The sequence below is a fragment of the Loxodonta africana genome, chromosome 11, assembly GCF_030014295.1.
Source record: "Loxodonta africana isolate mLoxAfr1 chromosome 11, mLoxAfr1.hap2, whole genome shotgun sequence".
Classification (NCBI taxonomy): Eukaryota; Metazoa; Chordata; class Mammalia; order Proboscidea; family Elephantidae; genus Loxodonta; species Loxodonta africana.
In genome coordinates, this window is record NC_087352.1 from 11,396,959 (window position 1) to 11,468,016 (window position 71,058).

Consider the following 71,058-nt stretch of genomic DNA (forward strand, 5'->3'; position numbering starts at 1 on the left):
GCTTCTCTCTCTCTACCCACTTGCCAGTTTCTAACACCAGGTCCCTCCCTGTGCCCCCAGGATGACCCATACAGAGAAGCCAGAGCTGAGCCCAGGTTTTAACACTGGTAAGTGGGGACTCCAAATCTCACTACCCAGCCCCCCCTATGTTGCTCCTTCCTTTTCTTCCCATAACCACAGACCCCTTGTTCTCGCCCAGTCAGGGGCCAGTTGCAGGCCCTGCCTAGACCTCTCTGGGGCTCCCCAGTCTCAGCCCACAACCTGAGTGCATTAGTGCCCACCGTAAACCTACTTTGCCTCCTCTTCTCAGTGACTGGCACCCTGCCATCTCTTCACCCACAGTCACCTGGGCCACACCTGAGGCTCCCTGTCCCACAGCCCCTACCACCCAAGCCCATCAGGTTCCAGGTCCTGTCTCCAGCACAGACCTTGGTCCTCCCCCACTGGCCATGGCCCAATCCAGGCTCCATCCCTCAGGTCCCTCACCCAGCTCCTTGATGGTCTCCTGGCCTCCAGGCTTGCCTCCAAACCCTGGGCAAGGATCCTTCTAAAACTCTGGCCCTCGCCCTCCTCTACACAAACATCCTCCATGGCTCCCCAGTGCCCTTGAAACAAAGTTCAGGCTTCTTAACATAGCTCTCAAGAACTGGTCCCCACTGTCTTCCCTGGCTTTGTCACCCACGTGTAACATCCACTGCAAAAAAAAATTACCATTTTTATCCAGACAGACCAAACAAAGCATAGTTCCTCAAACACAGCAGTTTCTCTCTCTCTCTCTCTCTCTCTCTTCACCCCGGCCCCCCACCCCCCGCCAGGCCTCCACACGCCAGACCTCTGCACGAGTTATTTCCTCACCTGCCTTTGAATAGCTCTCACTTCTCTTTCCAGAATCCCCATCTCCAGGAAGCCCTCCCTGACTTCCTCAGGCTGGGTCAGGCGCCCCCTCTGAGCTCCCCTGTCCCAGCCCACCTCACTCTGGGTGGTCACTGTCTGAGGGCGGGTCTGTCTTTCCCCAATGGACTGTGAGGCCTAGGAGGGCAGCGCCAGGGCTATCTCATCACCCATGTGTCCCCAGCACAGGGCTGGGCAAGAAGAGGGGTTTGTAAGAATGTTCATTGAATGAATGCTGTGAGACAACCAGAATGGGCCTGTGGGCCATCTGTCAGCTAGTACCTCCCCTTATCCCCCACTTCAGGTGACAACATCTACGAGGTGATGCCATCTCCAGGCCTCCTGGTGTCCCCCCTCAGTGACACAGGGCTAATGCACTCCACCCTGGTGAGTCCCACCTTCTGCTCTAAACCCCTCTTCCGACAGGTTCCCCTCAGAGTTTGCTGCCGTACCCTGACCCACAGTTCGGAACTTACCACTCTCACAGGATGCCCCGTATTTTAAAAATCATCAGGAAAAAAGACTGGAAGGAAGCAGCAAAATATAAACAGCATTTGCCTCTGGAGTGTGAAGGATGGCAGGCGGTTTTATTTTCTCTTGTAAAAGTGTCTGCTTTTCTACACCGAGCAGATGTTCCTCTTATAATTAGGGGGAAAAGTTGATAAAAAGAAGTTACTTAAATGAAATAAAACCAGACACTTACAAAACTAAGGCTAAAAGCTTAGAGACAAAGGTGTTGAGGGGGTCAAAGATCAAGAAAGGGCGAGGCTGAGAAATTAACAGGCTACTGGACAAAGCCGGATAAAGCCAGTGCCCTCGCGCCCATCAGTCTGAGGGGAACACTGAGGCCCAAAGAAGTTAATTCTCTTCCCCAGGGGCCACATAGTCAGAGAGTGGACGATGGGGAATTCGAGTCCAGGTCTGTCTCATGCCAAAGGTCAAAGGCTGGAAGGCATAGGGAGCCTGGCTCACTTGTGTTCTTTCTCCACAGCCCCCACCCCTGCCCCCACCCATGCAGCCAGAGCTGGAGCCTGAGAACCATCACTACCAGGTGTGGAGCTGTGTGTGTTGGCAGGGGGGTGTCGGGGCCTTCATGGATTTGGGAGCTTGGGTGGGAAGGGGCTCAGGGAGGTGGGGGACACTGTTCTCGCCTCTCCCCCCTCTCAAGTTCTCTGGCTCCCTGGTCACAGCCTTACTAAAAGCCAGTGGGCAAGTCTTCTCCCCTCAGGGGACTGCAGTTTCCTCCCTTGTAAGAGGGACCCATGACCTTGAACTTGCACAGGAGGAACCGAGGCCTGGAGAGAGGGAGGGGCTTGCCCTGGTTACACAGCGGTTCCAGTCCAGGGTCGGACCCATGGCAGGGGCCCACTTCTGGGCCTGGGTCTCACCTCTCCAACCCCTCCTGTCTGCCCTGTCTCTTCCTATGTCTCTGTCTCCATCTGTCCTTCTGTCCGTGTGTGCTTCTCTGCCCCTTGAGTGGGGTCTCTCTATGGCTTTTTCTCTGTCTCTCTTTTTCTATGTCTTTCATCTTTCTCTCCCTAGCTCTTTCTCTGAGTCTCTTTACAGATCTTTGTTTTTCCCCTTCTCTGTCTGTCTCCCTCCATTTCTGTGTCTTTGTCTCTCCCCTCTCATCGTCTCTGTCACTCTGTGTCCACTCCTTTTTCTGGCTCTTCCAGAATCTTCCTTGTCACGGTACCTCCCTCTCTTTCAGTCTTGGTCTTCCACTCCATCTCTGTGTCTTCCCTCTGTTTCTTTCAGTCTCTGATTTGGCCTCTCTCTGTCTCCCTCCCATTCTCACCCCCAAATAATCATTCCTCTCTCTCTTCCCCTCCCCCACCTCCTAGGACCTGCTAAATCCCGACCCTGCCCCTTACTGCCAGCTGGTGCCAGCCCCCTGAAGGGGTCCCTGGCCAGGCCAGACCAGGAGACGACTACCTTCAGCCCTCCCCTGGGGGCCTCAGGCCTACAGAAAACAGACTGCAGACACCCAGTAGGCCAAGTGTGGGGACGGACAGCATCGCGGCAGGTGTCCCTGGTGGGGGACATGAGACTGTCGGCCCAGCTCTTTACTCACCCCCCGAGTGTATGACCGCCCGCTTAAGTCTGTTCCTTCAGCCAACCTAGCCCAGATCACGTACCTGGGAAAAGTAGGTTCTTGCATCCTCCCGCCTCAAAGTGACCCCCCATCTAGATATTTGGGGGTGAGGGAGATGGTCTCGGGCCTGCCTCTAACCAGACCTCACAGGCACCCACTTGGCTGGGCTCTCAGCTGTCTGACCACAGTGCCCCACCCCCACCCTACCAGTCACCTCCGGGACTCCAAAAGCCCCTTCTCCCCAGGGACAAGTCAGCCAGGTCATGCAGGCCCCAGGGGATAAGGCACATGGAAGGGAGGCCTGGCATCACAGACCTGTGGCCCCAGATGACAGCTCTGGCAAGTTTCCACAGCTGCCGGAACCTTCTTTGCTCCACCACCTCCAAACCAGTTGCCATGGACTCAATTCCAACTCAGGGTGACCCCACGTGTGTCAGAGTAGAACTGTGCTCCATAGGTTTTTCAATTACTGATTTTTCAGGAGTAGGTTGCCAGGACTTTTTTCCAAGGTGCCTCTGGGTGGACTTGAACTTCCAACTTTTTGGCTAGCAGCTGAGTGCATTAACCGTTTGCACCAGCCAGGGACTCTGCAGCCACTCTAGGCCCTCTGTAAAATCAGCTTGGGGGAGATGTCTGACCTCCCATAACTTCACAAGGGGAAAGGAGACTCAAGATCAACAGCCCAAGGCTGGTTTCTATGAGGCAGAGGTCAGACATGCCTTCTCTCTCCACCATCTTTACCGATTCTGACACCAACCATCCCTCCCACGGCACTCTCTGCTTCTCTGCTGGGTTCGATAATTCATTGCAATGGCCACACAGAACTCGGATAATACTCACGATTATGGGGTTTATTAGGGAAGGAACAGGTTACAATTCAGGTTGAGGAACACTCAGGATACAGTTCTTCCATCAGGACAGCCTCTTCCCAGCCATGCTCGCAGATACGCCTCTCCCTGGCCCTAGGCCTCTGCCCAGAGGCACTCAGCTTTCTCTCTCTGTGGGCTGGGAAACCCACCACACCATCTCCAGCTGTCAGGTCTTGCTGCCTTCAGTATTATAGCTCACTCTCTGTCTTCCTTAGTGCAGGGGTCCCGGGTCCAAAGGATGTACTGGCTCCCGGCTGTTCATCCTTGGTGGTGGTGGTATCTTCTTTTCCACCTCTGGGGTGGCACATTTCAAGCCCAATGGGATGGCAAAACTAACCAATCCCCATGGTTGGCTACAATTACCCTATCTGCACAGTCCTGCCCAATCACCTGGGTGGGAGTTACAAGACCACCAGTGAGAAAGGCCACACGAAAGCAATCCATCACACTGCACCTTCTCAAAGCTCAGAGTCTCTCAGAAACCTGCTACCAACTTCCAGCCCTCACCCCACCCTAAATCTCATCAAGTCCTTACTTTATTTGTTAATTCAGCAAACTGAGCCGCTGCTGTGTGCCAGGTACAGTTCTAGACCCTGGCAGTGAACAAAACAGACAAAGACGTCTGCCCTCCTACAGGGACACTCCGGCAGAGGAGAGTCGGGAAACAAAATAAAGAACTAAAATACATTAGCATGTCAGATGGTGATAAGGGCAGTGGAGAAAACAAAGAGGGGAGGGGGGTTGGGAGTGTTGGAGATTGAGATTTTAAACGGGGTGGGGGCAGAAAACCCTCACTGAGAAGGCGATATATAAGCAAAGACCTGAAGGAGGTGAAGGAGGGAGCCATGTGGGGATCTGGGAAGAGAGCATTCCAGGCAGAGGAAACAGCAAGTACAAAGGCCCTCAGGTGCGACGCCGTGGTGTGTTCAAGGAGCAGCAAGGAGGCCGGTGAGCCCTGAGCAGAGTGGGGAAGTGGGAAAGAGTGGGAGGTGATGTCACAGAGATGGGGCGGGGCAGATCTTGTGGGGCAGTGGAAGGCCCTGCAAAGACTGTTTTGGCTCTGTGGGACGAAGGGGAGACCATGGTAGGCTAAATAACGGCCCCCCAAAGATGTCTGCATCCTAATCCTCAAGGCCTGTGAACATGTTATGCTACAAGGCAAAGGGAATTAAGGCTACTAATCAACTGGCCTTTAGCTGGGGATATTATTCTGAATTATCCAGTGGGCCCAATGCAATCACAAGGGTTCCTACAAGTAAAAGAGGGAGGCAGGACCTGCCATTACTGGCTTTGAAGATGGAAGAGGGAGGGCCACAAGCTAAGGAATGCGAGCAGCCTCTAGAAGCTAGAAAAGGCAAGAAAACAAATTCTCCTGAAAAGTCTCCAGAACTATGGCAGTCCTGCAAGACCCATTTTAGGCTTCTGACCTCCAGAACCATAAGAGAATAAATTTCTGTTGTGTTAACTCACTAAGTCTGTGGAATATCATTATAGCGGCCATAAAAAAAAAAAAAAAAAAAAAAAAACAAAGACAACCAAACCCATCGCAGTCAAGTTGATTCCGATTCATGGCAACTCCATGTGTTACAGAGTAGAACTGTGCTCCACAGGGTTTTCTTGGCTGTAATCTTTACGGGAGCAGGTTGCCAGACCTTTCTTCCATGGAGCTACTCGTTAGGTTCAACCACCAAACTTTGGGTTAGCAAACCTCTTGCACCACCCAAGCTCCTTATAAACAAAACAAAACATTGCCATCAAGTCAATTCCAACTCATAGTGACCCCACAGGAGAGAGTAGAACTGCCGCATGGGGTTTCAAAGGAGCAGCTGGTGGATTCAAACTGCCGACCTTTTGGTTAGCAGTCATAGCTCTTAACCACTGCACCACCAGGGCTCCAGGCCCTTTATACTAACCCACTGCCATCGAGTCGATTCCAAGTCATAGCGACCCTATAGGACAGAGTAGAACTGCCCCATAGAGTTCCCAAGCCCCTTATAGGGCCCAGTTAAAGAAAAAAAAATTGTCATCAAGTGGATTTCAACTCATAGCAACCCTATGGAACTGCGTAGAACTGCCCTGTAGGGTTTCCAAGAAGTGGATAGTGGATTCTAACTGCTGACCTTTTGGTTAGTAGCCATAGTTCTTAACCACTACACCACCAGGGCCCCATAGTGGTCATAGGAAACCAATTAAGAGGATGGAGAAGAATTCACAGAAGGGGAAGTTGCCACTCACACTGACTCCGTATGCAAATACCTCCTGAGAGGAACTGCTCCATTCCCAGGCCATGATACCCAATGCCTGAGCCTTTGACCTCGTCCTTGCTAAGACAGTCAACCAGCTCAGCCCCAGCACTGGCAGCTGGAGTGCTGAAGGTTCTTCTACAGACAAGAAGAGCCCACATGTCTCCCTTCTCTTCCTCTAGACCAGCAACTGCTGGCCAAACCCCAATATCCGTCCTCTCCTTTTCCTCGCTAATAGAGCAGATGGCCACCCAGCATAAGAACTACCTTTCCCAGCTTCTCTTGCAGCTAGGTGGGGCCATGTGACTAAGTCCAGGCCAACTGGATGTGAGCACAGTGATATAAGCAACTCCCAGGTCTTGCCGGTAAAAGAAAGGAGCACTGGTGGCACGATCGTTAAGAGCTGGGCTGCTAACTGAAAGGTTGGCAGTTGGAACCCACCAGCCTTTCTGCGAAAGATGTGGCAGTCTGCTTTGGTAAAGATTATAGCCTTGGAAACCTAATGGGGCAGTCCTACTCTGTCCTATAGGGTCACTGTGAGTGGGAATCAAGTCGATGGCAGTGGTTTTGGTTTTGGTTGGTTGGCACGAAAAGGAGCCCTGCTCCAACAGTCAAGTTAGCTCACTCTAGTAGCCCATCTGGGTGTATTGAAACAAAAAAAGAAACAAGAAGATAAGACTCAGTAAGCAAATATAAAATAAACCATTATAATAACTTATAGATGGCTAGGAGACATCAGTTGATATCAAATCACATAAAGAAGCAGACCATGATTGCTTCTACAAACTCCCAAATCAGAAAATCAAAATCTTTCCCAGATGAAGATACATTCCTGGAATTGCCAGATGTAGAATATAAAAAACTAATATGCAGAATGCTTCAAGACATCAGGGATGACCTCAGAAATGAAATAAGACAATCTACTGAAAAAGCCAAGGAACACACAGATAAAGCAGTTGAAGAAAATCAAAAAGATTATTCAAGAACATAGTGAAAAATTTAATAAGCTGCGAGAATCCACAGAGAGACAGCATTCAGAAATTCAAAAGATTAACAATAAAATTACAGAATTAGACAACTCAATAGGAAGTTAGAGGAGCAGAATCAAGGAATTGGAATGCAGAATTGGGGAGATGGAGGATAAAGCAATTGGCACCAATACATTTGAAGAAAAATCAGATAAAAGAATTTTTAAAAATGAAGAAACACTAAGAATCATGTGGGACTCTATCAAGAAGAATAACTTGCATGTGATTGGAGTTCCAGAGCAGGAAGGGATAACAGAAAATACAGAGAGAATAGTTGAAGATCTGTTGGCAGAAAACTTCCCTGGCATCGTGAAAGATGAAAGGATATATACCCAAGATGCTTATCCAATCCCATACAAGATAGATCCCAAAAGAAAATCACCAAGACATATTATCATCAAACTTGCCAAAACCAAAGATAAAGAGAAAATTTTAAAAGTAGCCAGGGATAAACAAAAAGTCACCTACAAAGGAGAATCAATAAGAGTAAGTTCGGACTACACGGTAGAAACCATGCAGGCAAGAAGGCAAAGGGATGACATCTATAGAGCACTGAAGGAGAAAAACTGCCAGCCAAGAATCATATATCCAGCAAAACTCTCTCTCAAACATGAAGGTGAAATTAAGACATTTACAGATAAACACAAGCTTAGAGAATCTGGAAAAACCAAAGCTACAAAAATTACTAAAGGAAATTCTTTGGTCAGAAAACCAATAATATCAGACACCAACACAACACAAGGTCATCACAGAACAGAACATCCTGATATCAACTCAGATAGGGAAATCACAAAAACAAAATAATACTAATTAAAAAAAAAATGATCAAAACGGAATCATTGATGTCATTATGTAAAAGATTACAAGAATCAAAAAAGAGGGACTCAATACAGGAGGCATAGATCATCCATATGGAGAGAAACTAAGGCGATATAGGGTGATACAAGTTAGGTTTTTACTTAGAAAAATAAGGGTAAATATTAACGTAACCACAAAGAGGTCTAACAATTCCATACTTCAAAATAAAAACCAAGATAATCATGACTCAGCAAAAATAAATTCAACTACTATGAAAATGAGGAACACACAATTTACAAAGGAAAACTTCTCAGCACAAAAAAGTAGAAAAACGAAATTGTCAACGACATGCAAAATCAGGTATCAAAATGACAGCACTAAACTCATACTTATCTATAATTACGCTGAAAGTAAATGGACTAAATGCACCAATAAAGAGACAGAGAGTTGCAGATCGGATAAAAAAAACACGATCCATCTATATGCTGCCTGCAAGAGACACACCTTAGACTTAGAAACACAAACAAACTAAAACTCAAAGGATGGAAAAAAATATATCAAGCAAACAACAATCAAAAAAGAGCAGGAGTGGCAATATTAATTTCTGACAACACAGACTTTAAAGTTAAATCCACCACAAAGGATAAAGAAGTACACTACATAATCATTAAAGGGACAATTTACCAGGAAAATATAACCATATTAAATATTTATGCACCCAATGACAGGGCTCCAAGATACATAAACTCTAACAGAACTGAAAATGAGATAGACGCCTCCACAATTATAGTAGGAGACTTCAACACACCACTTTTGGTGAAGGACAGGACATCCAGAAAGAAGCTCAATAAAGACATAGAAGATGTAATTGCTACAATCAACCAACTAGACCTCATAAACTTACACAGAACACTCCACCCAACAGCTGCAAAGTATACTTTCTTTTCTAGCGCACATGGAACATTCTCTAGAATAGACCACATATTAGGTCATAAAGCAAGCCTTAGCAGAATCCAAAACATCGAAATATTACAAAGCATCTTCTCAGACCAAAGGTCATAAAAGTGGAAATCAATAACAGAAAAACCAGGGAAAAGAAATCAAATACTTGGAAACTGAAAAATACCCTGCTTAGAAAAGACTGGATTATAGAAGACATTAAGGAGGAAATAAAGAAATTCATAGAATGCAATGAGAATGAAAACACTTCCTATCAGAACCTTTGGGAGACAGAGAAAGCAGTGCTCAGAGGTCAATTTATATCAATAAATGCACACATCCAAAAAGAAGAAAGAGTCAAAATCAAGGAACTGTCCCTACAACTTGAACAAAGAAAAAGAGAGCAACAAAAGAAGCCGTCAGGCACCAGAAGAAAACAAATAATAAAAATTAGAGCAGAATTAAATGAATTAGAGAACAGAAAAACAATTGGAAGAGTTAACAAGGCCAAAAGCTGGATTCTTTGAAAAAATTAGCCGAATTGATAAGCCATTGGCCAGACTGACTAAAGAAATACAGGAAAGGAAACAAATAACCTGAATAAGAAATGAGAGGGGCCACATCACAACAGACCCAACTGAAATGAAAAGAATCGTATCAGATTACTAGGAAAAATCATACTCTAACAAATGGATGAATTCCTAGAACACACTACCTACCTAAACTGACACAAACAGAAGTAGAACAACTAAATGCACCCATAACAAAAAAAAAGAGATTGCAAGGGTAATTCAAAAACTCCCAACAAAAAAAAAAAGCCTGGCCCTGACGGCTTCACTGCAGAGTTCTACCAAACTTTCAGAGAAGAGTTAACACCACTACTACTAATGGTATTTCAGAGCACAGAAGAGGACGGAGTACTCCCTAACTCATTCTATGAAGCCAGCATATCCCTGATACCAAAACCAGCTAAAGACAGCACCAAAAAAGAAAATTACAGACCTATATTCCTCATGAACATAGATGCAAAAATCCTCAATAAAATTCTAGCCAATAGAATTCAACAACAATCAAAAAAAAAAATCCACCACGACCAAGTGGGATTTATACCAGGTAGCAAGGATGGTTCAATATTAGAAAAACAATTAATGTAATCCACCATATGAATAAAACAAAAGACAAGAACCACATGATTTTATTAATTGATGCAGAAAAGGCATTTGACAAAGTCCAACACCCATTCATGATAAAAACTCTCAGCAAAATAGGAATAGAAGTAAAATTCCTCAACATAGTAAAGGGCATTTATACAAAGCCAACAGCCAACATCATCCTTAATGGAGAGATTCTGAAAGCATTCCCCTTGAGATCGGGAACCAGACAAGGGTGCCCCTTATCACCACTCTTATTCAACATCGTGCTGGAAGCCGTAGCCAGAGCAATTGGGCTAAAGAAATAAAGTGCATCCAGATCGGTAAGGAAGAAGTAAAAGTATCTCTGTTTGCAGATGACATGATCTTATACACAGCAAACCCTAAAGAATCCTCAAGAAAACTACTAAAACTAATAGAAGACTTCAGCAGAGTATCAGGATATAAGATAAACATGCAAAAATCAGTTGGATTCCTCTACACCAACAAAAAGAACATCAAAGAGGAAATCACCAAATCAATACCATTCACAGTAGCCCCCAAGAAGTTAAATACTTAGGAATAAATCTTACCAGAGACATAAAAGACCTATAGAAAGGAAACTACAACGTACTACTGCAAGAAACCAAGTGGAAAAACACACCTTGCTCATGGATAGGAAGACTTAACATTGTAAAAATGTCTATTCTACCAAAAGCCATCTATAGATACAATGCAATTCCTATCCAAATTCCAATGACATTTTTTAATGAGATGGAGAAACATATCACCACCTTCATATGGAAGGGAAAGAGGCCCTGGGTAAGTAAAACCATTACTGAAACAGAAGAACAAGGTGGGAGGTCTCACCCTACCTGATTTCAGAACCTATTATACCACCACAGTAGTCAAAACAGCCTGGTACTGGTACAACAACAGACACATAGACCAAAGGAACAGAATTGAGAATCCAGACATAAATCCATCCACATATGAGCAGCTGATATTTGACAAAGGCCCAAAGTCAGTTAAATGGGGGAAAGATAGTCTCTTTAACGAATGGGGCTGGCATAACTGGATATCCATCTGCAAAAAAATGAAACAAGACCCATACCTCACATTGTGCACAAAAACTAACTCAAAATGGACCAAAGACCTAGACATAAAGTCTAAAACAATATAGATCATGGAAGAAAAAATAGGGACAATGTTAGGAGCCCTAATACATGGCATAAACAGAATAAAAAACTTACTAAAAATGCCAAAGAGAAACCAGATAACTGGGAGCTCCTAAAAATCAAACACCTATGCTCATCTAAAGACTTCACCAAAAGAGTAAAAAGACCACCTACAGACTGGGAAAAAGTTTTCAGCTATGACATCTCTGACCAGAGCCTGATCTCTAAAATCTACATGATTCTGCTAAAACTCAACCACAAAAAGACAAATAACCCAATTAAAAAATGGGCAAAGGATATGAACAGGCACTTCATAAAGAAGACATTCAGGTGGCTAACAGATACATGAGGAAATGCTCTCGATCATTAGCCATTAGAGAAATGCAAATCAAAACTACAATGAGATTGCATCTCACTCCAACAAAAAAAAAGCAAACAAGGCTGGCATTAATCCAAAAAACACAAAATAATAAATGTTGGGGTGTTGTGGAGAGATCGGAACACTTAAACACTGCTGTTGGGAATGTAAAATGGTACAACCACTTTGGAAATCAATTTGGCACTTTCTTAAAAACCTAGAAATAGAATTACCATACAATCCAGCAATCCTACTCCTTGGGATATATCCTAGAGAAATAAGAACCTTTACACGAACACCCATGTTCATGGCAGCACTGTTCACAATAGCAAAAAGATGGAAGCAACCCAGGTGCCCATCAACAGATGAATGGATAAATAAATTATCGTATATTCACACAATGGAATACTAGGCATCGATAAAGAACAATGATGAATCTATGAAACATTTCATAACATGGAGAAATCTGGAAGACATTATGCTGAGTGAAATCAGTCAGTTGCAAAAGGACAAATATTGTACAAGACTACTATTATAAGAACTGGAAAAACAGTTTAAGCAGAGAAGAAAATACTCTTTGATGGTTACTAGAGCAGAGAGGGTGGGAGGGAGGGAGAGGGGTATTCACTAATTAGATAGTAGATAAGCTTCATTTTAGGTGAAGGGAAAGACGATACACAATACAGGAGAGGTCAACACAAACGGCCTAAACCAAAAACAAAGAAGTTTCCTTAAAAAACTGAACACTTCACAGCCCAGCATAGCAGGGGTGGAGGTTTGAGGACCATGGTTTCAGGGGACATCGAAGTCAATTGGCATAAGAAAATCTATTAAGAAAACATTCTGCATCCCACTTTGGAGAGTGGCATCTGGGGTCTTATATGCTAGCAAGCAGCCATCTAAGATGCATCAGTGGTTGTCAACCCACCTGGAACAAGGAAGAATGAAGAACACCAAAGGCACAAAATAATTATGAGCGTAAGAGACAAAAAGGGCCACATAAACCTGAGACTACATCAGCCTGAGAGCAGAAGAGCTAGATGGTACCTGGCCACAACCGATGACTGCCCTGACAGGGAACTCAACAGACAACCCCCGAGGGAGCAGGAGAGCAGTGGGATGCAGACCCCAAATTCTTGTAAAAAGACCAGACTTAATGGTCAGACTGGGACTGGAGGAACCTTGGAGGCCATGGACCCCAGACCTTCTGTTACCCCACGGCAGGAACCATTCCCAAAGCCAACTCCTCAGACAGGGATTGGACTGGAATAGGGGATGGAAATGAGACTGGTGAAGAACAAGCTTCTTGGAGCAAGTCGACACATGAGACTATGTTGGCATCTCCTGTCAGGAGGGGAGATCAGAGGGCAGAGGTGTCCAGAAGCTACCCAAATGTACACGAGGAGCGAGAAGGGAGGGAAGTACTGTGCTATCTCATCAGAGGGAGAGCAATTACGAGTGTATAGCAAGGTGTATGTAAATTTTTGTATGAGAGACCGACCTGATTTGTAAACTTTCATTTAAAGCACAACAAAAAAAGAAAAAAATTAAAAAGAAAAGGTTACTATTAAAAAAAAAAAAAAAGGCATGCAGGAAGAGAGGGAACAGCAGGGTATTCTTGGAAAGGTAAAGGAGGCAACGATCAGAGTAAAGTAACTACACTCTGTGAATATAAACCTCAATGGGGAGTGCCATGGTTCAGGTCTTCATGTCTGTGACTTCAGGCTTAATCTCAGGAAGAGAGAGGGTGGCCTTGGATTCCCTCATCCCATCTGAGGAAGAATGATTTTGCCCCCACTTTCTTCCCTGGGGAAACCCTGGTGGCGCAGTGGTTAAGCGCTCGGTTGCTAACCAAAAAGTCGGCGGTTCGAACCCACCAGCTGCTCCACGGGAGAAAGATCCTGCAGTCTGCTTCCGTAAAGACTGTCAAAATAACTCACTGCCGTCCAGTCATTTCTACCCATAACGACCCTATGGAACAGAGTAGAACTGCCCCAGAGAGTTTCCAAAGCTGTAAATCTTTACCGCACCACCAGGACTCCTTCTGTAAAGATCGTTGTTGGTTGTTGTTGGGTGCTGTCAGGTCAGCTCTGACTCATAGCGACCCCACGCACAACAGAATGAAACACAGCCTGGCCCTGCGCCATCCTCACAATTGTTGCTATGCTTGAGCCCATTGTTGTGGCCACTGTGTCAGCCCATCTCCTTGAGGGTCTTCCTCTCTTTTGCTGACCCTCTACTTTACCAAGCATGATGTCGTTCTCCGGAGACTGATCCCTCCTGATAACATGTTCAAGTATTACAGCCTTGGAAATCCTATGGGGCAGTTCTGCTCTATACTATAGGGTCGCAATGAGTCTGAATGACTCTCAGCAATGGGTTTTAACGGGCCCTTAAAAGGAGAGGACTTCCCCTTCTCCTTTCTCCTTTTCCACAGGCTGGAGTAAGGAAGTGGTGGTAGCAGCCATCTTGGACCATGCGGACAAGGGCAGTGGGGGACCAGAGCCAAGATACAGTATGGGCTAGGACAATGCTATTGGCAGAGCCGCCATATCAGGGTAGATAGTTACCTGAGAAAGTTTCTTCTCTTTTGTTTAAACCAAAACCAGTTGGCATTAAGTCGATTCTGACTGGCAGTGACCCCACATGTGTCAGAGTAGGAATTATGTTCCGTAGGGTTTTCAACGACTGTTTTTTTTTCCAAAATAGGTTGCCAGGCCTTTCTTCTGAGGTGCCCCTAGGCAAACTCAAACCTGCAACCTTTCAGTTAGTGGCCGAGCTTGTTAACCATTCGCCCCACCCAGGGAGGTACTGGAGAGTGTCTGGCTTATGCGTTGGTAGTGTTTTGCAAGAGAAATGAAAACATATGTCCACACCCAGGCTTGTACACAAAAGTTCACAGCAGCGTTACTCTTAATAGTCAAAAGGTGGAACCAAGCCAAATGTCCATGAACAGATGAATAGAGAAACAAAATGTGACACATCCCCACAATGGTTTATTCAGCCATTAAGAGATGCAGTGCTGATACATGCCACCACAGGTAGTTCCCGACTTAGGACGTATTCGAGTTACGACAAACTGCATTTACAGCCATCTGTATTTTGGGTATTTTGGACATTTTATCTTTAGTGATACGCACCATGGAAACCCCAGTGGTGTAGTGGTTAAGTGCTATGGGTGCTAACTAAAAGGTTGGCAGTTGGAATCCACCAGGCGCTCCTTGGAAACTCTATAGGACAGTTCTACTTTGTCCTATAGGGTCGCTATGAGTCAGAATGGACTCGACGGCAACGGGTTTGTTTTTTTGATTTGTTTAATGCATACTACACGCAATGTTGCAGCACGTAATTTGCAGAGGTTATCATTCCCAGATGTTCATCCAAGAACGTTCAATTTTATGATTTACTGTTCAAAACACTACCGTATAGATTTATCCCAAACTAAATCAGGGGCTTCAGTTGCTTGAAAATATGGACTCAAATGCTGATCGATTTGCTAAAGTCGATAGGCAGATTCAAGAAGCAGTGAGATGTTACCGCAAAATATGTGAAGAAAAAAAGAAAAGGACCATGCAGACAACTCTCATTCATTTTCTGACTAGAAACGCCATCCCCATTCCCAGGAATAATCCAGGTGACCCAGAATGTTCCGCAAGTGGTGTTATTACCACAACTGACAAAGTGCCAAGGTCGTCCAACTCTTTTTCACCGATGGGGTAAATTTTATGATTTGTGTGTTGTTGTTTTTTTTATGTATAGTGTCCTAGTTAGCTAGTGCTGCTATAACAGAAATACCACAAGTGGGTGGCTTTAACAAAAAAATTTATTCTCTCATAGTTTAGGAGGCTAGAAGTCCAAATTCAGGTGCCAGCTCCAGAAGAAGGCTTTCTCTCTCTGTGACTTCTAGGGGAAGGTCCTTGTCATCAGTCTTTCCCTGTTGAGGAGCTTCTCAGCGCAAGTATCCCACATCCAAAGGACGCGCTATTCTCCTGGCTCTTGTTTCTTGGTGGTATGAGGTCTGCATGTCGCTCTGCTCACTTCTCTCTTTTATATCTCAAAGTAGACTGGTTTAAGACAGAAGATTTCAAAGGGCCTCTCGAGAAGACAAAGTGAAGTATTATAATGACATGTGCAAAGAGCTGGAGATGGAAAACCAAAAGGGAAGAACACACTCGGCATTTCTCAAGAGGAAAGAATTGAAGAAAAAATTCAAGCCTCGAGTTGCAGTAGTGAAGGATTCCATGGGGAAAATATTAAATGATGCAGGAAGCATCAAAAGAAGATGGAAGGAATACACAGAGTCATTATACCAAAAAGAATTAGTCGGTATTCAACCATTTCAAGAGGTGTCATATGATCAGGAACTGAGGGTACTGAAGGAAGAAGTCCAAGCTGCTCTGAAGGCATTGGCGAAAAACAGGGCTCCAGGAATTGATGGACTATCAATTGAGATGTTTCAACAAACAGATGCAGCGCTGGAGGTGCTCACTCGTCTATGCCAAGAAATATGGAAGACAGCTTCCTGGCCACCTGACTGGAGAAATTTATGCCTATTCCCAAGAAAGGTGATCCAACCGAATGTGGAAATTATAGAACAATATCATTAATATGACACAGAAGCAAAATTTTGCTGAAGATCATTCAAAAACAGCTGCAGCAGTATATCGACAGGGAACGGCCAGAAATTCAGGCCGGTTTCAGAAGAGGACGTGGAACCAGGGATATCATTGCTGATGTCAGATGGATCCTGGCTGAAAGCAGAGAATACCAGAAGGATGTTTACCTGTGTTTTATTGACTATGCAAAGGCATTCGACTGTGTGGATCATAACAAACTATGGATAACACTGCGAAGAATGGGAATTCCAGAACACTTAATTGTGCCCATGAGGAACCTTTACATAGATCAAGAGGCAGTTGTTCGAACAGAACAAGGGGATACGGATTGGTTTAAAGGCAGGAAAGGTGTGTGTCAGGGTTGTATTCTTTCACCATACCTATTTAATCTGTATGCTGAACAAATAATCCGAGAAGCTGGACTATATGAAGAAAAACGGGGCATCAGGATTGGAGGAAGACTCATTAACAACCTGTGTTATGCAGATGACACAACCTTGCTTGCTGAAAATGAAGAGGACTTGAAGCACTTACTAATGAAGATCGAAGACCACAGTCTTCAGTATGGGTTGCACCTCAACATAAAGAAAACAAAAATCCTCACAACTGGACCAATGAGCAACATCATGATAAATAGAGAAAAGATTGAAGTTGTCAAGGATTTCATTTTACTTGGATCCACAATCAACAGCCATGGAAGCAGCAGTCAAGAAATCAAAAGACGCATTGCATTGGGCAAATCTGCCACAAAGGACCTCTTCAAAGTGTTGAAGAGCAAAGATGTCACCCTGAAGACTAAGGTGCCCCTGACCCAAGCCATGGTATTTTCAATCGCATCATATGCATGTGAAAGCTGGACAGTGAACAAGGAAGACCGAAGAAGAATTGACGCCTTTGAATTGTGGTGTTGCCGAAGAATATTGTATATACCATGGACTGCCAAAAGAACGAACAAATCTGTCTTGGAAGAAGTGTGGCCAGAATGCTTCTTAGAGGCAAGGATGGCGAGACTGCATCTTACATACTTTGGACATGTTGTCAGGAGGGATCAGTCCCTGGAGAAGGACATCATGCTTGGCAGAATACAGGGTCAGGGGAAAAGAGGAAGACCCTCAACAAGGTGGGTGGACACAGTGGCTGCAACAATGAGCTCAAGCATATCAATGATTGTGAGGATGGCGCAGGACCAGGCAGTGTTTCGTTCTGTTGGGCATAGGGTCACTATGAGTCGGAACCGACTCGATGGCACCTAACAACAACAACAACAAGACATAACCTAATCTTGTAGATTGAGTCCTGCCTCATTAACGTAACTGCTGCTAATCCCATATCATTAACATCATAGAGATAGAATTTACAACACATGGGAAATTCACATCAGAAGACAAAATGGCGAACACTCACACAATACTGGGAATCATGGCCTAGCCAATTTGGCACACGTTTTGGGGGACACAGTTCAATCCATGGCATGTATTATGTATTAAAATATATCTGTAAGTTTATAGGTAATGTTTTCAACTCCCAAAGACAAACAAAATCGGATTTATAAATATAGTGATAATAAAAGACAACAATAATGAAACCAAAAAACAAAAAAATGAGGTATTCAACTTCAGAACTGATTTATGACAGAATCTCCAACATAGAACCCCGTCTTAAGTTGGGGACTACTTGTACATGGATGAACCTTGAAGATGTGTTGGATCTGCCTTCTTTTGAAGGCAGACTCACAAGGTCACATATTGTATGAGTCCTTTTATATAATATAATCCAGAATTGGCAAATCCATAGAGAGGGAAAGTAGATTAATGATTGCCAGAGGCTGGAGGGACGGGAGGGAAATGGGATTGACTATTAACTGGTCGGGGGTGATGAAAATGTCCTAAAAGATATGACTGTGGTGTGGTGATGGTTGTATAACTCTATGAATACACTAAAAACCATGAAATTGTAAATTTAAATGGGCGAATTATATGGTATGTGCGTTGTATCTCAATGAAGCTGTGAGGAAGACAAAAAGGAGGGAAGACTGGAGGGAGAGAGGGAAGGAAAGAAGGGTTTGGGGCCCCAGTCTCGTGTTAGGCTTCAGCACATTGGCAGGAAAGGGCAGCTGGTGGGATTGGGGACAGTGAACATGCGTGCCCCTTGCAGCGGACCACACAATGATGGGCCCAGGAAATGTCCTCTCTTATTACCAGTTATGGAGCCCTGGCGGCACACTGGGTAATAGTTCGGCTGCTAACCAAAAGGTCGACAGTTCAAAATCCACCAGCCACTCCTGTGAAACCCTATTGGGATGGTTCCACTCTGTCCTATAGGGTCGCTATGAGTCAGAATCAACTCGAGCGTAATGTTTTTGTTTTTTTGTTTGTTCATCATCAGTTAGGTTTTGACTGATGCCATCTTTACTACCAGACTTCCTGACAGGACTTGATCAGCACTGAGCCAGCAGGGGGCAGCAGAAAACCGCACAGACCCGTGGACAAACCCCCTAGCTACGTGCTGCTTGTCCCCCTACCCCGCATCTGCCCTTCTCTACCCTTCCAGCCAGGGCACCCAGAGAGTCCGCTCAGCTGACCAGGCCCAAAAATCCAGTGCCTTCTTCCACCACCTCCACTGCAGCAGATATGAGGGCTGCCCAGTTGGCCTCCTGAGCTGGCCTCCCCCATTCCCACAGCCCAGCCCTGGGTCAGGCACTCAGCATTTTTCTAATGTCCAAACTCAACCCTACCCCTCTGGGCTCAGAACCCTCCATGGCTCCCCAGGGCCATTAAAACCCAGGCTCCTCACCTGGTCTCGCTCCTGAGGGCCTATCACCCTCACCTCTCCACACCCTCTGTCCCCCTCCCCCACCCCCGCACCCAGTGGACTATGGTCTACCAGACTGAACTTTCCATTTTCCCAACACACTAAGTGCTGTCTCACCTTGAGGCCTTTGCACATGCTGTTCCCTCTGCCTGGAACACACAACTCCACTTTACCTGCCTCACCCCTATTCGTCCTCCAGGTCTTAGTGCAGACATCGCCTCCTCCAGGAAGCCCTCCCTGATTCCCAAGCTGGGTCAGGTCATCCCTCTGGGCTGTCCCACTCCAGCCCCATCCAGTTTGGGTTGTCACTGTCCGGGGACAGGCCTATCTTTCTCACTGGACTGTGAGCCCCAGGAAGGCTGGGCTCTCTCCACCATCAGTGGGTCCCAGTACCCCTCGGCCCAGGGCAGGGGCAGAGCAGGGGCTCAGGGAATGTATGCGGGATAAGTGAATGTGTGGATTCTCTTTGTACAGATTCTTCCCTTCCTACACCTGGGTGGAACAAACAGTTAAGAGCTCAACTACTAGCCAAAAGATTGGTAGTTCAAACCCACCCAGAGGTGCCTCAGAAAACAGGCCTGGCAATCTGATTCCAAAAGGTCACAGCCTTTAAAACCCTATGGGGCAGTTCTACTCTGCACACATGGGGTCACTATGAGTTGGAACCAACTCAACGGCAACTAACAACTTTCTATACCTAGCAGTCTCTATCCCTTCATTGACAAATGTTTATAGAGCGACTGCTATACACCAAGCTCTGTTGAATGAACTCCACTGGGTGCTGCAGACATGAAGATAAACCAGAGAAGGCCCTATTCTCAGCGAGCTTGCATTCTAGTGGGGGTGACAGCATAGCACCCGGTGTAATAATAATCAATACTAAGCATTTATTGAACACTTCCCCTAAGCCATGCACTATGCTAAATGCTTTAAGTTTATTAACCTCTGTTACCCTCACAACATTTCTGTGAGGAAGGCATGCGACGGCTGTCACCTTTTTGCAGATGAGAAAACCAAGGCTAGGCAAGGCTAGGTCACACCAGGTATAAATGGACAAGCTGGGAATGGAAGACCAAAGCATTATCCTCTGCTCATTTCTCTCTGGAAGGAAGGACCAAGATGCAAACCTTGCCCACTAAAATGTTGAGGTCTGTGTGTCCACCCAGAGGGGTCTGCCTTCTACAAGAAGGAAGCAAGGACAGGGCAATGCTTAACCCAAAGGCAGGATCACTAGTGGTGGAATTTCAGGCACTGTGTAAGCATTTTGCCTATTAGGAAGAGATCAATGTCCTGGGCTAGAACTAGGAGCCCTCCAGAGGTCATTGTCCCCCACTGCCAGCTCTGTGTCCCTACATGCCACCAGATTCTCAGGGCTGTGGCTCCTCATTTTACAAATGAGGAAGTGGTGGCCTGGGGAAGGAAGTGGGCTGGGCCATGACCACCAGTCTTTATGACTCATGGGGAAAACCCTTCCCTCCTGAACTCAACTCCTTTGTGTGCAAAAGGGCTGTGAGCTTCGGCTGGGTCAGCTGGCATAGACTGGCCAGCAGAGGTGTAGACACCCCCTCAACTACCCCGTCCTGAGCCCCAATCCCCCGGGGGTCTGTTTGCAGCCATTGATGAGGGAAGGGGGGTGTCCCTGTAACTGGGGGAGATGGGGATGAGTTTGGATTGAGGTATTCATGTCTGCTGTACAAAGGCTCAAGTAAGAAAGATTTAGCTTGAGGAAAGCATTCCATTGCTGAAGTAAGACTTTCAAAATATTTGCCAATTTTTGGATCCTGAGTCAAACTGTAAAAAAACAATTAAGATCGGCAGCAAACATGGCCTTGTGACTTGCTTTGGCCAGTAGAATATAGCAGAAGTAAAGGCTGTGCCAGTTCTGGTCCTAACCCTGAAGAGGCCTGGCACCTTCTGATTTGGGTCCCTTGGAGCCCTGAGCCACTATATAAGAAGTCCAACCACTCTGCCCTCAAACCAAGCCAGTCAGCCCTTGGCCACTCCAGCCATCCCAGCCATCCTATCGAGGGACCAGACACATGAGCAATGCTACCTTGGATGTTCCAGCCCCAACCAAGCTCCAAGCTGAGTGCAGCCATTTAAGTGATTATAAAAATGGCGTGGGGGCAGTGTCTGACCTCCTTCACAAGGGGGAGAGAGAATCAAGATTAACAGCCCCAGGCGGATTCCTTTCTCTGCCATCTTTACTACTTCTGACACCAACCGTCCCTCCCACGGCATTCTCCACTTCTCTCCTGGGTTCGACAATTCATTGCAATGGCCACGCACAACTCACAGACCGTACTCACAATTACGGGATTTATTAGGGGAGTAATGGTTACAATTCAGGCTCAGAAAAGCTCAGGATACAGTTCTTCCATCAGGACAGCCTCTTCCCAGCTGTGCTCGTAGGCACGCCTCTCCCTGGCCCTAGGCTTCTGCCTAGAGGCATTCGTTTTCCTCTTTGGTAGGCTTCTGCACCATCTCCTGCTACCAGGTCTCTGCTGCTGGATCTCTCCTGCCACTGCTTCCCACCGTGTTCAAGGTTATGGTTCACTCTCTCTCTTATTCTCCTGCTTCCAGGAGCTTCTCAGTGCTGGGATACCGGGTCCAAAGGATGTGCTGGCTCCTGACTGTTCTTCCTTGGTAGTAGTGGGATCTTCTTTCCTGCCTCTGAGATGGCTCATTTCAGGCCCAATGGGATGGCAAAACTGACCAATCTCCTTGCAATTCCTATCTGCACAATCCCGGGGTGGGACTTACAAGACCATGGCTAGAAAGGCCACACAAAAGTGATCCATTGCACCACAGTGATCCTAGCCAACATCATGTGAAGCAGAAGAACCACCCAGCTGAGCCCAGTCACCCACAGGGTTGTTAGGAATCATCCATTGCTGTTGACTTTAAGCCACTAAGTTATAGAGTGGTTTTATGATACACAATAGGTAACTGAAACATGAAGGAAACAGACAATAAGCATAATAAATATTATCTAGTATAAAAAAAAAAAGATTGACAGCAAACAGGTATAAGGAATGCTCCACAACTCTCTCCTATATTATTTGAAAGCAAATCCCAGCCATTATAACATTTTATTTGTAGATACTTCAGACTATATCTCTGAAAGATAAACCTCCCCCCCAAAATTAAAAAACACAAGCCAGTTGCCATCAAGTCAATACTGACTCATGGCGACCCCAAGTGTTGCAGAGTAGAACTGCACTCCATAGGGTTTTCAAGGCTGTGAACTTTAGCAAGCAGATCACCAGGCTTTTCTCCTGAGGTGCCTCTGGGTGGATTCATACCTCCAAACCTTTGGTTAGTAGCAGAGCACTTAACTGTTTGTGCCACCCAGGGACTCCCTCTGAGAGATAAGGACTCTTTAAAAAACATACAATGCCATTATTTCACCTAAAAAGTGAAAATAAAAAAATTAAAAAACCAAACCAGCTGCTGTCGAGTCAATTCCAACTCACGGCAATCCCGTGTGTTACAGAATAGAACAGCTCCATAGGGTTTTCTTGGCTTAGTCTTTATAGAAACAGATTGCCAGGCCTTTCTTCCATAGAGCCTCTGGGTGGGTATGAACAGCCAACCTATAGGTTAGCAGTCAGTGCAACATTTTGGACACTCAGAGACCTGGAACATAATTTACATGCTATAAAATTCTATAAAAAAGCCATCACCAAATCCTGTTTTAGAACACTTTTATCACCCTCATCAACTCTCATACCCCAAGTGTCAAGGATTCAGCTGCAAGATCTATAATGGGTCATTTTGCATCCAGAGTCCTACACCCTGGGTCCCCTGCTCCCTCTCCCACTTCCTCTCACTTCCTTGCTCACATACTCAGCTCCAGCCACTCTGGCCCCCTTGCTGTCCTCACACTCATCAAAGACGTTCCTGCCCTGGGACCCTTGCACTGACTTGCTGTGCTTTCTGGTAAAAACACTCTCCCACCCCCTATCAAGGGTTGAATTGTGTCCCCCAAAAATATGTCTGTCAATTTGGCTAGGCCATGATTCCCACTACTGTGTGACTGTCCACCATTTTGTCATCTCATGTGATTTTCCTATGTGTTGTAAATCCTATCTCTATGATGTTAATGATATGGGATTAGTGGCAGTTATGTTAACGAGGCAGGACTCAATCTACAAGATTAGGCTGTGTTTTAACCCAACCTCTTTTGAGACATGAAAGAGAGAAGGAGCAGAGAGACATGGAGACTTCATACCACCAAGAAAGAACAGCAGGAGCATGCGTCCTTTGGACCTGGTGTCCCTGCACTGAAAAGCTCCTGGACCAGGGGAAGACTGATGACAAAGAACTTCCCCCAGAGCCAACGGAGAAAGGCTTCCCCTGGAGCTGGCACCCTGAATTCGGACTTCTAGCCTCCTAGACTGTGAGAGAATAAATTTCTTTGTTAAAGCTATCCACTTGTGGTATTTCTGTTAGATGACCAAGACACCTCTCCCATATCCACAGCCACCCTCCAGCCCCTCCGTTAGGTCTCAGATCAAATGTCACCTCTTTGGAGAGGCCCTCCCTGACCTCCCTAGCTAAAAGAGAAACCACCCCCTCTCTCTTCGCCCTATCTGATTTCTATATAGCACTTATCTCTCCCTGATATCATATGCTGTCTCTTTTTTTCTTTTTTTAATATTTTATTGTTTTGTCAGTGAAAGTTTACACAGCAAACTAGGTTCCCGTTTGACAATTTTTGCACAAATTTTTCAGCAACATGAGTTCCATTTTTCACAACGTGTCAGCACTCTCTTTATCTGCGCTCTGGTGGTTCTGTTTCCAGTGCTCTAGTTTCCCTGCCCCGTTAACTTCTCGTCTTTGCTTTAGAGTAATTGTTGACCTTTTGGTCTCATATAGATGGTTTTTTAATGGAGCCCCGTACTCACGGGGAATATCTTTATTTTGTGAGCTCATCGGTTTATTTCGCTAAAAGGTGACCTCGGGATAGTTTCAGTTCAAGGTTTAAAGAGTATCTCAGGGCAATAGTCTCAGGGAGTACTCTAGTCTCAACTGATAAGTCCAGATCTTTTAAGAATTTGAGTTCTGTTCCCCATTTCTCTCCCAGTTCTTTCGGGGTCCATCTATTGTGGCCCAGATTGCTCTGTTTCTTGATAATGGCCCATTTCTCTCCACTAAGAAGCCGGGGTGGCGCAGCGGTTAAAGCAGTCAACTGCAAACCAAAAGGTTGGCAGTTCGAAACCACCATCGGCTCTGTAAAGATTTACAACCGTAGAAACCCCATGGGGTTGCTATGAGTCGTAATCAACTCAAAGGCAGTAGGTTTGATTTGATTTCTCTCTGTTAGAATTTAGCCCCCCAAGGATAAGGATGTTGACTGTATCCCCAACACCTGGAACACAACCTGGCACTAGCTGGTGCTCAGGAACTGTTTGTCAAACGAATGAATGAATAACTTGGGAAAACCCAAGTGAACGGGGAGGAGGAGGGGCCAGGGTTTCCAGGCAAAAGCAAACAGCCTGTGCAAAGGCCTAGAGGCTGGCTCTCTCCAATCCAAGGGTCTCCTCATGCACAGGAGCCTGGGTGCTCTTTCTAGGGTTGGGAAATAGGGAGGTGTGGAGTCCTTTCACCCCTAGAACAGCCTCCCTGGATCCATGCTGGGTTTCGGAGCAGGGAGCCACACCCTGAGGTCAGATTCATGAACAAAGGTTGCAGCAGCCTCAGCCCCACCCTGGCATGATAAGGGGAGGGGGAAGAGGTTGGTTTCAGAAATCAGCTTCGGTGCAAAACGATTGGTGAGGACTCACCTCTTCCACCCAGAGAGGACAGGACAAGGGTCCTGCCACCGGGGGCTCCGACCTGCGAAGGGACCACAAAGGGCCCAAGTCCACCATTTCCACCTACGGAATATTGGAAGTCATGGTGGGCGAGGCCAGGGTGATGAGATAAAGCCCTAGGCCGGCCGGCTCCCTTGGGAGCTAATAACCTAGCTAGTGAGATAAGCGGGCTAGGGGTGGGGAAGGAGCTGACAGAACAAGGTCCTAGAGCCACGTGGACTGATGACTACGTGGAGAACACTCGCCCACTCTTTCCAACTTTGAGCCCATCGCCACAGCCTCAGTTTCCTTGTCTGCAAAATGGGGTTCTGTTAAGGGGACTGGATGAGATGAGGAATGTAGGTAAAGCCAATTATGCCAAAAAGAATAATGACATCATTAGCAAAAAAGATCAAAAATTCAACTGCTTCTCCCCAAACTGGTCCAACCATCACCATCTCCCGCCTGGACCAGCACCGCCACTTAGCCCTATAAAACAAACAAAAAAATCCATTGCAGTCGAGTAGACTCCAACTCATAGTGACCCTATAGGACAGAGTAGAACTGCCCCAAAGGGCTTCCAAGGAGCAGCTGGTGGATTCGAACTGCCGACCTTTTGGTTAGCAGCTGAGCTCTTAACCACTGTGCCACCACAGCTCCATTTAGCCAAATTAAAAAAAAAAAAACTTTTGTGGTCGAGTGGATTGACTCATAGCAACCCTATAGGGCACAGTAGAACTGCCCCATAGAGTTTCCAAGAAGCACCTGGTGGATTCGAACCGCCAACCTTTTGGTTAGCAGCTATAGCACTTAACCACTATACCGCCAGGGTTTCCATCTCACCATATAGACAGTTAAATTTTTTCTAGTAGTCACATTAAAAAGGTAAAAAGAGGGAATGTGTAGCAAGGTGTATATGGGTTTTTGTGTGAGAGACTGACTTGATTTGAAAACTTTCACTTAAAGCACAATAAAAATTATAAAAAAAAGTAAAAAGACACAGGTGAAATGAATTTTAATAATATTTTTAGCATACTTAATATAAATATTAAATCTACTTATGTATACTTATATAAAACCCCCAGTGCCGTCGAGTCTACATAAAAGGAAACCAAGGTGGTGTAGTGCGTAAGAGCTATGGCTGCTCTATGAGACAGTTCTACTCTGTCCTGTAGGGTTACTATGAGTCCCAGTCTACTGGACGGCCATGGTTTTTTTTGTTTGTTTGTTTTTATATACATAAATATGGAAACCCTGGTGGCACAGTGGTTAAGTGCTACAGCTGGTAACCAAAAGGTTGGTAGTTCAAATCTACCAGGCCCTCCTTGGAAATTCTATGGGGCAGTTCTACTCTGTCCTACAGGGTCGCTATGAGTTGGAATCGACTCAACGGGTAACAGGTATGTATGTATGTATAATAAATATATTTAATTTTAATAATATATATTTAATAATATGTTTTTTAACCCAATCTATCCAAGATACTGGATATATTTCAACATGGAATCAATATTAAAAAAATGATTAATGAGCTATTTTACATTTTTTTTTTCCCCCTGCACTAAGCCTTCAATGCCTGGTGTGTATTTTTCTCTTGGAATCCCCAGTGGCACAAACAGTTAAGCACTCAAATACTAGCCTAAAGGCTGATGGTTCGAACTACACCCAGAGGCACCTCAGAAGAACCCACACACCACTGCCATCAAGTCGATTCCAACTCACAGTGACCCTGAAGGACAGAGTAGAACTGCCCCATAGAGTTTCCAAGGAGCGCCTGGTGGACTTGAACTGCTGACCTTTTGGTTAGCAGCTATAGCACTTAACCACTATGCCACCAGGGTTTCCTACCTCAGAAGAAAGTCCTGGAAATCTGCTTCTGGAAGGTCACAGCCTTGAAAATCCTATGGAGCAGTTCTACTCTGCACACCTGGGATCGCCATGAGTTGGAATGGACTCGGTGGCAACTAACAGCAACACTTTTCCCTTAAAATTCATCTCAATTCGGAGGAGTCACGTTTCAAGCAATCAATAGCCGCATGAGACAAGGGGCTACTGGATTGGGCCAGTGTAAGCTGGACTACTGCAGTCGCCTCCTCACTGGCCTCCCAGCGTCCGCCTCAGCCCCCACAGTCTGTTCCCGAAAGGCAGCCAGAGGATCCTATTAACACCTAAATCAGCTCACATCCTGCCTCTGCTCAGAGCCTTCCAGTGGTTCCCAAGGCACCCTCCCACAGAATAGAAGTCAAAGTCCTCACCGCAGCCCTGTATGATCCATGCGTTCCTCTTAGCCCTCATCTCCTGCTCTCTCTCTGACACACAAAACAGTCCTGCCTCAGGGCCTTTGCACTTGCTGTTTCCAGCCTGGAGGACAACTTCCCATTGCTCTGTGTAAACCAGGACCCCCAATCATTCTCCATCGCTTCTGCTTGCTTTATTTCTCTCCTTAGTTATCTCCTCCTCATTATTTGGGATTCCACGTTCACGAATCTGTTTAAAAAAAAAAACAACTCGTGAGGCCTTCACGGGCATTCACAGACATGCGCGTGCACAGAGCTGTGGAAAAGGCCCAGCCGATGTCAAGCTGGCCTGGTTCAGTATTCGCTGATTCAGTGTTCGTGGGCCTGTTTCCCGAAACTGCCACGAATAACATACCAACTCTACATGGGGGGTGAGATGGGGGCCTATTCGTTGTCTCCCCACCAAAAGGCCAGCTCCATGCGGTTCACAGTGCTGTTGGCAGTGCCTAGCATTAGTGCTAGGTGCTCCATAAATCTTTGACAAATGGCGGATGAGCAAGGGCACCCACTAACCCACGATCTGCCTGTCCTGGAGCGGCCCTTCACTGAGCCCTGGCACACCACTGCGCCCTCCCTGCATCTGCTCTGGCGTCCCCCTCAGCAGAGTTCCCCGAGGTCAGTGTTGCAACCGCTCACCCCCACGTCACATAGAGGCCCCCGCTCCTGGTCTTCTGGCTCCAAGCTGACTGCCCTACCCACTGCCCAGCCTTGGAGCATGCTAGGAGCTCAAGAAACAGCGGCTCCAGATCCGACCGGGAGGTGGCGCTGGGGAGGTGGGGATGGAGAGAAGGGGTGGACTGAGAAGGACGGGGACAGCAGGCGGAGGAGGGCGGGGTGATGCTGCGGGGGAGGGGAGAGTCATTGCAGGGTCTGGACAAAAGCCCAGTTCTGCTAGAAGCTTCTGGGAGCCGTGGCCTGGTCACATCCTCAGACCGAGGGCCAGTCACCGGAAACCTGAGACTCTCTGGGGACTCTCTCTGTGTGTCATCCACATCTGGTGTCGGGTTCCACAAACTTTCTGAGCCACCCCGTGCCCGACCCTGTACTGGATGGTGCTGGGAACACAGTGGTGACCAGGATGCCCCAGTCCTGCCCTCCTGAGGCTCACAGTCCAGTGGGGGGACAGACCTATCCCCAGACAGTGCTGAGAGAGTCCAGAGGGCACTACATGACCTAGCTTGGGAGCCTGGGAGGGCTTCCTAGAGGAGGTGGAGCTGTTGGGCAGGCAATGAAATAGAGCCAGGCAGAGGGAAGCGGCAATATGCTGGGTGGATGCAAGTGAGACTATGAAGCTAGTCAAGTGGGCAGGGGGCAGGCCATGCAGGGCCTGTGGGCTGCCGTTAGAAGCTTGGGCTCTCTCCTGAGGGTACTGGGAAGCCATGGCAAGTTCAGAGCAGAGGACGGGGAGAGGCAGGCATGTGTTTTAGACAGACCCTCTGGCCACCCTGTGGAGAGAGGATGGGAGTGAGCAGGACCAGGGCCAGAGACCAGAAAGTGGAGGCACGGGGTAGCCAGGACCTCCAGGGCGGCAGGGCTCCAGGGAGGGAGAGAAAGGTAAGTGCAGATTTTAAGAGGCAGGAGCTATATAGGATGTGGTGCACTGGGGAAGGAGGGGGGCCATCAGGGATGAGGCCCAGGTAGCTCTGTCCTGGTGATAGGGTGGCACCTTGCCCAATTCAAGGACCAGGAGGGACAGGTCTAGGGGAAGATCCTGAGGTCAGTCTGGGACGAGGTGAGTGAGAAGTGCTCAGGGACATCCGGGGGAGGCATCCTGGATGACACTGGGACATGGTCCCAGGGCTCAGGGGAGAGGGCTGGGCCAGTACAGGCAAGGGTGAGGTGAGGTCAAGGGTAGGGGGGGCCAGAGGTCCCAGATCACCTGGCCTCACCTGTTCCCTCCCACCTCATTTTTTCCTCCTCTCCCCCCTCACCTCCTCAGAGCCCTGCCCTTCGAGGGCAAACCAGGACACAGAGTCGGAGAAAACCAGGACAGCTGAGCCACATTAATGGCCCCCTGTCCGGAAGCACCAGGACCAGAAGCCATCAAGATATCAATAATAATAACATACCTGTCACGAGCGCTCTCTCGGCTCCTTCTCCACACGGTCTCTGTCCAATGTCACGTTCTCAACACCCTCCTCCAATTTAAAATCACAATCCCCCCTTTCTGGCTTTATTTTTCCCAATAGCACTGATCTCCATTTGACATGGAAAATGTTTTTGTTTGTTCCACTAATGTCTGCCCCACGGGCAGGAATTTTGTCTGTCTTGTACACAGCTGTATCCTTAGCATTGTTCCCTGCCTCCATGATCCTGGTCAAGTGCTCAGTGAATCCACATTCAATCATTTGTCAAATACTTATTGAGCACGTAAACTGTGTGCCATGCCAGGCACCGGGGTAAGCACTTCACATATGTTTACTTCTCTAACTCTTATAACAGCTCTATGAGGTGGGTACTGTTACTTCTCCATTTTACAGATAAGGAAACTGAGGTCCAGCAAGTTCCATAACTCGCCCAGGATCATAGAGGTAGGGAACAATGGAGCTACATCCAGAGCCTGCACTTTTAATAACAGTAACACCAATCAGACCTCATGTTTGGACCCCAACATGACATGTGGCATCTCCTAACTGCTCTCAATCTCTCAACTGCTCTCAGTGGGTCTATAAAAACCAAAAAACCCATTGAAGTCGATTCCAGTTCATAGCAACCCCATAGGACAGAGTAGGACTTCCCCATAGGGTTCCCAAGGAGCGGCTGGTGGATTCGCACTACAGACCTTTCGGTTTGCAGCTGATCTCCTAACCACTGCTCCACCAGGGCTCCCAATGGGTCTATACCATCCCATTTTGCAGAACGGTAAATGGAGACTCAGCAAAGGGCTGTCCCCAGCCCCATTTCCATAGTGGGTAAATGCAGAGCCAAGGTCGAAACTTGGGTCTTTGTGACCTCAAAGCCTCCACATATACCCATTTGGCAGATGGGGAAAACGAGGCCACAAGAGGGGAAGAGAGAGAATGTAGATTTCTCAGCACTTTGCATGGGACCGACTAAGAAGCAGAGCCTCAAGAAAGCATGCAGCATCCTGGCTTCCTTTTCTGAAAGGAGTTGTCTGGATTCGGAAATGGAGCAAGGTTCAAATCCCCTTGCTCTGCAGGACTCGGGCAAGTCACAGTCTCTGCCTGGTGCTTCAATTTCCCCATCCTCAAAGGGGGGTTCTAACAGCACCCACCTCATAGGGTTGTTTTGACATCCACTGAAGTGACACCTGTATGTCACCTGCAGCATTGAGGCTGAGGACATGGCAGCCACCGTTTACAGGTTTTATTCCTTGGTGACCCCCAGGCTCACCAGTGATGTCAAGGCCTAGGCCAACCATAAAAACTGCCCTAAAATCTTCCCCTGCCCCGCCTCCTCCTGCCCCACCAACCTCGTTCTTCTCCTGGTACCAAATCCGGGCCCTCGGCACAAAGAGGGTTAGGCAGCCGCCCCAGGAGGCATGGCCAGGTCATGCCCCCTGGCCCGTGCCTGCCACACCCGCCCTGGTGCCCGAAAGGGGCCCCAGATCCTCGGTGACTCGATCCCTCCAAATTCAGGTGATCTCCGCCCGCTCCAAATCGCCGAACCCTCCCAGGTCCCCCGCCAGAAGGAGCCAAGCCCCAACCAGAAAGGGTCTCGGAGCACCTGAACACAGACTCGACTCCAGACCCAGGTTTGGGGCAAAAGATGGTGCCGACCGGGTACAACTGGCTTCTCCTCGGTGGTGAGCAAGAAGGCGCCCCCCCCAGCCCCTTGGCCCCCTCTGGCCTCAGGGTGGGGAGGGGACCACCAGCCAGGGAAAGGGAAGGTGTGAGCCCAAATCCCAGCGTGCTGGGGTGGGAGGGCAGCTCTGCTTTACGCAGGCACTGGGTGCCTGTCCAAGAGGCACCAGCGTGGGGCAGGCCAGGGAGGGCCACCCAGAGAGATTTGCGGGGTGGTCTTTGGAGGTTTCTAAGACTGGAATGTGAGTCCGAGCCACAGGGCCACCGTTGTCCCTTCATTTTCTGGTAAACCCTTATTGAGCACCAGTTCTAGAAACCTTGACCAGGGTGAGTTCTAAGCAGCAGCTCCAGCCCAGCCGGAAGATGAGGCTTTGGGCAGTTAGTTGCCTTCCCCTTCTTGGACTCAGTTTCCTTGTCTATGAAATAGGCCTAACTCACAGGGTCCTTCTGAGGTCACTGTAACTAGCATGTATTAGCACTTTTACTGTGTGCCTGGAGCTGTTCTAAGTTTTCTACATGTTAACAACCACCCTATGAGGTAGGCCCCCTTCTATCCTCCCCACTTCACAGATGAGAAAACTGAGGTTTATCCAGAGAGGTAAAGTCACTGGTCGGGGTCACACCACCAGGAAGTGGTAGGGTTGATCACCAGACCCAGAGCCCACACTCCTGGTCACGCTCCATCAGCCTGGAAAGTACCAGAAACCATGACAGGCATGTAAGCGCTTCCTACACGAGAATTGCTACAGCTACTCATTCCAGACAACCACACACTATCCAGACCAAGCAGCCCTGACCAGCTCATGGGGTTCGGGCTTATCTGTGGGGTTGAGAAGAAAAAGGGTGGAGTGCATTCGTCAGAGCTGTACTTTCTGCTCTGTGGAGCCTGGAAAGGTAGGGGGAGAGCACTGGATTGGGAGTCAGGACCCAGGAACAGGCAGTGACCTCTCACATAAAAAAACATAGGACTATAAAATTAGCTGGACTGGGTGAGCCAGCTCTGACCTCACAGGAGTTGGTTTTCTGACTCCCACAGGGTTCCAGCTAAAAGCAAAATTCCCGTCAACTGAGCGCTTGCTATGTGTAAGACGTTAGGCTAGAGCCTGGGCACAGAACATCCCATTCAGTCCCCCTGGGACTGAGACCCTATGCCTGGCTCACACTTATTGAGCCCTGACTGTATGCCAGGCATCCCTCTAAGCTCACATCCTCACAATGACCCCACGAGGTAGGTAGTCTTGCCTTCTCCACCTCACAGCTGAGGAAACAGGCAGAGCGAGATGAAGCCGTTTACTCCAAGCCACGCAGAAAAACTCTAAAAGAAAAGTGGTCAGTTCACTGGCACGGGGGGATGGAAAAGTCTTGGAAATCGTGGTGACGGTTGCACAGCGTTGTGAATACCATTAATGCCACTGAATTGTGCACTTAAAAATGGTTAAGGTGGCAAATCTTACGTTATATATATTTTACCAGGAGCCCTGGTGGCACAACGGTTAAGAGCTCGGCTGCTAACTGAAAGGTTGTCAGTTCGAACCCACTAGCAGCTCTGAGGGAGAAGACTTGGCAATCTGCTCCCATAAAAATTACAGCCAAGAAAACCCTATGGGGCAGTTCTACTCGGTCCTGTAAGGTCGTTATGAGTCGGAATTGACTTGACAGCACACAATGACGACAACATATTTTACCACAATGAAAAAAATTTTTTAAGTGGTTAAGATATTGGGAGTCCACGGACTCCAGGTTCAAATCCTGCCTGAGTCTGGTGCTGGAACAGAGCAAGGACCTTGGGCTGGGACCTCCTCTCTCGGAGCCCCAAGCCTCTTCTGCACCCGATCCTTCTGGCTCCTCTTCCCCAGCGGCCTTCCTGAGTGCCAGGGCAGAGATTTCCATCACCCCTGAGCCTGCCCAGCCGGTCGAGGGGGACAACCTCACGCTGGTCGTGCATGGACTCTCAGGGGAGCTGCTCGCCTACAACTGGTACGCGGGGCCTATGCTCAATGTGGCCTACCTGGTGGCCAGCTACATCGTGAGCACAGGCGATGAGACCCCTGGCCCAGTCCACACGGGGCGAGAGGCTGTGCGCCCCGACGGTAGCCTGAACATCCAGGGCGCCTTGCCTGGGCATTCAGGCACCTACATCCTGCAGACCCTCAACAGGCAGTTTCAGACCGAGGTGGCCTACGGACACGTACAGGTCTATGGTGAGACACCCTCCACACACTCCCCTCCTCCCCAGTCAGACCTGTCCCAATCCCTCCTTAAAAAAAAAAAAAAAAAACAACTCTAAAAAACATTGAAATCATTTTTTAAAAATATCTAAAATAATATTAAAATGCTCACCTCCTCCAGGATGGCTTCTAGGATTAGACCTGCCTCCTATCCCATTCTCTGCAGTGGGTACAGGGGCATCACCAGGATATGGCCATACCCCTTGCCTGGGGAGGGGCAGGCCTCGGAGCAGGTGGTGCCCTGCCCCTCCCCCTCTGTCTCTCGCCCCCGCAGAGATCCTGGCCCAGCCGGTGGTCATGGCCAACAGCACAGCACTGGTGGAGCACCGAGACACCCTGCGCCTGCTATGCAGCAGCCCCAGCCCCGCCCAGGTCCGCTGGTTCTTCAACGGTGGGCCCCTGCCCGTCTCCGTCCGCCTGGGCATGTCCCCCGACGGTCGAGAGCTCACCCGGCGTGGCATCCGCAGGGAGGAGGCTGGGGCCTACCAGTGTGAGGTCTGGAACTCGGTCAGTGTCAGCCGCAGCGAGCCCATCAACCTGACCGTGTACTGTGAGTCCTCCTGGCCCCTCCAGAGATACCTAGGGCCCCAGACCTCACAGATGGGGAAACCGAAGCTAGGAGAGGGGGAAACTGAGGCCAGGAGAGGGGGCCCAAGGGTACCCAGTAGGTCATTGTGTACATTGTGAATGTAATTAATGCCACTGAATTGTGCACTTAAAAATGATTAAGATGGCAAATTTTATGTTTAAGAAGAATCCCTCTTAAAATGCACTTTGGTCCTTCTCGTGAGACCTAATGACCACTCATGACCATCATTCCGTCCTTCTGAAGCAATGCCTGCAGGGAGAGGGCACAGAAAGCCTGAGTCTTAAATGGGGTGGGGTGGTGGGGGAGGGAATGGTGGAAGGGGGGGCATAAAATTGTAACTATAACCAAAATATGGAGTCATTCCCAGGGGCCGCAGATACACAATGTGGAATCGTGGGAAAATAAATCACTGAGGTACGCCAGGGTCGATAACGTAGAAAAACTTAGAATCCTATAACTATGGCATTCTGGATTTCAGAAGCACCGAATTCTACACTCTGAGAATCCTACAGATCCTAGAATCTGAAGATCTTTAGCATTATCTAATTCTAAAATCTCAGCACCACCAAATTCTAGAATCTTAGAAACAGCTTTCTAGAACTTTCTAGAATCCTAGAACCTAGAAGCATCAACTCTTGCAGCCCTATAATTCTAGACTCTTAGTATGGCTTATCAGGAAAAAAAAAATCATTTAGCCTTTTTGTTTGTTTGCTTGTTTGTTTTCGGAGCCATAGATTTCACAAATGCCTCGAAATTTTGTCCAACCCTGACCCCTCTTTTTACAGAAAAGAAAACTGAGGTCCCCTCCCTGCCCCCTAAAGGGGAAGTGAATCTCAAGATCCTAGAGCAAGTTAGAGACCAATGTGGGATTCGAAAAGGCCAGGGCTCTCTCTCCTTCCATTAGGCCCGGTTATTCTGGTGGAGAGAAAGCCCGGGGTGCCCACCACCGCTCCCGCTTCCCTCTTCCGTCCCCTTTCTCTCCCTCCTGCCCCTACAGATGGCCCAGAACGTGTGGCCATCCTTCAGGATTCCACCACCCTTACGGGCTGCACCATCAAAGTGGACTTCAACACGTCCCTCACCCTGTGGTGCGTGTCCCGGTCCTGCCCGGAGCCTGAGTACCTATGGGCTTTCAACGGGCAGGCCCTAAAGAATGGCCAGGACCATCTCAACATCACTAGCATGACAGCCTCCCAGGAGGGCACATACACGTGTATTGTGAAGAACCCCAAGACCCTGCTCTCTGGCTCTGCCTCAGTGGTGGTCAAGCTCTCTGGTAAGTCGCTCTAAGCCTGACCCCGCCCCCTCCCCGTGGAGTCCCCTCGGACTGTGAAGGTTTAGGTCACCATCAGCTCACAGGTGATTGTCAAGTGGAGGTGGGGGCTCACAGCCCATTCACTGGCCAAGTGACAAAGTGGCATTTTAGGTGGACACCTCTTTGTCCAGGTGACAAAAGGAGACAGCTCAAACCTTTTCACTTGGAGACCAAATGGCAAATCCAACTCTCTTCTTTAAGGGGTGACAAAGTGGCAACTGCGTCACATTTCCCACATTGTGGGTGGCAGAATGGGAAAATACTCAGATGCCTCTTCATGTGGGGGGGCCCCTGTTCTAAATTCAGTCACCGGCTGCTTACAATCACCCTGCCACACAGATGGCTGAAGTGCACAGCCCAGCAGATCACCTGGTTACCTGGTCTAGGTGCCGGCACGCAAACGTGCACACGCGCACAACACACACTTGGAAAATCACAGCCTAGCTCCCTGTTAGTGGATGGAAAATCCCAAACAGCAGGGACTCTCTGTCCTAAATCGACCTGGTGACTGGGAGTTATGGGGACACAGCTGGTTTTCAGAGCCATCGGGATCCTCAGGGGACATTTTTCTCATCCCCTGGGGACGGTGGCTTTAAACATTAGGGCCTTATTAATTCCACCTCGGTTCCTTCCCAAGTGGCCACCACCCCCGAGGGACAGTGGGCACAGTCCTCCCTTCCCGCCCTCCTGCTCACAGGCTGGGTCTCATCCAAAGGGTGGATACTCTTTCACCCAAAGCAGACATGGCGTCCCCAGAGGTAAGTGTACCTCCCGCCCCACACCACCCAGAGCCTTGGCAGCTGGTCTTGACAGGAGGCAGGGGGTGGACCAGATGACCACAGGCACTGCCCCCATGCCCTGCCTATACAGGCCAAGATTGGGGGGTGCCGAGGTATGCAGGTATGTGCAAGGGTGGGTACATTGCCCCAAGGGTCTCCTGTGGTAGATGCCGGGGACAAGACAGAGGAAAGGGAGTTACGACCCTCCCCTTACCTGGAGGAGACGCTAACCTGATGGAGGAGACATGCAGAGATGGTCCTAGAACAGGAAAGTACAGTCCCTTATTCAAGGAGCTGCCAGTCGAAGAGAAGAGGCAATGCCTCAGCCTCTGTGGGCTTCCAAGCAGTGATGGAGGAGGCATGACACCCACCCTCAGTGAGATTCCAGCCAGATAGAGGAGTCACAGTCCTCACTTGGGGAGACTTTCCATTCTGATGAGGAGACATGGTCTCGAGGAGAATTCCTAGCCTAATGGGGGAGAAATGACCCCCTTGGGGTTCCCATCTTTGCAGTATTCCCAATCTGATGGGGGAGTACAGGCCCCCAGCTCTCTAGGAATTCCCAGTCTGATGGGATAGATATGCTTTCCCCACCTTCTGGGGTACCCCATTCCGGAGCTAGAGAGATCCACCTCAATAATCTGGAAGTTCCCAATCTGATGGAGAAGACTGGGCCCCCACCTTGTAGGACTTTCTAATCTAATGGAGGAGACGTGGCCTCTCACACTCTTGAGTCTTTCAATCTTATTGTGGAGCTAACAGCCCCCACCTTCTGGGGTCTTTCAGTTTGACAAAAGAGACATAACCTGGGGGACACAGCTCCAACCATCTGATGGAGGAGACACAGCCCACATATCCTAAGAATTTACAATCTAATGGGGGAGACACGGCCCTCATATTCTGGAATTTCCCATCTGATAGGGGAGACATGGCTCCTATATTTTGGGAATTTCCAATCTGATGGAGGAGACATGACCCCACCCTCTGGGGTCTTTCAGTATAATGGGATACCCACTCCCCCCAAAAAAACCCATTGCTATTGAGTGGATTCTGACTCATAACGACCCTGTAGGACAGAGTACAACTGCCCCATAGGATTTCCCAGGTTATAAATCCTCATGGAAGCAGACTGCCACATCTTTCTCCCTCGGAGCAGCTGACGGGTTCGAACTACCAACCTTTTGGTTAGCAGCCAAGTGCTTTAGCCACTGTGCCACCAGGGCTCCTTTAATGGGAGACACAATTCCCTGAAGGCTAGGAATCCCCAGTCTGATGGCAGACACCATTGGGACAGCTACTATGCAAGACACCCGCTTCCTCTGTCTCCTTTCCCAGCACCTGACATAGAGGAGAGCCAGCCAGTCAGGGGAAGGCATAGCTGAGCAGGCCGGGGATGGGAGGGAGACACTGTGCCCCACGCAGGCCCAGGTGACCCAGGCCTGCCCTCCCTGTCTCTCCAGCGGTGGCAGTTGCCACAATGATCGTGCCCGTGCCAACCAAGCCGACGGAGGGCCAGGACGTGACCTTGACTGTGCAGGGCTACCCCAAGGACCTGCTGGTCTATGCCTGGTACCGAGGGCCTGTCTCTGAGCCCAACCGGGTGCTCAGCCAACTGCCGTCGGGGAACTGGATTGCAGGCCCCGCACACACGGGCCGCGAGGTGGGCTTTGCCAACTGCTCGCTGCTGGTGCAGAAGCTGAACCTCACGGACGCCGGCCGCTACACACTCAAGACCATCACCCTTCAGGGCAAGACCGAGACGCTGGAGGTGGAGCTGCAGGTGGCCCGTGAGTGTGCTGGAAGCGGGGGGGGGCTGCTCCTTTTCAGACAGGGGCTCCCCAGAGGGGCCTTTTCCTCCTCCATCAGACTGGAGGACATCAACCAAGGAGGGATATGCCTCCCCCATCAGACTGTAGGAAGGGGCCTTGTCTCTTCTACTAACTGGGAGGCCCCCAAATGTGGCCCTTGCCTCTTCTGTCAAACCGATGACCTAGACTAGGGGTAGATAGACCTCTTCCATCAGACTGAAGACTGCTGAAGGAGGTTCTGTGCCTTCTTTCTCGTATCAAGGTACACCAGGCTGAAGGTTTTAAAAGAGAGGGCAGAGTCTGAGGGTGGGGCACCCTTTTTCCTGCAGACCGGTGGTCCCTAACACATAGGAGACACTGCCTCTTCCACCATATTAAGGAAATGGGCTAATGCTGGGGGGCTACCTCTCCCATTAGACTGGACGTATAGAGTGAGGTGAAGGTGGGGTCATGCCTCCCCCTTCAGACTGGGAGGTCCCAGACAATGGGGATCAAGTCTCCTCTTTTCCATTACAGTGAGAATGAGGACAGTGGCTTTTATCTCTCAAAGTGAAACAGGGACAGTCTCTTCCATCAGGATGGAGGTTCCTAGGTGGTGCGGATTGTGTCTCCTCCATCAGACTGGGAACGCCCATAGTCAGGGACCATGTCTCTTCCATCGGATTGGGAGCTCCCAGACTCAGGGACCATGTCTCCTCCATCAGACTGGGGGCTCCCAGACTCAGGGACCATGTCTCCTCCATCAGACTGGGGGCTCCCAGACTCAGGGACCATGTCTCCTTCATCAGACTAGGGGCTCCCAGAGTCAGGGACCACGTCTCCTCCATCAGACTGGGGGCTCCCAGACTCAGGGACCATGTCTCCTCCATCAGACTGGGAGCTCCCAGACTCAGGGACCATGTCTCCTCCATCAGACTGGGGGCTCCCAGACTCAGGGACCATGTCTCCTCCATCAGACTGGGGGCTCCCAGACTCAGGGACCATGTCTCCTCCATCAGACTGGGGGCTCCCAGACTCAGGGACCATGTCTCCTCCATCAGACTGGGGGCTCCCAGACTCAGGGACCATGTCTTCTCCATCAGACTGGGGGCTCCCAGAGTCAGGGACCATGTCTCCTCCATCAGACTGGGAGCTCCCAGACTCAGGGCCCATGTCTACCCCACCAGACTGAAGTCCAGAAGGCCATGTCCCTAAGGCAGAACCATGCTTCACCCATTAGACTAGAAGCTCCAAAGACCGGTACACCCAGAAGCCATGTCTGAGTCAAGGACCGTGTCTCTCTGCTCAGACCAGAAGCTGCCAGGATCAGGGACCTAATCATGGCCAGACACCCCTACACACCCTCCTTCATCCATTCACTTATCAAACCCTGGTTTTCTGGGTTGATGATAGGGGGAGAATGCTGTTTGATGACAGCAGGCCACCCCTGGCGAAGCCTCGGGATTCCTTTTCACCCCGTCTCTCTTCTCACAGTCAACCTCCCTCCCTCGCACGAGGACCAACGCCACACTCCTGAACCTGAACCTGGCACAGGCTGAGCGTGGGGCGGGTGGGGCTGTCGGGAGGACCGGGAGGTCGGCAGAAGAGCAGGAGGGGTGGAGGCACTGGGGACCTGGTCCTCCACCTCCCTGCCACCTCCTTTGCGCCCTTTTCCCTCCTTCCCCCACAGTCCTGGAGTAGTGGTGTTGCCGTGGAGATCTCCGGAGAGAAGAGCTCCTCATGCCATCCTCCCCATCTCCTCCCTGCTCCAGCGAGGATGCCAGGCCATGGTCCCGCTGTTCTCCAGCTTCCACCCTAGAGTTAGAGCCCACAGGGCCTACTCCTCCCCTGAGCTGTCGGAGAGCCACCGAGGCCATAAACATTCTGGTTAATGCATCCGTGTGTCAGCCTTTCCTTCCACCACCTCCACCCCCACCATTTCCTGGGAGCCACACTTCTCCCACCTGAGATGTATTCTCATTCAGGGTGTATACACTTGGGTGCCCAAATCACAGTACTCCAAGACCCCACTGCTTGGCATCAGGACCTCGGGCTCTTCCCATGCCTGAGGGTCCTCTTTCCCTGGGACCAAAGGCTGCTCCTCTCTGGGACAGCAAATGGAGCTGGGTTCTGTGGGATACAGCCCTCTACACTGCACCTCACTCCTTCACCCGGGCTGCTTGTGCACAGAGAGTGAAGAAATTTCTCAGTTTCAGCACCTTCTAGCCCTCACCCTTTGAGTCAAAGATGCCCTTTCATGTCCTGCACAACCCTAAAAATACCTTCCTTTTCCTATAGCCACGAAAAAGACCCTATGAATAAACAAATGCAAATGGTACATGGGCAGGGATGAAGAGTGGAGAGCTGCGGGGTAGAAACCAGAGACAGTCTGTCTTCTAACTCCTGTCAGCAGCAGGATCTGAGCCTCAGGTCCCACCCAGACAAGATGCCCCACTAGAGAGGGGTACTTGGTGTTGGTGAGAAGTGGTGATGCCAGAACCCAGGCTTGGGGTAAGGGGTGATGGGCAAGGATGGAAAGGCTTAGTAGAGAGATTTTTCAGAAACTTTCAGGACAGTCTTTCTGGGGATGGCCATGTTGATAAACCTGAGGTGTCATAGACGGCTGGAGCCAAAAATCACAAAGTTAAGTTGGGATGGTGGGTGGTAAGTCAGTCATCCCTGAAAGACCCCCAGAATGAGGGTTACAAAATCTAGATTATGATCCTACACTTGCCATAGATTCACTAGAGCCTCAGTTTGCCCATCAGAAAAAAAAGTGTGTACTTGAGGTAGATTAGAGTTTTCAAATCATTTTATTAGCCTCAGAGCCCTTTGTTTAAATGCAAATTTACATGGAAGAAAAATATATTGTTTAAAATAGTAATGAAACAAAAGTAGACATCAGGTCAAAAGATATAGCTCTCTTTCCCCAAAAAATGTCTATATTCCTGAAAAAAGTTTTTAAATCTAAATAATACTTGGATTGCAGAGGCAATCAAAATGTAAAGTACCAACCAGAATGGAATGACAGTGAGAATACTATACACCAAACATTGTGGGATATGGCCAAAGGTGTACTCAGAGGGAAAATGATAGCTTTAAATGCTTAGGTGCATTTAGAGTACTAAAAAACAAACAAAAAAACGTAAACAAGACAAGCTTTTTGCTCAAGAAACTAAAAAAACTTCACAAAATAAACCCAAGAGAAAAAGAAGGTATTAAGAGAGGTAAATGTAGAAATGAATGAAATACAAAACAAAACGTAGCTGGTCAATAAAACCTAAAGCTGGTTCTTTGAAAATGCCAATGAAATAGACAACCTTTTTTGCAAGTGTGATCGAGAAAAAACAGAAACAAATAAACAACACAAATAACAAAGAGACAGAGGAGACTAAAAATAAGATAAAAGAAACTGGTCTGGTTGAAATAGAAGGTCTGTCATGTGTTGTTGTTGATAGGTGCCATCGAGTCGATTCCAACTCATAGTGACCCCATGTGACAGAGTTGAACTAACCCATAGGATTTTCTAGGCTGCAGTTTTTACCAGAGTAGATCATCAGGTCTTTCTCTTCGGAGTTGCTGGGTGGGTTTGAACCATCAACCTTTTGGTTAGAAACCAAGTGCTTAACTGATGCACCACCAGGGCCTCAATAAATATATATTGAAGGAAGAAGGTGTGGCAGACTCTGTGGATTGCTTCCCAGGAGCCACTCCCCTCTCTTTCTTCCATGATGGCAGGTACTGCCTCCCACAACAGAAGCTGAAAGTGTCAGGTATTCACTTTCCCAGCCTGCCTTGCAGCTACAGATAGTCATGTGACCTATACTGGCCAATGAAGGAGACAGAGAGGCTAAAGTCCATCCAGTGACTCCACCCACCTTGAGAGGACCCTAACAGAGCTGTCCTACAGAGTTTGAATCAGTGATCTCTGATGTGGGATCTCTAGGCAATGGCACAGAGAAGGGAAGCCCAAAGTGACACAACTAGGAGCTAAGATGGATTTCAGCCCATACTCAACCTCAACATCATCCAGCCCTGAAAATCCTTTCCCTGGAATCTCAGGTGGCACAAACAGTTAAGCGCTCAGCTAGTAACCAAAAGATTGGCAATTTGAGTCCAGCAGAGGTGCCTCCGAGGAAAGACCTGGCAATCTAATTCCAAAAACAAAATATCGGCCATTGAAAACTCTGTGGAGCACAGTTCTACTCCGACACACATGGGGTCACCATGAATCAGGATCAACTCGAGGACAACTGTTTTTTTTTTTTTTATCCTTCCACCACCCAAGTTCACTTAAGGTCAGTGACATATACAGGGCTAGAGTCTATGTATATCAGTTAAAAATTCTCTTCAGTGGCTAGTAAGAAAGACTAAAAATAACATGGCGTAAACAACAAAGAGACAGAGGAGACTAACATGTAAGATAACAGAGAAACTGGTATATGTAAGAGTAACTTACATGGATGGCTCTCACGTAAAAAGCACACAGAAGCAGACTATTCAGTGCTGAAATTGTGGCTCCGCAGTGTCATCAGGGACCCAGCTCTTTCTTTCTGCTCCATCATTCTTAGCTTAGGCCTTGATTCCATTCTGTCCATGACCTCATGGCCCAAGATGGCTGCTGGAGCTGCAGCTGCCACAACCACATTCCAGGTAGAAGGCAGAAAGAAGGGGAAAAAGGGCAAAAACAGTCCCAAGCCAGTTTGTGGACTATGCCCCTTTTAAGGAACCTTCCCCAAAGTCCCACCCAGCGACTTCCACTTACATCTGACGGGCCAGCGCTTAGTCAAGTTGCCACGGTAGCTGCAAGGTAGCTGCAAGGGAGGCTGGGAAGTACAGTCTTTTCTCTGGATATATCACTGCCAACCAAACCAAACCTGTTGCCATCCAGTCGATTCCGACTTATCACTGTGACCCTATAGGACAGATTGGAAACCCTTGTGGCGCAGTGGTGAAGAAGTGCTATGGCTGCTAACCAAAAGGTCAGCAGTTCAAATCTACCAGGCACTCCTTGGAAACTCTATGGGGTAGTTCTAATCTGTCCTATAGAGTTGCTATGAGTCTGAATCGATTCGACGGCAACAGGTTTGGTTTTTTGGTTTTATAGGACAGGGTAGAACTGCCCCATAGGGTTTCCAGGGAGTGGCTTAGAGATTTGAACTGCCGACCTTTTCAGTTAGCACTGCTTCACCGCTGCGCCACCAGGGCTCCATATAGCTGCCAGGGTCCTGATATTAAGGAAGGCAGGGGAAATGGACCCAAAGTGGGCAGCTGACAGAACTTGGGACTCCTACCTTCCCAGCTGCACAAAATGGCTTTTCTCACATAAACCCAAGGGGTTAAGAGTTGCAGTCGCAAAATATATATATCAAACCCCCTGGCCATGGAACCAATTCCAACTCACAGCAACTGCATGTGTTACAGAGTAGAACTGACTCCGTAGGGTTTTCTTACAGAATCTTGCAGAAGGGGAGTAGGGGAGAGAAGATCAGCAGGTTTTTCTCCTACGGAGCTGCTAGGTGGATTCAAACCGCTAACCTTTCTGTTAGCTGCAGAGCACAAACCAGTTGCACCACCCAGACACCTTGTCACAGCCACAGTAGCAGGGATGTGGGATCACAGCTGGGGTTGTCTCGGTCCTTGCAGTGCAGAATGAGGCCAGTAGGAGGGAGGGGAGAAGGGAAGGGGAGGCAGATCAGGTTTCTAGGTCGAACCAGATCCATATCCTTGGGGTGTGGGAGGCTCAGATGTCCCTGGACCAAGTCTCCAATCCCTCTGGGCATCTCTGGGCACCTCTACTGAATCCTCCCAGGTAGCCCAATCCTCTTCTTTAACACTCCAGGAAAGAACAACAATCACCACAAGATAATAATAGCTCCTACATCTCAAGGATTGAAAAAAGAAAACCCAACCCAAATCTGTTGCCGTCCAGTCGATTCCGACTCATGGCAACCCTATGTGTTACAGAGTAGAGCTACATTTACTCCATAGGGTTTTCTTGGCTGTAATTTTTACAGAAGCAGATTGCCAGGCCTTTCTTCCATGGCATCACTGGGAGGGTTCAAACTGCCAACCTTTAGGTTAGTAGATGGATGCAAACCATTTGTGCCACCCAGGACCTTCCATAAGATTACAGCCATTGAAAACCCTACGGAGCACAGTTCTCTGAAACACATGGGGTCGCTATGAGTCAAAATCGACTCAGCGGCACCTAACAACAACAAATTGTTATGGAAGCAGATCACCAAGCCTTTCTTCCGAGGCACAGTGGGTGGCTTTGAACCACCAACCTTTAGGTTAGTATTCCAGCACAAACCATTTGCACCACCCAGGGACTTTATCTTGAGGATCCTTTTGTCCTTTTGCATGCATGATCTCACTGAATTCCTACAACAACCCTTATGGGGTAGTTACTGCCATTTCCCTCCTCAGGTGAGGAAACTGAGGCACAGAGAGATGAAAACCTTGCTCCAGACTCCCCTGTGCCCACGGCTGCTAGGTGGAGGCACTGGTTGGTGAGTCCTCTCCAGTAGTCAGGGCAGTCAAGGGCACAGACTCTGAGCCCAGGTGGAGCTGAGTTCAAGTCCCAGCTTGACCACTCTTAGCTGTGGGGCCTTGGGCCAGTTGCTTAACTCTCTGTGCCTCAGTTTCCTCATCTGTAAAATGGAGATGATAATAGTACCTTCATCCTAGGGTTGTTACCAAAAAACAGCTGGCAGGGTGCCCTAAGGAACCTTTTGGCAACAGGCAGGTGAAAAAGACAAAGATTACAATGTTGCTGAAATGCCTTCTCCCTGGGGGATTTAATTCACCCAACTGCAGGGGTTTGCCTTACTTTATGTAACACACAAGGTTCTTGAAAATTATTATAATTGTAAACAGGGGCAGATTATCCAATAAACAAGGTAAGCACGGGCTTACTTGTGCTTACTTACTAATCTGTAGTGAACAATTTCATGAGGATTTCACCATGCTGCTTACTGAGTCAGCCACCCCTGCCCAAAACCAAAACCAAATCCATCGTTGACGAGTCGATTCCGGCTCCTAGTGACCCTGTAGGGGTAGAATTGCCCCATAGGGTTTCCAAGCAGCAGCTGGTGGATTCGAACTAACAACCTTTTGGTTAGCAGTGGAGCTCTTAATAATTAGCCACCAGGGCTCCATCCGTCCCTGTCAGGGATTGTAACTTTGAAAAGAGGCTTTGATTCTGTAGGAAGGTGCTGTGGAGTCAGGAGAGAGACAGATGCTAGCCAAATCTAGCAGCAGAATATTTGACGTGTTGGAAAAAAATGAAATTGTTCACTGCACATTAGTAAATAAACACAAGTAAGCCTGTGCATACCTTGCTTATTGAGTAATCCACCCCTGATTATAAATGACTTTCAAGAAAAAAATGATGAATGATTCTGAGCTTTTGGTATCACTGTGACTCATCACAGGGTCCAAGGGCAAGTGCTCTCAGCTGGGATTCTCTGACTTCCTCCTCACGGCTTTCTTTTGAAATGGGACCACGTTTACCAAGTCTCCTCACTGTTAAACACAGATCCCAGGGCCCGGCCTTGGCTGGGGTATCCACATCTCCAGGCAAGAGGCCTGGAAGCTGAATTTTAAGCAAAGTGCCCAGGTGATTCTTGTCAGCTGGGGAGTTAGGGGACCCAGATGCAGGGACTGTTTGACAAGAAAGGAAACTGAGGCACAAAGAAAGGAGGTGACTTACCCAAAGTTACTCAGCCAGGAAGGGGCAGGGCCAGTATTTGGCCCAGAGATGGCAGGAACCCACCCAGGATCACACAGCAGTTCCAGGGCTGGAGGCAGAGTCTGGGGCCCTCCCCACCTCTGCTACAAAGCCTGGTAGTGCTTGGGGCCCTCAGAGTCCGTAGGGTAGGGAGGCAGGTGGGCCTCCAGGGCCCAGGGCGGCCTCTGCCCCTCTCTGCCCCCACCCCTCTCCTCTCCCTTTAGATGCTTTTCTCCAGTAACTGCGGTGGGGAGGGCAAGGGGTGGGGGCGGGATGGCCTTGAGGCCAGAACACACAATAGCCCAGTCACTCCCTGGAGCCCTGCCAGGGGGAGGCAGGAAACCTGCCCTGTTTTTCTCCCCTGGGCTGCAGTGTTGATTTAGGATGGAGAAAGGGGAGGAAGGAGAAGGAGGAGGAGGAGGGATAAAGGGCAGAGGAAGGAGAGGAAACGAAAGGAAGAGGAGGAGGGAGGAGGGGGTGCCTTGCCTAGGGTATCAGACTTTGGGAATGAAGTAGGGGGTCTGGTGAGCTCCAGCCTATCCTGACTACAGTGTAAAGTCCAGAGAGGGCATCTCAGCTTCCTGGGGTCACACAGTACCAGCTCCCTGATTCCTTCAGGGCAAACTGAGGCCCCCAGAGATGAGATCACATATCTGCCTCCACTGGCCCTTTAGGACTCAAGATAAAAGCCACAGTCCTGACTACAGGCTAAGTCCCTGGGTGGTACCAACAGTTAAAGTGCATGGCAACTAACTGGAAGGCTGGAGGTTGGAATCCATACAGAGGTGCCTCAGAAGACTGGCCTGGCAATCTGCTTCCAAAAAGTCACAGCTTTGAAAACCCTGTGGAGCAGTTCTACCCTGCACACATGGGGTCACTGTGAATCAGGATCCACTCGACAGCAACTGGTGGGGTTTTTTGGTTACTATAACCTGAAAACCCTGGTGGGGTAGTGGTTAAGTGCTATGGCTACTAACCAAAAGGTCAGTTGTTTGAATCTACCAGGCACTCCTTGGAAACTATGGGGCAGTTCTACTTTGTCCTATAGGGTCCCTATGAGTTGGGATCGACTCAACATCAACGGTTTTTGTTTTGGTTTTTTTTACAGCCTGCCCACCCCTCTACCCTTTTGATCTCCTCTCACTCCCTCCAAGAAACCCTGGTGGCGCAGTGATTAAGCACTCAGATGATAACCAAAAGGTAGGCAGTTCGAACCCACCAGCGGCTCCACAGGAGAAAGATGTGGCAGTCTGCTTCTGTAAAGATTACAGCATGGGAAACCCTATGGGGCAGTTCTACTCTAACCCACTCCACGGCTGTGAGTTTTTTCACCCCCTCCGCTCCACCACACTGGCCTTTTGGCTACTGTTTAAACATACCAAGCAAACTCTTCCTCAGGGCCTTGCACTGGTTGTTCCCTCTTCCTGGAATGCTCTTTCCCCAGACACTTACCTCACACCATTCAGGTCTCTGCTCCGATGTCACCTTTTCTGCAGGGCCTCCTGAACACCTGATCTTACGTGGATTTCTCCTTCAGAATGTTTATCCCACATACACACACACACACACACAAACACACAGGTCTGACTTGATGCTATGCATTTATCTCTTCATTTGTTCTTTATCTTTATTCACCAGAACATGAACCGCGTGTGGACAGGAATTTTCTCTCTCATCTTTCACTGTGGTGTGTCTATCACTTAGAACGGTGCTTGGCACACAGTCCAAATCAAAAACCCGCTGCCATCAAGTCGATTCCAACTCATATCGACCCAACAGGACAGAGTAGAACTGCCGCATACGGTTCCCAAGGCTGCGATCTTGACAGAAGCAGACTGCCACATCTTTCTCCCACAGAAGCAGCTGGTAGGTTTGAACCACCGACCTTTCGATTGGCAGCCCAGTGCTTAACCACTGTGCCATCAGTTCTCCTTTGGCACACAGTAGGTACTCAATAAATAGTAGTAGTAGTAGTAGTAGTAGTAGTAGTAGTAGTAACAAACCTGTCTTGGAAGAAATACAGCCAGAATGCTCCTTAGAAACAAGGATCGCGAGACTTCATCTCACATACTTTGGACATGTTATCAGGAGGGACCAATTCCTGGAGAAGAACATCATGCTTGGTAAAGTAGAGAGTCAGTGAAAGAGAGGAAGACCCTCAAACGTGGATTTACACGGTGGCTGCAACAATGGGTTCAAACATAGCAACGATTGTGAGGATGGTGCAGGAACAGACAGTGTTTCATTCTGTTGGACATAAAGTTGCTATGAGTCGGAACCGACCTGACAGCACCCTAATAGTAGTCGCAGCAAAAGTAGTGATAATGATAAGGAGACTTGCCTTACAAAATAGAGCTATTGTATTAGTTACTTACTGCTGTGTAACAAATTATCCCATAATTTAGCAATCCTATTATCTCAGTTTCAAGAATCGGAGAACAGCGTAGCTGTAGGGTCTTCGCCTCTTCCAGCTTCTATTGGCTGCCAGCATTTCTTGGCTTGTGGCCTCATCACTCTAGTCTCTGCTCCCTCCCCCGTTGCCTTCTCTTCTGTAACCAAACTTCCCTCTGCCTCCTTTAAAGGACCCTGGTGATTATATTGGAAACCCTTGTGGCGAAGTGGTTAAGAGCTACGACTGCCAACCAAAGGTTGGCGGTTCAAATCCACCATGTGCTCCTTGGAAATCCTATGTGGCAGTTCTACTCTGTCCTATAGGGTCACTATGAGTAGGAATCCATGCAATGGCAACAGGTTTGGGATTTTTTTTTTTTTTTTTTTTTGGTAATTACATTAAGCCCACCTAGATAATACAGGATCATTTCTCCCCACCTCTAAGATCCTTAACTTCATCACATCTGCCAAGCCCTTTGTAACATATAAGGTAACAGTCACAGGTTCCAAGGATCAGGATGTGAAAGAGAAATTTCCCTAAACCTATTGACCAAACTGAAATGTCTAACTAAACCCATATTTCTAATGCATTCGGCAGAGTTGAAACTGAAGCAAACAAGCGCTGCTCTTCAGGCTGTCTTTAGCTGCCATCAGGGGCAGCTAGGTGTTTTCTCTGCAGACAAGCAAGGATGTCAAAGGAAGGCATTCCAAGGAAGGCACTTGCATGTACATACATTTACGAACCTGGGCCCAGCTTTACTTGAAGTTCCAGGCAACCATTTAATCAATCAGGGTTTAAGGAGAGGGGTCCCGGGGCCAGCAAAGCCTGGCACCAGACATAGACCTCCCAGAAATATTTTATATAAAAAATGATATAAAGAGGTGTTCTACTTCAAACAAGACACTTTTACAACTTACTCTGGGAATATATACAGTAAACCTTCTGGGACTATGAGTAGTAATCTCTGTATCCTCCTCAATTTCTGTGAATAACCTCTGTAACCAATCATGTAGTCCCTGTGTATACACGTACCCAATAGAAGCCCTTCCCCCACCTCCTAACCCATCCTCCTTGTGACTACAGCCAAAGACTGACCAATCAAAGCACTGCAAGCCCTGTTCTTGGCCTGAACCCTATAAAACGTTTGTGTAATTATTGTGCCTCAGACTCTTTGGTTGTGTTTCAGTGGGCTTCGTAGTTCTCGATGCAAATCACTCTTTAAACCCTTAATAAACCTGTCGCTTTACTCTAAAACGGCGTCTGAGTTTTCTCCCTACAACAAGGACCTGAATATGGGCGGGGGGAGGAGCTGTATTAGTGTCCTGTTACTGTTGTTGTTGTTAGACTTATAGCGACCCCATGTGACAGAGTAGAACGGCCCCATAAGTTTTTCTAGGCTGTAATTTATGAGAGGGGATTGCCAGGTCTTTCTTCTGTGGGTTCCAAAGGCCAACCTTTGTATTAGCAGCCGAGCACTTAACTGTCACTCCACCAGGGCTCCTATTAGCTCCCTAGGGCTGCTGTGACAAAATACGAAAAACTGAGTGGCATAAAATAACATAAATTTATTTTAAAAATCATAAAATAACAGTTCTGGAGATCAGGAGTCTGAATTCAAGGTGTGGGCAGGGCCCTGATCTCCCTGAAGGTTCTCTTAGCTTCTGGAAGCCCCAGGCACTCCTGGGCTTGCAGCCTCAGCCTAACTCTAGCCTCTCACAGCCATCTTCCTTCTGTCTGTCTCTTTGTGTTTCTTCTCCTCTTTTATAAAGACACCAGTCCTATTGGACTAGGACCCACCCTACTCCACTATGACCTGATGTTAACTGATAGCATCTTCAAAGATCCTATTTCCAAACCAGGTCACGTTCACAGGTACTGGGAGTGAGGACTTAAAATATATATTTTGGGGAACACAATTCAATCCATAACCAGTTAAAAAAAAAAGAAGTCTCCTGTAGAATCAACTCCAACTCATGGAACCCTGTGTGTGTCAGAGTAGAACTGTGGTCCGTAGGGTTTCGATGGCTGTGTTTTTGGAAGCAGATTGCCAGGCCTTTCTTCTGAGGCACTTCTGGGTAAATTCAAACCTCCAAGCTTTAGGTTAGCAGCCTAGCATGTTAACAATTTGCACCACCCAGGGACTGCCAGTCCATAACAGGAACCATCGTTCAGTCTACTGCAAGGTAGGACCTGACCGATCAGAGGAGCCGGGTGGAGAGTTGGCAGGGAAGAGCATTCTAAACAGAGGACGTGGCAAGTGCAAAGGCCAGGGAACAGGAAAGCAAGTTCAAGGCCAGTGTGGCTGGAGGAAGCCAGGGGAGCATGGAGGAGGTGAGGGCAGACAGGAAGCGGAGACCAGATCAGGAAGGTCATGATGGGCCGATGGGCCATGGTGAGGACGTTGGCTATTACCCCAGATGAGGTGGGAGTCACGGAGGGCTCTAAGCAGGGGCTGGACAGTTCTGATCAGGTTCTCACTGCATGGGGTCAGCAGTGACCACAACAGCCCTTCTGGGCCGTGACCCTGACTTGAGGGTCAGGCAGGGGCTCCTGGAGGAGAAGGCATCTACTCTAAGCCCTGAAGGAGGAGTAAGAGAGATGCTGGGGAAAAGGTAGGGAAGGGTGTTCCAGGCACAGGGAACAGCCTGTGCAAAGGCCTGAGCATAAGCTGTAAGTATGAAAAAAAAGTATGATGCGCTCCTAAAATGCTGATCATTCAGGGTGGTTCAGGTGAGGTTAGAGAGGCTGTCAGGGGCAGGGGTAGGGGCAGGGAGCCCAGTGAGGAGGTGACTGAGGTACAGGTGAGAGGCGATGGCGGCCTCCCAAGAGTGCGGCCATGGGAGTGGGCATAGGCTTTGAAAATGAAGCTGACAGCCTTTGCTGAAAGGGGGGCTATGGTGTGAAGGGAGGAAAGAGGAGTCCTGGCGTCTCCGAGCTTTGGACCTGAGCAGCTCTGAAGCAGGAAGGCTGCAGGCAAGCAGGAGTGGAAGTTGGCAAGAGGAGCTCTGCTTTGGAGCCGGTTGTCTTCTGAGAGGCCTGTGAGGGGGAGACTTGCTTAGGCCCCAAGGAACACAGGCTCCAGGAGGGAAGTTGGCGGCCAGTGTGAAGTGTGGTTTTCACCCACCTCACAGGGCCCCGATCCTCTCCCCCAACTTCCCCTCCCCGCCCGGTAGAGCAGGGTTTGTTTGTTTCCCTCGCGTCATCCGTTTTATGATGGGGAAGGCTGGTTTTCCCCTAACCCAGCAGACACCTCTTCCCTCTGCCTATCCCTGACCCTCCCTCCCCGGGAAGCCCCGAGCTGGCCTTCTAGAATGTCCCAGCAGGACCGGGCTTCTGCCACCGTTCATCCAGCCAGATGGGCCCCGAAAGGGGAAGTGGGTCTCCCGCAGTCACCCGGCATGCGGTCAGCTCGGGACTCCAGGGTCTCTTCCCCTCCGTGCTCCACCACAGCCCTGGGAGGGAGGGAGGAACCATTAACTGTCTGTACTTTTCACACGAGAAAACTGGGCTCCAGAGAGGCCCTTGCTCACTCCACAAATGGGGGCATTGGGATCTGAACCCAAGTCCCAACAGAAGGAGGTCTCTATCGTAAGCGCTGAGAAGGCAAAAGGTGAACAAAACCTGGCCCTGTCTTCCTGGGGTCTAGTGGGAGAGACAGGTTGTCTGCATGCAGCAGTGCTAAGGGCTGAGATGGGGGAGCCCAGAGGAATGGAGGAGGCCAGAGAGGGTGCCTGACCCAGCCTGGGGTTAGGGAGGGCTTCCTGGAGGAGGAAGAAGCTCATCTGAGACCTGGAGGATGAGAAGGAGTTAATAGGTAGGAATGATACAAGCAGAGGGAACAGTATGTGCTAAGGCTCAGGGTTAAGAGCGATCCTGTAGGATTTACAGGACCGGGCAGTGTTTCGTTCTCTTGTACATCGGCTCTCTTTGAGTCGGAACCGACTCTGCAGCACCTAACAACAACACAGGACAGAGTAGAACTGCCCCATAGAGTTTCCAAGGAGTGCCTGGTGGATTCGAACTGCCAACCTTTTGGTTAGCAGCCATAGCTGTTATCTACCAAGTCATCAGGGTTTCCAAGAGGAGCCTGGGACTTCTAAATCTGACCTTGTTTCTCCCCTGATTGAACTCTCCTATGGCTGCCCTGGAAACCCTGGCGGCATAGTAGTTAAGAGCTATGGCTGCTGACCAAAAGGCCGGCAGTTCCAATCTACTAGGCGCTCCTTGGAAACCCTATGGGGCAGTTCTACTCTGTCCTGTTGGGTCACTATGAGTTGGAATCAACTCGACGGCAATGGTTTTTTGTTTTTATGGGTGCCCTAAGGAGCCCTGGCGGCACAGTGGTTAAGCACTCGGCTGCTAACCACAAGGTTGGCAGTTCAAATCCACCAGCCACTCTACAGAAGAAAGTTGTGGCTGTCTGTTTCTGTAAAGATTACAGCCTTGGAAACCCTATGTGGCAGTTCTATTTCTGTCCTACAGAGTTACTAGGAGTCAGAATTGACTCAACGACAACAGGTTTTGGTTGGCTGCCTTAGCAAATCTTTAACCCGGGGTTCGTTTATTCATTCAACAAACCTTCCCCAGATGGCATAGTCAGTGCCAGGCCCTGTGGGGACACAACAGTGACCACAACAGCCCCTCTGGGCTGTGACCACAACCTGGGGGTCAGGCGGGGCTCCTGGAGGACAAGGCATCTACTCCAAGCCCTGAAGGAGGAGTAAGAGAGATGCTGGGAAGAGGCAGGGAAGGGTGTTTCAGGAACAGGGAACAGCCTGTGCAAAGGCCTGAGGGTGTTTTGAGTATGATCTGCTACTGAAGTGCTCATCATTCAGGATGGTTCAGGTGAAGCTAGAGCAGCCAGTCTGTGGCCCGTGTGTGGGCTTCCTTCCAAGGCACTCGGGAGCCATGGAAGACTTGAGAGCAGGGGAGATGCAGGATCAAGCTTGTAAGTCAGAAAGACCCCTCTTGTTGCCATCATCATTGAATGATGAATGCAGCGAAGCCACAGAATCAGTTTCAGGGAAGTGGGTTGAGACATGGGCCAGGGCCAAGGGGGTCAGAGTATCCACCCCAGGATCCTTCCCTGGTCTCCTGGGGCTCAGCTCTCCTCCAGCTCTGGAACCACTAGGTGGCGCCAGCGCATCGCAGCCACGTCTTAGTTCAGAGAAGGGTGCTCAGGCCCAGAGCCGAGCAGAACTCGCCGCCAACCAATGGTTGCAAATCCCATCTGCTCTTTGCCTCTCCCTTCTTGGTGCTAGTCCCTCCACAGCGAAAGCTTGCTACAGGTGGGATTTCAGGTATACAGGGGCTGCGGTGAACCCAAGGCTCAGGAAACAATTGGTGGAGCCACAGCAGACACCTCTTTGTCTCCCTTGTCACCTTGGAAGTTGACTGGAGCACCTGTCTCCCCTTTCAGACAGGATGATTCTTACCTCCACCATAAGGCTTAAAAAAAAGAAAAAATTCTGTTCAGTCACTTCCAATTCGTGGCAACCCCATGTGTGTCGAAGTAGAACTGTGTTCCATAGGGTTTTCAATGGATTTCTCAGAAGCAGATTGCCCGGCCTTTCTTCTGAAGCACCTCTGGGTGGACTCGAACCTCCAACTTTTCAGTTACCAGCTGAGCTCATTAACCATTTGCACCACCCAGGGACCACCTCCATCACACTGTGGGGTTCTTTGTCTCCCCCGTTCGTTTGAGGGCTCCCCATTTCCACCATTGATATGGAAGCTTGTCAGCTCCCCGAGAAGACTCAGGAGCCCTCACCTCCCCCATCAGACTCGGGCTACCTGCCTCTTCCATCAGATTAGAAACTCACCATCTCACACATCAAAATGGGCCCTCGTTCCCTCCCCCAACAGACTGGAAACCCAGACTGGATATTTGCTCTCACTCCCATAGGACTGGGGCTCCTTGTCTCCCCCATCGGATTGGGGAAACTCCTGTATTCCCGGTGAGACCAACAGGGAGGATTCCACTTCCCTTGCAAAGCTATGCAGGTCCTGTTTCCACCCGAGAGGGAAACTGAGGCACGGAGAAGGGAAGCAGCAGACACCCAAGGCCCTTCAGAGCTCCAGATGCCCCTCCCCCTGCCCCCGTTCCCCCCTCTCTTCACCCTGCCCTCTGCGCTCCCCGTGCCCTGGGTAACTCCCCTGGCACCGGGAGCAGGGGAATTTTGCCCGCTGGCCTCTGCGCTGGGGCTCCGCCTGCCTTATCGGCGCCTGAGGCTAAAGTCCGAGGGGAGCTGAGGCCTTGGGCTGGATAAAGGGGAGGCAGAGAGAGCGGTGGCGCCCCGCCCCCACGGGGACTCCCGGGGAGGTCAAGAATGGGAGGGTGGGGGATGGATGGATAGATAGATTAGAGAGAGAGAGAGAGATGATAGATTAGATAGATGGATGGATAGATAGACAGACAGACAGATAGATAGATAGATGATAGACAGACAGATAGATAGATGGATGATTGATAGATAGATAGAGCCGCCTCTGCCCAGGTGGAGGTGAGCTGTGGGTTCGATTTCCCCCTCTCTACTTCCGGCTGTGTGGCCTTGGACCAGGATCTTTGACACCTCACCTCTCTGAGCCTTTATTTCCCCAGCTATAACGAGTAAGGAAACACTGGTGGCATAGTGGCTAAGTGCTATGGCTGCTAACCAAAAGATCAGTAGTTTGAATCCATTAGGCGCTCCTTGGAAACCCAATGGGGCAATTCTGCTCTGTCCTATATGGTCACTATGAGTGGGAATTGAGTCCGTAGCAACTGGTTTTGTTTTTTGTCGTTCCGGCTGTGTGGCGTTGGATCGCCAGCCTCAATTTTCCCAGTTATAAGCAGTAAGGAAGGAGACTGGTGGCCCAATGGTTAAGTGCTGAGTTGCTAACCAAAATGTGGGCAGCCTGAACCCACGAGCTGCTGTGTGGGAGAAAGATGTGGCAGTCTGCTTCTGTAAAGATTAAAAACTTGGAAACCCTATGGGGAAGTTCTACTCTGTCCTGTAGGGTTACTATGAGTCGAAATAGACTCTAGAGGGCAGTGGGTTTGGATTTTGGTTTATAAAAAGTAAGGAAGGGCAGTAATTCAGTGGTAGAATTCTTGCCGTCCATACAGGAGACCCAGGTTCGATTCCCGGCCAATGCCCCTCATGTACAGCCACCACCAATCTGTCAATGAAGGCTGCTTGTGTGTTGCTATGAGGCTGAGCAGATTTCAGCAGAGCTTCCAGTCTAAGAGGAACTAGGAAGAAAGGCCTGGCAATCTGCTTTCACAAATCAGCCAATGAAAACCCTATGGATCACAGTGGTCTTATTCACAACTGCTCACGGGAGAGTGCAGGACCTAGGAGCATTTTGTTCCTTTGTGCATGAGGTCGCCATGAGTCAGGAATGATTCAGTGGCAGCTAGTCAACAGCTAAAGACACAAGGAGTAGGGAATACTGGAGACAGCCCCCACCCCCCACTGTGCCCCCCACCCCCAGGTCAAATCTTGCCTTCTTCAACCTTCTGTATGAGACCTGGGGCCAGCCAGTTCAGCTCTCTGAGTCTCAGTATCCCCCGGTGTGAAACGAGGATATCTCAAATGGTTGTGAGGACTTGCTGAGTTATTGCACAAGAAACCCTTGGAACAGTGGCTGATAGTGGCAGCAGGAGTCACCATGGACCCCCTAAATCTCTGGGCTGGATCCTCCTCACCCCACCCTGCTCTCTTGCTGCACAGCTGGTCTCCCTGCCTATGGACTCTTTCCTACCACCACAGCCATAGGAATCTCCAAAACTCAACCCTGATCTTGGCCCTCCCTTGCCCAGAACCTGCTATGGCTCCCCAGTGCCCTCAGGAGAAAGTCCAGCTCCTCAGCAGGGCTACAGGCCTACAAAGAGCTGTGTGGCCTGACCATTGCTTGTTTCCATCCTCCTTTCTGTTTTCTGATAGATCCAAATTCCTTTCTCCAAACACTCTTCCTTTTAGGCTGTAGCTCAAACATCACAGGCCACCTCCCCTCAGCCCTCCCTCTCCTGGTCCTCTCCCTACAGCTCCCACCGCAGGTGGAGGTAAAGACGTTTTGAAGTGTCATGTAATTGATGTCTGCCTCCCCCCTGGATGTGCATCAGGTGAGGGCAGGGCTGGGGCTGTCCTGGTCACTGCTGCACCCCCAGTGTCCAGCAGGACACACAATGAAATGTTTGCTTTTATTTTAATTTCGTTTGTCTGATTTATTTGAAGTATCACCTTTCAAACTATCTTCTGAATACAGCCACTTCTTCCTACCGCCAATGGCCCCCATCCACCATCACCTACAGCCTTGACCACTGCAGTGGCCTCCTCACTGGCCTCCCTGCCTCCGTCCTCACCCTCAACAGTCTGTTCCCCGCGTTGCAACCAGAGGGACCCTGTTAAAATGTAAGTCGGTTACAGTCCTCCCTTGCTCAGAACCCTCTGAATAAAAACCAAAGTCTTTAGAGTGCCCATAAAGGCTGGAACTATTGGCTCGCCACCACCACCCCCCAACTCCCCAATCTCACCTCCACTCTCCTCACTTGCTCTGCTCCAGGACACTGGCCTCAAACAAGTCAATACAGCCCACCACAGGGCCTTTGCACGTACTGTTCCCTCTGCTGAGAACACTCTTCCCCCAGATGACCACACAGCTCATTCCCTCACCTCCTTCAAGTCTTTGCCCAAGCATCACTCCTTAAAGAGGCCTGCCTTGGCTACTGGATTTAAACAACAGCTTCCACTCCGTACTTCTACTACCCCCACCCCCCCTTGCCAGATGTGTTTGTCTCCATAGCAAATGCCCAACATGGTGTCTATTTTATTGTTGTTTTTGTCATTGGTTTGTGACCTAGGAGAACCCATGAGTTACAGAGTAGAACTGTTCCACAGGGTTTTCTTGGCTGGAATCTTTACAGAAGCAGGTTACCAGACCTTCCGTGGCGCCACTGGGTGGGTTTGAACCACCAACTTTTTTGGTTACCAGCCAAGCGCAAACTGTTTGCTCCACCCAGGGAACTTTGTGGTATCTATTTTACTCGTCTTGTTTACTCTCAGCCTCCTGGACTAGACGGTGACACCCCACAGGCAGGCACTTTATTTGTTCACGACCAGAACAAGGCCTGAAATACCTGTTGGCGGAATGAATGAATTGTACGCATTTATTTTGAAGAGGTAAGACTTCATGTGTCTGAAAATGCAAAGAGTAGAAAAGTGGAAGTGGAAAGTCACCTACCCAGCCTGCCTCCTGCCTCCCCCGCCCCATCCCCCACGTCCCTGCCTCTCAGAGATAGCTGCTCTTACTAGTTTCTTGTGTTTTACTTCAGAGAAAGTGTGTACACTTACAAGAAAATGTGTACAGACATCCCCCCTGCCCCCCGCTTTTAGGCAAATGGCACACACACACCCTCACTCTGCTCGGCTTGTCATCCTCATCCCCCCAACACTACATCCAGCTATGGGAAAAGCTTCTTCCTTTTTTTTTTTTAACAGCTGCTTGATGTCCACTGGTGGGTAGAGTTCTTGTTACCATCACTGTTATTTATCAGGTGTGGGGCGCCTTTGTGGTGAAGACCTCAGACCCATCCTGCAGACACACACTCAAACCGTAGCTGGGCGCCGGGAGCTCTCACGCCCTGCTCGTGGGAAGGCAAAACAGAACAACCACTCTGGAAAACCCTTTGCCAGTTACCCGTGAGGTGAAACATTCACTTCCCATATGACCCAGCAATTCCATTCCTGGGCATTTACCTAAGAGAAAGGAAAAATTACGTTCCCGCAAAAACCTGTACCTGAATGCTTATAGCAACTCTAGCTGCAGTAGCTCAATGGTAGAGTTCTCGCCTCCCATGCAGGAGATACAGGTTTGATTCCCCACCAAGGCGTTTCATGTGCATCACCTGTCCATCAGTGGAGGCTTGCGTGCTGCTACGATGCTGAGCAGGTTTCAGCGGAACTTCCAAAGACAGACCAGGAAGAAAGGCCTGGCAACCTGCTCCCAAAAACCAGCCAATGAAAACTCTGTGGATCACAGCAGTCTTACCTACAACCAATTATGGGGATGATGTGGGACTGGACAGTCTTTCACTTGCTTGTGCATGGGGTCACCATGAGTTGGGGGCTAACTTGACAGCAGCTAATAACAAATACCTACACAATGGAATAGCCAAAAAACAAACCAAAACCATTGCCGTGGAGTCAATTCCGACTCCTAACAACCCTATAGGACAGAGTAGAGCTGCCCCATAGGGTTTCCAAGGAGCGGCTGGTGGATTCCAACTGCCGACCTTTCGGTTAGCAGCCGAGCTCTCAACCACTGCACCACCAGGGCTCCGGACAATGCAATACTACCTGGCAATGCAAGAAGCAACTTACAGATATACGAGCAACGTGGATGGATCTCAAAGGCATTACACCGAGCAAAAGAAGCCAGACTTACAAGACTATATTCTGTGTGATTCCATTTATAAGACCTTCTGGAAAAAGGCAAAACTATAGGAACAGGAAGCAGATCGGTGGTTGCCAGGGGTTGGAGATGGCAGAAGGGTGTGACCACGAAGGGACCACAGTAGGAAATTTGGGGGCGATGGAACTCTTTAGAAACCCTGGTGGTGTAGTGGTTAAGTGCTACGGCTGCTAACCAAAGGGTCGGCAGTTCGAATCCGCCAGGCGCTCCTTGGAAACTCTTTGGGGGGGTCTACTCTGTCCTATAGGGTCGCTATGAGTCAGAATCGACTCGACGGCACTGAGTTTGGTTTTTTGTTGTTGTTGTTTTGGAACTCTTCTATATTTTTATTCTGGTCATATGCATTTGTCAAGCTTCTAGATCCATACACCAAAAACAGTGAGCTTTACTGTACGTAAGGTTTTTTTTTTCCCCTCTTTTAAGTAATACCTTATTGTGTGTTCGGTGAAAGCTTACACAGCAAGTTCGGTTCTCATTTAACAATTACCACACATATTGTTCAGAGATATTGGTTACTGTATGTAAATGTTGTAATGAATTTTTAAATAGTATAGAGTTTCTGTCTGGGGTAATGAAAAAGCTTTGGAAACAGGGCACTTCAGGGACACAGGTTTGGTTAAGGGTGAGGGGAAAATTGAGGAATGGTTATTGGTGATGGTTGAATGCCGTGATTCATGTAATTAACGTCACTGAGTTGTACCTGTGAAGACGACTGAAATGGACAATTTTTTTCTTACCCATCTATTTACCACAATTAAAAAAAAAAAGTTTGGGAGACAGTGGTAGTACGACTTAGTGACTGAGTGTGATGAATGCCACTGGATTGTACCCTTGAAAACGGCATATTTTATGTTGTGTAGATTTACCAAGGAAACCCTGGTGGTGCAGTGGTTAAGAGCTATGGCTGCTAACCAAGAGGTTGGCTGTTCGAATACACCAGGGGCTGCTTGGAAACCCTACGGGGTCCTCCTACTCTGTCTGTAGTCACTATGAGTCGGAATCGAGTCAGCGACAATGTATTTGCTTCGGAAACCCTGGTGGCCTAGTGGTTAAGTGCTAAGCCTGCTAACCAAAAGGTCAGTAGTTTGAATCCACCAGGTGCTCCTTGGCAACTCAATGAGGCAGTTCTACTCTGTCCTAAGTGTCGCTATGAGTCCGAATCGACTCAATGGCGACGGGTTTGGTTACGGGTTTTATATTTACCACAATAAAAAGAAAAAAATGACTTTTTCAAAAAGGCTTTATACTGTACAATCCAATTCATATGACATTTTGATAAAGCAAAACGAAAGGGGCCACAAACAGATCAGTGACTGCCAAGGACTGGGGACAGAGGGGTTGATAGCAAAGGGGAACTTTTTGGGGTGATGGAAATGTTTGCTATCTTGATTGTGATATGATTGTATGACTGTACACATTTATCAGAACTTACCTAACATGAGCTTTTTTTTTTTTTTTTTTTGGTGAAAATATACGCAGCAAAACCTATGCCCTCTCAGCAGTTTCTACAGGCACAATTCAGTGGCGTTGATTCCATTCTTCAAGTTGTGCAGCCATTGTCCCTATCTTTTCCCAAATCATTCCGGCACATTAACATAAACTCGCTGCCCTTGAAGCTCCTCGTCTAACTTTTTGAGTTGCTGTTGTCAGTTTGATCTCATATTGCTAATTTTTTTAAAAAGCACAATGCTCAAGGTTTTTCTAATTAAGCTAAATTATTGTTTGGTTTAAAGACGACTTCAGGGGAGCATTTTCATTTAAGGTTTAAAGATTGAAATAGTTGCATTAAATCATATAATATATTATGATATTATATTAAATTATACCTCAATAGGGTTGATTTAAGGAGCCCTGGTGGCACATTGAGGGACCCTGGTGGCGCCGTGGTTAAGGACTCAGGCTGCTAACCAAAAGGTTAGCAGTTCGAATCCAAGCCACTCCTTGGAAACCCTAAGGGGCAGTTCTCTGTCCTATAGGGTCTCTATGAGTTAAGAATCGACTCAATGGCAATGGGTTGGGTTGGGTTTGGTAACACAATGGTAAGTGCTCTGCTGCTAACCAAAAGGTGGTCAGTCCGAACCCACCCAAAGACTCCGCAGGAGAAAAGACCTGCTCCAGTAAAGATTACAGTTTAGGAATACTTCCTAAAGACAACCAAGCACCTCACAGGATTGGTCTACTGGATTTGAGAGCTTAGGACCCTAGTTTCATGGGGCAACTCAGTCAATTGGCATAATACAGTCCGTAAAGACAATATTCTATATCCTAGTTTGGTGAGTAGCATCTAGGGTCCTAAAAGTTTGGGAGCGGCCATCTAAAATACAACTACTGGTCTCTACTCTTCCAGAGCTAAGAGAAAGAAGGAAATCAAAGTCGCATAGAAGAAACTAGTCTACAGAAAAAATAGTCTAGACAAGCAATGACATTGCCTACCTTAAGACCAGAAGAACTAGATGGTGCCCAGCTACCACTACCTATGGTTACAACCAGTGACTCAGTAGATGGTCTTGGATGGAACGGGAGAAAAATGTAGAACAAAACTCAAATTCCTAAAAAACAGCCAGACTTACTAGACTGGTAGAGACTAGATGAACCCCCTAGACTATCACCTTAAGATATTCTTTAAACTTGGAACTCAAACCACTTCCAGAGGTCACCTTTCAGCCAGATTATAGATTGGCCCATAAAATAAATAGCATCACCTGTGAGTACCGGGCTCCTCAAAATAATTGTCTAGATGAAGCTAAATGGTTAACATTTACCTTACACCAAAGATGAGAAGGCTGGGGCGGTGTACAGGAAAGCTAGATTAACGGAGACAGAACTACCAAAATGAAAATAACAAGAATGCTGATATATTGTGAAAAATGTAACCAATGTCACTGAACAATATGTACAGAAATTGTTAAACGAGAATCTAATTTCATGTATAAACTTTCACCAAAAACAGAATCAAATATCAAAAAAAAAAAAAAAGATTACAGCCTAGGAAACCCTATAGGGCAGTTCTACGCTGTCATATAGCGTCGCTAGGAGTCAGAATCAACTCGAAGGCACACAACACAACAAGGTTGATTTTAAATGGTAAATGTTGCGTTACACATATATTTGCCACAATTTAAAAAAAGAGAAATTAAAAAAAAAAAGTTTGATTTAAAAAATCTTAGCTTCCTTTCCCTCTCAATGGCTGTGTGATCTTTGACAAACCCTCTAACGTCTCTGTGCCTCTGGTGAAGGAGAGAGATGGGGAGGAGAGACTGTGCTTTCAAGTGGGTGCCGAGGTTGCAGGACTCACTATGGGTACTTGCAAGAAATGTTTACAAACAAAACAGAAGTTTTTAATGAGCTTTTAGGGTGAAACCCAAGGCAGAGATCCAGCAGCTGACAATGGCCCCTGTGTATCAAGGAGGGTAGGTCTCCGGCTGAGGCTGAGCCCAAATTCGCATCTCTTTGAACCATGGGGCACTACTTGGTTGTCCTGGAAAAGCAGGTAGAGCCATCCCTGGGTCCCAGAGGGATGGCATGGCTTGGGGGGAGGGGCACAGGGGTGATGGGGACACATTTCGGAACATTGTAAAAAAAAGTCTTTTTCAATAGTCAGGTGGGCCTGACAGTCCCTTCCCTGAGGTCTCTGCTGTTCTGGGTACACACAGCGCTGACAGCCCCAGGCCTGCCCTCACTGGCCAGTCCTCAGACAGATGTCGTAGAGCAGTTGGGGCTGCGGCAGGGGAGCCCAGGTGGGTGCCTGATCCAGCCTAGGGAGAGAGCCCCAGGAGGGCTTCCTGTGTGTGCCTTGCTTGATGCAGCCCTGGTGGCACCATGGTTAAGCTTTCGGCTGCTAACCCAAGGACTGGGAGTTCGAACCCACCCAGCTCCTCTGCTGGAGAAAGACCTGGCAATCTCCTCCCATAAAGGTTACTGATTACAGCAAGGGGCACAGCGAGGAGAACGGGTGCCCAGAGGCAATCTCTAAATTGCGCCCTGCCCCATTGGACCGCCCAGGGGTGATCTCTAAATTGGTTCCCCCTCCCCCAATTTCAAGATGAATTCCCTTTTATAGCGACCAGGCGTCAGCAGAAACGCCTGGTCCCCCGCTCTTGCCGAGCTGCCTCAGTCAGGCGCTTTTCCTATTTGTGGTGCCTTGGAATGTCATTCGTGTCTGGCGCCCCCTTGGACCTGCGCCCGGTGGCAAGTTCCCCTCTCTGCCCCCACCTCCCCGGCTTGCTAGGCCTCTGATTACAGGCTAGCAAACCCTATGGGGCAATTCTACTTTGTCACATGGGGTGGCTGGGAGTCGGAATGCACTGGAGAGCACCTAACAACAAATGTGCCTTGTTTAGGATGTCAGAGGAAGAAGCATGTTTAAGAGGGCCAAATCAAAAAGCTGTCCTTGGGCAGGGTAGAGGGAGAGGCCAATGCTGGGAGACAAGGGTATGGGTGGGGGGTGGGGAAAAGTGGGAGATAAAGCAGGAGTGAGGTGGTGCCTGGTGTGGGGCCTGGAACCTGGATTTTCTCCCACAGACGCTGGGCTGGAGCAGCTTCCTCAGGGTCCCTTCCCGTGGCCAGGGAGGACTGGGCCAAGGAGGCTAGGAGGGCAGAGGCAGGGAGAGGGGAGGCCCTGGGAATGAGAGACCACAGTGAGAGCCACCTGGGGTGGGGTGCGGGGTGGGGGGAGTTGAGGGAGTGTGCAGGTGGGGTAAGGGGGCAGGGGCGCTATCTGCTCTCTCTTCTCGGCCTGGCCTGGAGCCCTAGTGACTCAGAGCTCAGAGGCCTTCTGCTTGAAGTGCCCTCTTTCTACAATCCTCAGTCTTAGAATTACCTAAGATGGTATTTCATCATTCTTCAGTCCCTAAGACTCTCTGATCACTCTTGTTGTTAATCTCTTTGTGTGTGTGTGATAAATATAGGTAACAAAACATTGGCCATTTCAACATTCTTCATATGTACAAGCAGCCCTGGTGATGCAGTGGTTAAAGAGCTCAGCTACTAATCAAAGTGTCGCCGTTGGAACCCAGCAGCCACTCGGCAAGAGAAAGAAAAGCAGTCTGCTTCCATAAAGGTTATAGCCTTGGCTGTGGGGGCCATGGTCTCAGGGAACATCTAGCTCAATTGGCATAACGTAGTTTATAAAGAAAATGTTCTACATTCTACATTGCTGAGTACCATCTGGGGTCTTAAAAGCATGTGAGCCTTTGGTGAGTGGCGTCTGGGGTCTTAAACGCTAGTAAGCAGCCATCTAAGATGCATCAATTTGTCTCAATCTACCTGGAGCAAAGGAATGAAGAACACCAAAGACATAAGGTCAGTATGAACCGAAGAGACAAAAAGGGCCGTAGAAACCAGACTACGTCAGCCTGAGACGGGAAGAGCTAGATGGTACCAGCTACAACTGGTGACTGCCCTGACAGGGAACACAACAGAGAATCCCTGATGAAGCAGGAGAACAGTGGGATGCAGACCTCAAATTCTTGTAAAAAGACCAGACTTAATGATCTGAGTGAGACTAGAAGGACCCCAGAGTTACAGTCCCCAGACCTTCTGTTAACCCAGGACTGGAACCATTCCCAAAATCAACTCTTCAGAGAGGGATTCGACTGGACTATAAGACAGAAAATGATACTGGTGAAGAGTGAGTTTCTTGGATCAAGTAGACACATGAGACTATGTGGGCAGCTCCTGTCTAGATGAGAGATGAGAAGGCAGAGGGAGATAGGAGCTGGTTGAATGGACACCGCGAATACAGGGTGGAAAGGAGGAGTGCGCTGTCTTATTAGGGGGAGAGCAGCTAGGAGTAACAGAGCAAGGCATATATAATAAATTTTTGTATGAGAGACTGGCTTGATTTGTAAACTCACTTAAAGCACAATAAAATAAAATTAAAAAACCTGTGAGCAGCCATCAAAGATACTCCACTGGTCTCACCCTCTCAGGAACAAGTGAGAATGAAGAAAACCAAAGACACAAGGGAAAGATTAGACCAAAGGGCTAATAGACTACAACTACCACAGCTTCCGCCAAACTGAGTCCAGTACAACAAGATGGTGCCCGGCTACCACCACTGACTGCTCTAACAGGGATCGCAATAGAGGGTCCCCGACAGAGCTGGAGATAAATGTAAAACATTTTAACTCACACAAAAAACCCCAGACTTACTGGCCTGACAGAGACTGGAGAAACCCTGAGAGTATGGTCCCTGGACACCCTTTTAGCTCAGTAATGGGGTCACTCCTGAGGCTCACCCTTCAGCCAAAGATTAGACAGGCCCATAAAACAAAACTAGACTAAAATGGGCACACCAGCCCGGGGGCAAGGACTAGAAGGCAGGAGGGGATAGGAAACCTGGTAATAGGGAACCCAAGGTCAAGAAGGGAGAGTGTTGACATGTCGTGGGGTTGTTAACCAATGTCATAAAACAATATGTGTACTGTTTAATGAGAAGTTAGTTTGTTCTATAAACCTTCATCTAAGGTACAATAAAAAGATAAAATAAAATAAAATAAAAGATTACAGCCTTGGAAACCCTCTGGGGCAGTTCTGCTCTGTCCTGTAGGGTCGGTATGAGTCGGGACTTACTCGACAGCAATGGGTTTTGGGAGTTTCGCATATACAATTCAGCAACGTGAATTATGTTCATTGTGTTGTTCAACCAGCACCATTATCCTGATCATTCTTAATTCCTGAAATTCTATTAGTCTTTGCCCCTAAAGCTCTGTAAGCGTAGGTTTCTTTAAGCCTGAGGTTCTAGGATTCATTCATTCAATAAATATTTACGGAGCCTCTATTCTATTCCAAAAGTCTCTGGTTGGCAGAAGCGATTTGCCCTGGGCTTCTGGTTTTTTGTTTTTTTGTTTTTTTTTTTTTATTAACCGAAAGCTTGGTGGTTTGAGTCCACCCAGTGGCACTGCAGAGAAAAGGCCTGGTGGTCTACTTCTGTAAGATTGCACCCATTGAAAATCCTATGGAGCAGTTCTACTCTGACACACAATGGGGTCACCAGGAGTCAGAATTGACTCAACGGCAATAGGGTATTCTATTCTAGGTGCCAAGTATACATAGAGAGCAAAATAGACAACACGCCTGCCTTCAGGGAAACCACGTTTTTGAGCACTCACTATGTGCCAGGCTCTGGTCCAAGCATACACATAAAACTTGTTGGATGCTCTCAGCTACCCTATGTGCTAGATCGCAGATTTCAGTGCATTTAATAAATGCAACGTGGAGCTTAAGCGCAGCACATACTATTTGCGAACAGTCAATCAACTCAGCTGCTAACCGACAGGTTGGAGGTTTGAGTCCACCCAGAGGCGGCCTCGGGAGAAAGTCCTGGCTATTAACTTCTGAAAAACCGGCCATTAAAAACCCTGTGGAGCACAGTTCTACTCTGACACACATGGGGGCCGCCATGAGTCGGAGTCGACTCAGTGGCAACCGGTCTGGTTGGTTATATGAAGTATTTAAATTAAAACAGATAATCCATAAAGATGGTTTCAGAAGAAGGCATCACTTTGTGTATACCAGCACATTAAGTGTATGTCAGAAATTGTTGTACAAATATACATTTTACCACGTCTTCGGAACTTAAACTGCAGTTTTGTTGAATAAAAAAAAAAAAAATTGTGCTCTCTCCATTGCACAAATGAGGAAACTGAGACACAGGATTCCGGAATCCCTTGTTCCTAAAATCCTGGGGTTCTAGAATTCTTTGTCTTCGAGCTTCTCCATAATGGAAAAATTGGGGAATGGTTAAGCATGGTGGTGGAGCAATATGGCCAGCAAACGTTAATGAACTGCATATGTGAAAAATGTTGAAATGGCAAATATTTCATTACCTATATAAAACGCGGAAACCCTGCTGGCATAGTGGTTAAGTGCTATGGCTGCTAACCAAAAGGTCGGCAATTCAAATCCACCAGATGCTCCTTGGAAACTCTGTGGGGCAGTTCTGCTCTGACCTATAGGGTCATTATGAGTCGGAATCAACTCGACAGCAAGGTGTTTGGTTTTGTTTTATATAAAACCCACTGTGGTTGAGTCAATTCCGACTCACAGCAACCCTATGGGACAAAATAGAACCGTCCCACAGGGTTTCCAAGGCTGTAATCTTTACAGAAGCAGACTAGCACCTCTTTCTGCAGCGGAGCCGCTGGTGGGTTCGAACCATGGACCTTTCAGTTAGCAGCTGAGCTCTTTAGCCACTGCACCACTGGGGCTCCCTTGCTCACTCTTAAACCCGCCGTCCTGGAGTGGATTCCGACTCTTAGCGACGCTATAGGACAGAGTAGAGCTGCATAGCTTATTTACGGAGAAGTCATGCCCTTTTTCTCGGGAGATCCTGACCTGATGGAGGAGGAAGAACTTAATACAAAGGCTCCAGGAACACCTACAGGAATGGGGAACAAGCCTCCACCTCAGGGATCTCCCCATGCGATGGAGGCGGCAGGCCTCCACCCCCACCACCTTCTTTCTTGCATACCCTCCCTCCTCTCTTGGTGCCTCCAGAATGATCAAGGCAGGGGGCTTCCCCTTCCACCTTCCATCGTGAATCCTAGAATCAGGGAACTTCTACAGGAGGACACCATGGTTTCCCAGCCCTGGGATTTCCCTTCATCTGTCAGCCCAAGACCAGGGCCTCACGAGAGACCAGACAAGCCCTGTAGACATGCTCACCTAACAACCTTGACCCAGCCCTTCACGGCAGCAACAGTCCCAACAACACCTGGTTATTGAGCACCCTGGCTTGGCAGGCTTCACGGGGGCCTTCCACACTTGACCTCACCAGCGCCCTACCCTGGGAAGGAGGGATCTGTCCCCACCTCCCAGTAAGGCTCAGAGGGCAAGGTACTTGTTGGGGGCCAGGCAGACAGACCAGACAGAGGGCGCAGGGGACGCTCGGGCTTGGCTCAGTGGGCAGCCCTGGCTCTCTGCGGAGGAGTGCGAAGTGACTGAATGACGTCCTCGCTCCATGCTAGGCAACTGGGCCAAGTGCTTTATGGCTGACTCACCACATGCTCCCAGTCATCGTGTCATTATTCTCGTGACTCAGAGAGGGAAACTGAGGCCCAGCGAGAGCAGATACTCCTCCAGAGCCACCCAGGAGTACGTGGCAGAGCCAATACTCTCGCTCAGCCTGTCTGACTCCAAAGCCCGTCGTCACAGGTTGAGTCCTTGGAAAGCAGGTGTTTAGGTGGAGTTAGGAGTGCCAAAGGCTTATGGGAGTAGCACCTGAGACGGGAAAGGGACAGAAGCAGGTGGGTAAGAGGAGCTCTCAGACAGCGTTGCCAGCCCAGTGGGGAGCCCCCGAAATGAAGACAGCCCCTTACTGGAGTCAGAATGAAGCAGAAATGTGCAGACCCTCAGACTTCTACCTGGTTCAGTCATTGACCCAAGGCTGACGGTGCCCTTGACTGGCAACTAAGGCACACCTTGAAGAAGCCGATCGCCCGGCATCTAGCTAAGCCACAAGTCCTTTCTCGAAGGGTGATCTGAGGGGAGCAGCAACATGGCTGCCACTCCCTTATCCCACATTAATGACAACAAGCATTTAAAAAGAATATCTTCCATTCACAGAGAGCTTACTCGGTGCCAGGCCTGCCTGCACCAACATGTGTTAATTCATTTGATCCTCGAAACAACCCCAAGAGGAAGGCATTGGTTTCGCCCCCATTTTATAGATGAGGAAACTAAAATTCAAAGAGGGTAAGTCACTTGCCCAAGGCCACACAGCTGGTAAGTGGCAGAGCTGGGATTCCCACTCAGACAATCAGAGAGCATCATTGGAAGGTGAGGACAACGAGACCCAGTGTTGTGTGGCCTCACTGTCCACCATCACTTCCTTGGGACTCCTCTGCCCCACAGCTGACCTTCCCAGATACCTCTGGGGCAGATGATGGTCCCCCTTTCCCTGAGTCACCCCCGTCTGATCGAAGCACTGAGTGGGCCGAGCGGGAGAGGGGGAGCGGAGGGTGCCCAACCTTCCTAGAGAGAATGTTGCAATCCTCTGACTCAGCGTCGTGCGTGCAGACCCAGCTTGAGGGAGAAAGGGGAAGATTAAGTCTTGGCCCAGGTCCCAGATGGGTTGGTCCCACTTGGTGCCTGGGGATGGGGCAGCTGCCAAGGCCCCAGGGCGGGGAGGAACCAGGAGGTTCAGGCCATGCTCCAGGAACCTGGCCTGCATTCACCCCTGGGGGTGGGGTAGGTAGGGCTACCTCAGGGGCAGAGCAGTGGGTAGATCCAGGGTAGACTTCCAGTCCTAGGCCAGATGGCAGGCTGTGTACTCTGAGCAAGTCCCTCCCCATGTAGGCTCAGAGCCTCTGGTTTCCTCTGCCTGCAGAATTCATTTGCTCTCCGTGAGCCTCCCTGGACCCTGAAGTCTAACTCTACTCCCTCCTGCTGCAATGTGTCCCACTTTCCACCTGCTGGACCCTGCCTGTGACTGGAGGCAGCAGAGGAGCCCTACAGAAAGTGTGGACCATTCTAAACCCTGCAGGTGCCCTTGGGCACTTAACTTTGCTCCTCCATGCCTCTGTTTCCCCACCTAAACTATTCCTTCCCACGGAGTAACAAAACAATTGCTGCTGAGTCAATTTCAACTCATGGCAACCCCAGGTGTGTCAGAGTAGAACTGTGCTCCATAAGGTCTTCTTTTCCTTTCTTACTTTTTTTTTTTGACACTTAAAAATGTTTATTATTTCACTTAAAATACCAACAATACACACATTACATGTTAAAATAAATTAACATTTTTTTCTTGAGGAGTAATTATTTTCCAAAACTAAAAAAATAAACTAGTAGTAAGAGTGCCATTGTTTTACACTTTTACAAGTCTTTCTAAAGTCTGGCTTAACAGAGTACAGAAGGACTCTCTAATTGGCTGCTACATTCAGTCTGTTACAATATGTTGTTTTGCTTTTCATGAAGTTCTCAGTGGCTGATTTTTTAGACGTAGATCACCAGGCCCTTCTTCTAAGGCACCTCTGGGAGGACTCGCACCTCCTAACTTTCATTTAGAATTAGAGCTGGGGAGAAGTTTCCTGAATACAACCAAACACTTTGAGGGACAGAGTAGCCAGGGCAGAGGTCTGGGGACTGTGGTTTCAGGGGACATCTAGGTCAACTGGCATAACAAAGGGTATTAAGACAACGTTCTGCATCCCACTTTGGTGAGTGGCATCTGGGGTCTTAAAAGCTAGCAAGTGGCCATCTAAGATGCATCAATTTGTCCCAGTTCACCTGGAGCAAAGGAGAATGAAGAACACCAAATACGCAAGGAAAATATGAGCCCAAGAGACAGAAAGGGCCACATAAGCCAGACTCCATCAGCCTGAGACCAGAAGAACTAGATGGTGCTACCAATGACTGCCTTGACAGGGAACACAACAGGGAATCCCTGATGGAGCAAGAGAAAAGTGGGATGCAGACCTCAAATTCTAGTAAAAAGACCAGACTTAATGGTCTGCCTGGGACTGGAGGGACCCCAGAGGTCATGATCCCCAGACTCTCCGTTAGTCCAACATTGAAACCATTCCCAAAGCCAGCTCCTCAGACAAAGATTAGACTGGATTGTAATATATAATATGATACTGGTGAGGAGTGTGCTTCTTAGCTCAAGTAGACACATGAGACTATGTGGGCAGCTCCTGTCTGGAGATGAGATGAGAAAGCAGAGGGGACAGGAGCTGGTAAAATGGACACGGGAAATACAAGGTGGAGAGGAGTGAGCTGTCACATTGTAGGAGAGCAACTAGGGTCATATAACAATGTGTGTGTAAGTTTTTATATGACAGACTGACTTGAATTGTAAACTTTCACTTAAAGCATAATCTAAAAAAAAAAAATTAGGGTTACACAGGCCTGGCTTCAAATCTCGGCTTTTCCAGTTCCTCACTGTGTGACCCTGGGCAATGATTTCACTTCTCTGTGCCTCAGTCCCCCTTTCTGCAAATGAGATTTTAGGGAATTATAGGTGAATTAATTCTCAAGGTGTTGAGAGGAGCCAGTAAGCCTAGCTCAGCCCACCCATGGTTAATGGACCCTTCTTGTCTCATCTCTGGGTAGGAAAGGGTGACAAGGAAGCCCTGGCCTGATGGATAAGGTGAGGATTAAGGAGGTGGTATGGAGACAGGAATGAACACGATTCATTCAGTCAGTCAGTCCACAAAATTCTCAACCTGCTCAGCAACCCCGTGAGGCATGAGCTGTTGTCACCAACTATTCAAGGCACAAGGAAGGCACAGACAGGGGAAGCCACCTGCCCAAGGTCACACAGCCAGCGTGTGGCAGAGCCAAAACCAAACCAAACCCATTGCCATCAAGTCAATTCCAATTCATAGTGACTGTATAGGATGGGGTAGAACTTTCCCAGTAGGGTTCCCAAGGCTATCACCTTTACAGAAGCAGACTGCCACATCTTTCTCCCATGGAGCTGCTAGTGGGTTCGAACACATGGACCTTTGGGTTAGTAGCCAAGTGCTTAACCATTGCACCATCAGGGCTCCTAGGAAGCAACTGAGCCAGGGCTGAAATCCAAGTCTCTAAACCTAGCATGGTGAATCCCAATTTCCCTAATGAAATGGGTCCTGCTGCTGAAAACATGGGTTAACTGATAACAATGATAATAATAACCATAGCAATACTAGCAGCTACACTGCACTGAACACTTTCTACACATCAGGCCCTGGAGGACAAAAGCATATTTTCTCAGTTTGGTCCATTTTATAGATGAGGAAGCTGAGGCTCCATGAGTTTAAACAACTGCCTGGAAATCACAAAGCACTGACAGAAGGAGGCACAGCTTGTACCTAGTTCTCAGTTTGAAGCAAGGCAGGACAAGACCCAGGAATTGAGCCGGATGGGAACTTAGGGTCTGATCAGCTCTACTTTCTCCTCTTAGAAGGGGAAACTGAGGTCAGAGGACAAGAAAGCCCCAGGCCCATAGGCTTCTAGACAGGACTTTATTACCCTCTC

At 48.5% G+C, this 71,058-nt stretch overlaps 2 protein-coding genes across 5 annotated transcripts in view; both read left to right on the forward strand.

Annotated features, from left to right (window-relative positions):
• The window catches only part of CEACAM19 (CEA cell adhesion molecule 19), a 19,289-nt gene extending 13,962 nt beyond the window's left edge, over positions 1-5,327 (forward strand). Inside the window, exons 5-8 of one of the 2 annotated variants that reach the window (XM_003406439.3) lie at positions 61-107; positions 1,196-1,278; positions 1,883-1,942; positions 2,736-5,327. In XM_003406439.3, coding sequence (XP_003406487.1) covers positions 61-107; positions 1,196-1,278; positions 1,883-1,942; positions 2,736-2,789 — 244 coding nt within the window. In that variant the 3' untranslated portion in view covers positions 2,790-5,327. Of the gene's footprint in view, positions 1-60; positions 108-1,195; positions 1,461-1,882; positions 1,943-2,735 lie in introns of those variants that run through there. The other variant, XM_023543153.2, reaches the window with a different exon arrangement.
• Positions 5,328-27,857: 22,530 nt separating this feature from the next.
• Positions 27,858-44,068, forward strand: CEACAM16 (CEA cell adhesion molecule 16, tectorial membrane component). Of its 3 annotated transcripts, none has more exons than XM_023543154.2 (6): positions 27,858-31,709; positions 32,672-33,016; positions 33,318-33,593; positions 34,630-34,908; positions 35,585-35,705; positions 35,879-37,026. In XM_023543154.2, exons 1-6 carry the CDS (start codon positions 31,619-31,621, stop codon positions 36,120-36,122), a joined length of 1,356 nt encoding a protein of 451 aa, XP_023398922.1. In that variant the 5' UTR covers positions 27,858-31,618; the 3' UTR covers positions 36,123-37,026. The 3 variants fall into 3 exon arrangements, with proteins under 3 accessions (XP_023398922.1, XP_023398924.1, XP_023398923.1); XM_023543156.2 differs by lacking the exon at positions 35,879-37,026 and adding an exon at positions 37,187-37,434 and having other exon boundaries at positions 27,867-31,709; XM_023543155.2 differs by lacking the exons at positions 35,585-35,705; positions 35,879-37,026 and adding exons at positions 37,187-37,513; positions 39,204-44,068 and having other exon boundaries at positions 27,887-31,709.
• The last annotated feature ends 26,990 nt before the right edge of the window (positions 44,069-71,058 follow it).

Excerpts from the sequence above, each read along its gene's own strand:
- CEACAM16 (XM_023543154.2), top strand. The coding sequence starts at position 31,619 with ATGGGGTTCGGGCTTATCTGTGGGGTTGAGAAGAAAAAGGGTGGAGTG. Across the intron at positions 33,017-33,317 it reads CGGACACGTACAGGTCTATG|AGATCCTGGCCCAGCCGGTG; the intron begins GTGAGACACCCT and ends TCGCCCCCGCAG. Across the intron at positions 35,706-35,878 it reads CAGACATGGCGTCCCCAGAG|GGTCTCCTGTGGTAGATGCC; the intron begins GTAAGTGTACCT and ends CATTGCCCCAAG.